We start from the raw sequence: 72,089 nt of genomic DNA on the forward strand, positions 1-72,089 counted from the left end.
CAAACAACGCTTAAAAAATAATAAGGCAGCAAAATTGTTTACCAGCAAACAATTACAGCAAAGCCAACCAACCACCATTTCCCAGCATCTGCAAACAATCAAGCACACACATGTGGTGAAACCTCTGACGGTGTCGGAAGGGTCAACCCCCAAGGTCTGCAATGCATACAAAAGTCAAAGATCAAAAATTCAGGGGAAATATGAACACTTGGAGATGATAACTCATATTATTAATTCCTATTAACAGAAAGTGCTCTTTATGACTCTCACTTGTCTGTCTCAAGCAATTTATTATCTTTAATCCACTTAAGACTGAGACTTAAAACTAGGGTTCGAGCTCCTAAAAGATGAGTCACTAATTGATCCGAAGCTGTAATAGCTCTTTCAATTTGTTTCCTGATAAGAGCCAGTCAATGGCATGTCCACAGACTAGCTGGTGGCAAATTTCCTGATGAAGGCCCCATCTGATGGCATTACGTTCCTAATCATCAGCTGTTAAACAGTGGGCAATTGTTATCCCAACAAATGCACAAGAAACAGAGGAAAGCTGGTGGCATTTAACTGAACTGGGGCAGGGCAGACATACAGCACAGAATACTGACAGTAACCTTCAGGGATGGCACTAATGCAGTGTGCCACAATTATTGGATAAGTGGGATAAAATAAAACCTTCCATCTGGAGACGTGAGTCCTATCAATTCACATGGCCAGACTCTTCCCCACATTGCTCTGATGATACTAGCTATGTATTGAACAGAAATGAGACTTAATCCATGTTATCAAAGGCACATAATGCAATGAGAAATGTGATGGCTTGCACCTGTCTGTGGCTTAAAGACCACAGCTTGCAAATGAGAAAATCTGGAAGATGTTAAACAATAACATCCTCTTATGGCTCACTTTCACACTGTGTTGTCAAGTATGGATAGACTTTTTTAAAACAGCTACTTATTGCACTGTTAAACCTGAAATGACCTGGAGGGGGAAGGGCAGTTCAAGGGACCACCCAGGGAGCATATTCCTTTTACTGTAAACCAGTGTAGAAAGATGTGTTATTCAGGCAGGATCACCAGAACGCTGCAAGCTTATGAGCTGGAAATGATCTGATTCAGTTATGATGGATTCCCAGCAAAGCTATGACCTTATCGACACAATCTCAGCATTATCCAGATCAAAGCTCAGGTATTTCAAGCAGTTTCAGTCACCAGGACAACCAGGTGGTTTGGTGGTATTTAAAAACTGAGAAGGAGAGATAGACAATGGCATTGTAACCCTTTGTTTGATGCTTGCCCTCCTACACAAACTTTAAGTACATGTTTTAATGATTTATCTACTATTTTCCCCTCCAAAAAGTATTGTCTTTTCCTGTATGAGCTTCAAATTTCTGGTGCCTATGCTTTATGAAACATAATGTGACAGAATGTAACAGAAAAATGTATAGAGTGGATTTTCCTTTTCATCCATCATGATAAATGCAATATACTTTGGAACAGGTTTTCATATGTGTGATGACTTTGATGGATTCTCTTTACGTTGGAGAAAAACAAAATCACGACACGTAGTAGAGGCCTCAAATTTACATAAACGTATCAGAAACATAAAGCAGCCCCTTGACCCTAAACAAAATGGAAATGGTAACCATAAAAATGCACATGCAGTATTAAGATCTAAAACAAAAATCTAGGTTCAATTCATATTTATGAGCCCCAAGTGAATACACAGTATTTCCAGTAATTAGTAAGCACTGGTAATAGGATACTGCCTCTTACAATAGCAAAAACAGCCTAGTTTGTGGTCTAAAAGGTGTTCAACACTGACACCTTCAACCACTGTTTACGATTTAGTGTGAATGATTAAAGACAAATAAATAAAATAAATAAAAAGAAAATCTAACAAAACAAAACATTCAAAAGGCATACCATAATTAGTTTTAAAATGCAGACATTTGTGGATGGTAAATTAAAATATTTTAATCATTTCCACAGTGTTTCTTCTGCACCATATTTGTAGTCCTCTCTGTTTGCACTGCCTTGTTTGTTTGCCAAAAATAAGAGTTATCCATTATAACAGCCACATATTCTGATAAAATGTATTGCATATGAGGAAGATCAGAGACAGACAACGATTGATCGAAGAAAGAAATATTGGAGTAGGAAATTCTTTCTGCATTTTCATATCAATCATCCTCTGTGGAGTGGAGACACACAATTATGGTAAATCAGACTGAAAAATGCTACGGTTTCTGAAGAAAAAGCATGACATTTTCAGATTACTGTCCTTGCAAGTGCTAGGAAACAATTCAAACTACAAAGCCTCTAAATACATTCAATATAGCTGAATCTATAAAACTAAAATTAGAAAAGAGCACAAGAATTATATATATATATACCAACCAATAAAAAATTAATTGGTTGGTGCCCATTGGAGCTGAAACTTTTTAATCAATAGAGACGATGCTGACATTTCCTGTATTGTGCTGGTTTGAACAAGGATCCAAAGATTAAGTCTGTTAAATGCTTTTAAAATATTTTACATTCCATAAAAATAGCTGTCACTCAATGCATAGAAATACAACAGCACCCACAAAGGCACTTTGAATCAATAAGAGGACTGTTCTCATCCACAGGTTATCTTCAGAGAGCTCTTATCATGGCCTAATAGCACCTATGCAAGAACAAAGACAATGCACAAAATGTCACTGAAATAGAGTTTCAATGATTCATCACCCAGTGGCAAACAGAAAAAGTCACTTCAGGCTTTAAAGCAGATAAAAGAAAGAACAAAGTCAGGACACATCCTTCATTATTACTATACACATTGGTATTATGTCAGCACAGATCAAAGGTGTTACAATAAAAAATTATTTTAATTTGTCTATGCTGGTGGTAGTCTGTGAACACTAAACCTTTTTAACCCAAGCATAAAATAAACCTACTACTTCTACCTGAAACAAGATCACAATGTTATTTTCAGGAAAATGACAAAACCTCTTCTAGTAAGACCACATAACTTCATTATGCAATTTAACTCTTTTATACAGTTTCAGTCAACAGGAGGTCTAGCATGGAAGTGTAGTAGTGACGGGAGTGGCCACCATGGAAAGCAATACAACCAGTACATATATGATTTGTACCAGGCTGTGGCTGCTGTCTTGTTCATATATGTCCCTTTCCTCTGTTCAGCATAGATAAAGATGCTTACTGGTCTCTGCTCCCTGGATGCCACATGCACAGTGGGGCTCAAAAGGCTCAAAGGCTTCTCTGACAAGGAGGCCAATTATGTTACATTCTCATCTCACAAGAGCCGTCGCTACTTAAGGAAAGTGAGGATGTTCATTGTCTTGCAGGATTGTTTTCCGTACACAGGTACAGATGCAGTGTTTTTTTCTTCCATCATACCAGTAAGTTGACTTGCCATGCCAACATGGTTACTGTTGCTATGCTGGACAACCTTTGTAAAACAAACAATGTAAGAAAATGGACAAGAGACAGTGTGGAGCATGGAGGGAGCTTTTTCTTACATTTACATTTATTCATTTGGCAGACGCTTTTATCCAAAGCAACGTACAAGTGAGGCAGAGTAAATTTCAATTTTTTTTTCTGGACAATTGAACAAGTTCTGATCTACACAAACCATCAATGACATGAGGTGATCAAGCAGATATTAATATGCAGCAGTTCTGTTTCCTGACTAAGCTACTGTAGGTAGCAAGCTTAGGAACTATTGCTGTGTAGCTTCCAGATAGCCAGTTTGTTTACTATACCTAGTGTCCCTGTATCAATGGTTGGTTTAGTAAGCCCACCTACTTACCTATATACTTAAAAGATGGTCAATTTTGAGTTAATGTACTTCATACATTCGCAGTTGTCATTTAAAATTTACTAGCCAGCTAAGTAGTGAACTTATTTAATATATTGTCCTACTAGTAAATGATGTGCATGTAAGATTTATTGTAGCCATAAATTAGACAAAAATCTGCTGACTCCATTGAATCCAGTACCCATTTCAGGCATTACAGGCATCAATGAATTTGGTTCCTCCTATGAGCTATCTGTTTCATAATCATAGCTAGTCAAAGAGGAGAAAATGACACAGCTTGCAAAGGTTGAAACAGAGTGAACTCAGAGTACATGGTTCAAAGAAAAAAGTGCCTTTGATCTTCCAAACTACTTTGTTAGCTAGTTAAACGTAAATCTGATAAAACTGCTAGCTGCATGACGAGCTGTATTATACAGTTCTATCATAGAAGTAGCTAGTTATTTAACCCACTTTCAGCCTGACTTGCTAAGTAGCTAATAATACAACTTAGTTGTTAGTTAAAAATATCGTGAAGAATATTTGAAAAGCACGAGCAATAATTTCATTTTATATGATGGTGAAGTGGAGCTACAATGGCTGCTGACAAGGGTAGGAGAGAGTTTGATATTGAGGAGGACACAACTTGCTATGAATTTTATGTCTGTATACATAATCCCAGTCCTTAAAGGAGCACATACCTTGACTGGAGAATAAAACAATATTAGGATGGCTTGAAATAAGAAGATATACATGTGTAAACACTGCTTAAGTGCTTTCAAGAAGAGCTGCACACCTCTGTTATTACTAAGCTCATCTGGACATAGGAGATGCACATCTGGGGCAGAGTTTGCCCAACATGAAGGTGTGTCACCCAATATTATGATGTGTCTCATTAGGCCTATATATAAGAACAGTTATTTTCCTCGTGGAGATGGAAAGTATATGACACTAATCCACATAACCAAATGTCACACTTTGATGTAATGATGGCATGCTATCCAATCACAGCAGAAGACTGCCAAATATGGACTACACATAGCAGACAGGTTTTCCCTCACTGTATAGCCAGGGAAAACAGGTGCAACGTAGATGAAAACTGGTGGCCTTGGACAACAGGAAAGCATGGAAGTACAGTAGATACTGTGTGTACATTTTTTGTTTAACTTAATTAAAACATTTATTCATCTGCAGTTTCTAAGACATAAAATGTCGACTGAATACTGTGGTGAAGTTCTTCACAAAGTTGGTCACATAATTCTCCCACCAGTATTACTAGCTAACTGATACTAACTTTACCTCAGCAATAGGCCTACGTCAGCTGGCTAGCTAACATTAGCTTGTTCATTAACGATCAGTGAAAGTGAAAGAAGTAACAAGCTAACGTTATATATGAAAATTTACAACATACTGAAACAGAATACTGTTCAGTAGTAGGCTATAGAGAATTTGATACAGAAAATAGCGTGCGGTGAATAGCCCAGAATACATCCTACATCCTTGAGTTGCAAAGGCCGTTATCTCGTGAACTCACTGTTTTTTAGCCCAGTGCTTTTTAACCGACTCTTGTAGCTAGCTGTGTTGTCCCAGTTAATCTGCTGTGTCAACGAGCGGGAGCCCTGCGTAATCTTCAAAAATAAAAAACCTGTTTAATGCGTTTACTGTGCTTGTGGTCGTCGTTTAACATGAATTCAACGTATCCTGAAATCACATTTTATTTAACGTACAGTAGTTTCAACAGTACAGAAACTAGCTAGCTAACAGCCTAGGCTACAGTCCCTGTTGCCAAATTATTCAAAAGATGACTAACGTGAAATTGGTTGCTAAATAAATCCACACACGGCTATCACTATCATCTACCATACTTAGTCTTTACTCCAAAAAACGATCTAATGTCTGTTTTTTTTTTGTTTTTTTCTTTACCCGGGATTGGGTGCATGTTTAAGGCTTAGGTTTAAGTTGATTGTGCTTGCATGTCTTTTTCAGTAAAAGTGGCGCGCTCATAAAACGTGTTCAGGGAGAACGATATCCCGTTTCCAAATTAAACTTTTATTCTAAATTTGCCGGTTGTTGTGACACGACTACAAATGATGTTTTTTCTCATTTAGAGAAATTAATTTATTGGGGAACTAGTTGGGGAGTGGGGGGGTATGGTGGCGATGGGAACAAAAATAGCTCCCCCTCGTTCCTACACTCCTGGCTGCTGAGTACAATCTTTGAAAGAAGATAAAATTCTAAATGGCTGGCTATTCAACAATTTTACATTTCCCCTTACCAGCTTTTTCAAAATGTGAAGTTTTTATTGTGGGCTTCATCATCCAGCCAGCTCGACAGCTAACCAGCACATCATTATCCACTTGTCTGGCTAAGAACACTGCCTGAAACCCTTTGAATAGAGTACATTGCTTGTATTTTGTTCAAAATATTCAGGCTAACAATTTGAGAGATCTAGTATCTATAGCTTGCAAATATTTTTAGTCATGAAGAAATTCAACAGTTTATGTTTGTGGTGTCATTCTTCAGACAGCTCTATCGCAAATGAACCACATCATTACACCTCAACAGATATGATTAGAGGGAGGAATAAGCATCAGCCGACAATGCACAATCACATACAATTCAGACACCATGTGATTACACTTGCTTAATCCTTGCAATTTCTTGATGACCTTTTGCACCCTAAGCCAACTGCTTTTTCCAATGACTGAAAAATTACTTTGCCAGAAAGGTCACTCAGAACCCTGTGTTGTCTGACTTTAATTGTAGATACTGTATGTAGTGAGCCACCCAACAGCAAAGCTAATCACTGAAACAATAGAAGAGTTTAAAGAGACAATGTGTTAGAGTGATTAGTAAAACACCAATTGACTGTAGAACATTATTATTCACTCTCATGTTTCATTTGATAAAGACAGAAAAAATGTATACCAGTTTTATAGTTATTAAGGTCACATTGAGGAAAGAAATACAAAAAGTATCAGTTTTACAGATCATCTCTGGAATGAACACACTCTGTTCTCTCCCACTTACTAACCAGCTAAACAAATACAGATACTCATACCAGAATGACAGAGACAGATTCAGATAATACATCTACTGTATACCCCTAGTCATCATGGATAGGCTACTTTTACATGAACTCATCACGATCACTGCTGCTTTTCATAATATTGTATTGGAATTAAGTACAAGAAGGCACATTACACATTGAAATTACACACATTTAAAAATAAAATGTGAACAGTCTCAAAAACACAAACTAAAGGTGTTTAAAGTGGGACTGTGAACCTCCAGAATAAACAATGACATAATCAAAGTATATGAGAATTGCCTAAGTGTTCAAAATTCCCATGCAACTCTCGATTGTATACCAGTTAATTGCTGGGGCACTATATAATTCAAAAGAATTCTTTCCAATTCATATAGCCCAATTCATATAACCCAATTTATGTCTGCCATATTTGACCAGTAACTATTAGTGAGGTTCATTGTACAGGACCATCTGCCCTTGTTGGAGGATGTGAGGGATTCTTCCACTTGTGGGACCAGGTAAGCATCTTTCCTGGTAATTGGATTCAACTTTCCAGAAATCCACTAAGAAATGGACAGAGCTACTCTTTTTCTGGACGAGCACTGCGGGTGAGATGCATGAGTTGGTACTCCTGTAGACAGTTCTAGCATTCTGCTTATGTTGCAACAATGAGCATATTGTCTGAATGTTTTTTTATCTATACACCTTTCAACTCTAACAGACAGTGACCTTCTCGTGATGAACACGAAAGCCTTTCAGCCCAGTGCCTCCATTCTTCTCCTAATCCACATGGGGTGCAACCTCTATTCTGACTACACCACTTCCAGTTAGAGATGGAAGCCCTGAATATACCCAGCAGTCAAACACATCATGTTTGACTTAGATAATTTATACTCCTTTGTGGCCTTGGCTGATTAACTGTGGTGTTAGGACTTTGTTTCTTTTTATTTTTTCTATTTTTTTCTGTTCTTGCTAATTTAGGGATTTGTGGAATAGGTTTGGCCTGGATGTCTGCTTACAATATGGTGCTGATTAAACCAACCAGATTTACAGGAATGATTCTTTGTAGTTCTTTATTAGTACTCTGATATGTTGGATGCTGTTTTAGGCTACACAGATGATAAACAGTTATTTAAAAATTCTCCCAATTTTCAGGGTACTGCTTAGTGCATTTCCATCTTTCTACATTTTAATTTAGGTTTTGTATTTTTCAACTAACTTTTTCATCTAAGTTGATGCTGGGATCTTGTTCTGCAAGTGTCTGAAACTGGAGAAATTATGGAGGATTCAGTCACCAACAACAATGACTATGAGCGCATTAAGTAGCTAAGTGAATTGAAAAAAGCTCTGGAGCATAATTTAATTTGATGTAATTTGCTCTGTTGCTGAGAAGATTGAGCAAAAACATTGAACAGTTTGTTCAGTTACACTGGCATAAAAGGACAAATCTTAGCAGTGAGTGTCCAGGAGGTTAACTATCCTGAAAGTCAAGTTTGTTGAACTGACTAAAAGAAAGGTTTATTTCACCATTCTGAGCTCTCTAGGAGACTTGGCTTGGCAGCCCATTGAGCGCACATTGTGAGCTGCACATTGTAGTTAATTGTGAACACTTAGGTAATACTTTTTATTGAATATGATATTTTAGCAAACAAGCAGCTTTGAACAGAAAATCTTATGATTTTTGAGAGCTTGAATGAATATCAGTTACCTAACTGATAAAGCACCCCACTCCTCTACCCCTTTCCCCTCAAATGTTGGCACATCATGAGCAGGGCCATCACTCAGTCAGGAGGAAATTGATGTTGTTTTACTGTACAGCTGAGGATGAAATTATGAAGACCCCAGTATTTTATTCATTAATAATTGGAAGGAAGAGCAGTGAAACATTTTCAACACGTCACTTTAAAGAGTTGGAAGGAATTACAGTTGGCCAGCTTGATTCCCAGGCAAGTCAATGCTGTTTTTCCCTTTAGCTAGTGTGCTTCATCTAAATTTATTCAGCACATATCCAGCTGTGTAAATAAAGTAGATAGTATGTAAAATGTGTCAGTCTGTGCTTTTTTGAAAGAAATACACATTGATAATAACAGAAAAATGCTAAAATGGAAAAAGAATCAAACCTAAAAAGGTTTTATTTTTAATCCATTGGAGCTGAGTATTGTTCCACTGCCCTCAATATCCTTTTTCAATTAAATTTTTGCCTTTTCCTAAGTGCACCCTAGAATACAGAAGGGCAGTTCATATTTGCAACCTCCTGATACCCACTACAGGGGATACATCTATCTGGAACTATAACCCCCCCCCACACACACACACACACTTTTTTTTCTTTTGCTGTGCCTCACTGCCTCATTTTTTTTTTTTTTTTACATTTGAATAATAGTGTCCTTTTCCAAGTAAGTGTTTTCTCCTTATAGTTTACTGTATAAGATATCCTGTATAACGCTGTACTCTGTATCCTGAACCCCTGAAAGCTAACAAAACCTACTGGTGGCCACCTTGTTTTAAGTTAGTACTTCAAAAAAGTACCTTCTCATAAAAACAAGTACATAAAAAGAAAAACAGAACAAAGGTTGAATATAATAATATTATAAAATGGTTAGTTCCAGTCCATTGTTCCTATTGGTCAATTTACATTCCAGTCATGACAATATTCCCTGATATAGCACCTGTAAATGGAATGTTTGTACATCATTTTAATATCATAACGCACGATTGCTTTCATTAAACGTCATTGTTGGAGGGATGTAGATCCAACACAACAGAAACAAAAGCACACACTCAACAGATAACATTCAGATTTAATAGACTAAATTTTTTACAGGCCATATAATGTTTGAGCTTCACTTCACATTATAACCAGTCAACAACTCATATATTTGATAACGTAACAATGCAACATTAAATGCTTACAGGGTAACAAACTAAATCTATTTTACAATATAACGAAGACAGCAAAGCTGAAAGGTCCTTTTGTAAATTCAGATATATGTTTCTATTTAATGCCAATTTAAATTGTATTATTCACTATATATCAGTTGTATTTTTTCTGAATTTGTCTCAAGGGAAAGGGGTGACTAATGTATAGGTGAAACTGGATTTTCTGCTGTTGTCATACAGCATTGCAGAGCAGGAGTGGGATTGGTTATTAAAAAGGGGAGGGGTTAGAGGAATATGTAATGCACTGGTGTGTAACTGTTTCTTGAATCCCACAACTCGCAGTTGGTCTTGATCTCTTGAAATAAAAATACCGAAGGCCACATTTACAAAGGTAATGAGCACAACATAAACATTTGCCCGTTGAGTGTGGATCAAACCAGCATAAATGTAATGTGTACTGTAGACTAGTTATGGAACACTTTCAGTTCTGAGGGTGATAATCTAAAGAAAGCCTGCTGTTGCGGTTTAAGCACACATCATAGAACACATGAATGGCCTCTTATCTGGTCCAACATATAGGAATACATGGTAATACAAAAATGTTTCAATAATAATTAAAAAAAAAACACTGATTACAGATATTTACAATTCCACCAAATGAAATATGAGGGCAGACCTTGGAATCTGATCATACATATGATAAAGTCATTCTGCATTATAAAAGATGAGGAGATTAAGCTGACATAATTGTCATTTTGCTATAATTGTGGTACAGGTGAAAAATGCAGAAATAGTCCATCCGTAGAAGTAGCATTGTTTCATCTTGAATAGACTAACAGGAGCATAAATAACTATTTTTATAAACTATATACTTAATTTAGTTTATATACTATACCACTGTCTGTATGAAGTGAGTTCTGCAGTCATGTGCATGTTTATGGTTTAGGCATGACTAAAGCTGAGTGAAGTGGAAGACAGCCTGACCTTCTTTGTGATACTCATTTTAAACATCCATATATTGTGTCCCAGAAAATCTTGTTAATGCCTGTTTTTCACAGGTTGTATGATTTCCATGCAAATGTGAGGCTCATGACAAATAAATTCAGCTGAATACCTAATGGACTACTTTTGCAAAATCCCTCTCAGTATTAACACTTTCCTCCCAGCATACATATGCATGTGAGAAACTGCATGTGTATCAAGGGGAATGATGCAGGGTAATGCTATCCTAGAGAAGAACAGTTTTTGTTTGTGCATTTCACTCATTGTAACTAGCTACTAAATCCCACCTATGGTTTTTATGGACCTTTACTGCCTGCAATGCACAGAAAATATTTGAGCAAATCTGTTCCTGAGTACCCTGAACACAAAGTCACTACCACTACTAGCCCAATAAAGGATCCAGTTAGGTCATGGATTGGGCAAAAGCCTGCTGCACCCTTTTGCACTTCAAAACTATGGTTACCTGTACCTAATATAGTGCATAATAAGCTATCAAAAAGTGGAGAGTAGCCATATATACAAATTTATTCAAGTTAATTAGTATGTATCCACTTAGTTTAAATTTGAGTGCTTTTTTTTCTCCTGTCTGTTTCTCTGCTTTTCTGCATAATAAATAACAGTATGATCTACTACAGTGGTTTCCAATCATGTTCCAAGTGGGCTGCACACCAAAAGGTTTCTTTTCCACACAGACCTATAAGGACTCAATTACATATTTATTTAATCCAACCAATGCAATGCTTTGTTCCAGTTCTGTGGTCAAGTGTGGCTTAAAGAAGAGATGGAAAACATGTTGGACTATAGCCTTCCAGGACCAGAGTATCTGTGATTTAATACTTGCACTTAAAATGCAGCGCGTTGATTGGGTGACAGACATACAATTTAAAGAAAATTCACTTGTTATTTTAGGATAATATAAAGCATAAGCAGTGAACTCACAATAACACCAACAAGAGCTTAGTTTGACAAAGCACAGTTGCAAACAGTTTACATACATTTGAGTCTTCATGTAAACAGCAGATCCTTTTCACGGGATTGTGTGCACACATCACATTTGAATGAGATATTCTGATACATCATGTTCTTAAATAAAAAAACAGCAAAAAAAATTGGCATTACTGTTTGTCATTACTTGTATGTCAACCATCCCTAATACCCAAATACCTTTAATTAGCTTTTTTTTCAGTTGTTAGCAATATGCTTGTTCTCTGTTGCTTTTCTGAGGATATTGAAGAGGAATTTCACAGAAGGCTGGACGCAATCCTCAGGGACATAATCCTAATGGACACAAACTAATCTACTAAGGGCATATCCACCACACAACGACAAATACTCACACCAGAATAAATGTGTACATACTGACAATATTACACAACCATGAGGTGCTTCTTTCAGCCCATGATCATCAAAGCCATGTCTCTTACTGGTTTCAACATTAAACTGAAGGGGCAAACATCGAGTAAAATATCTTGTAAGCATTTAAATGCAACAGAGTAGTCATGCTTACATCTTACTTTAATGATAAATCCACTTTGTATACAAGATGGATACAGAAATGTTGTTGAAAGGATTATTTATGATGTTGGAGAGATGTGGCGTGGCGTGTAACATTCCATGGGTAATTTGTAGGAAAGCAACAAGTTAGAAGACTGTATTTGTCCCTTTCAACTTGATATACTTTTGATGAGTGCTATATTCTCTGTAAATGATGATATTTTCTCATATTTTTGGATTCTCTATTAGGTGCTACTGCTTTATCTTTTTTTTTTGAAGTATGACACACTTTTATTTCAAGTAGTACATTCCTATACATATATATACATATTTCAGTGTATGTTAAATAAATTTTACATTCATTTTCATCACATGAAAGATCTTAACTGGTTTTGTTAAAGACAACACTTTTTTGTCACAGCAGTCATATAAATTGCTCTGTGACCGTAGTCAGGAGAACAATACACATTATTTAAGTTGAAATGGTAAAAAGCTGATTCACACTTCAAGAATGATTAGGCAAGTTGTTTTTGCACATACATTTTCTTGTATTCTGCTGTGTAAAACAAATCCCTTCAGGTGCTCAAATGAGCAAAACATAATCCATAACAGCCATATGGTTAATCCATATGTGAAACACCACCTTGCCATAATGTCTTGTCTAATGTGTTGAATGAGTGCTGTCTCCAGAGGATAGAATGGGTTATTGAACAGAAGTGAAAACTGGAAATTACCAAAATTTCCCTAGGAACATAACCAAAAGCATGAAACAAAATGTCTGATGTTACTGTAGCAATACAGTATTTAGAGCTTTGTTTGCTGGTTACTGATGTTGCTTTTAAATAGAACTGTTTACGGAAGTCAAGACGCTTTTCTGGGCAGTTCCAACATATCTAACTAATTAAGGTAACTCACAAATAGTTAGCTAGCTAAATGGGTATTAAAATGATCAATTAGAATTTATTCCACAGCTATCATTTGTAGTTGGCTGCCTGGCTAGCTTTTTGGCCATGTGTTTATTGGACATTGACCTCTACCTTGAAATGAATCAACGAGGTCACACCTTCAGGTGACCCTCTTTCTCATATCTCTCTTATAAAAATAACTGACAGTAGGAGAATTAGTAGCTCTTCAGCAAATTGTGACTGTACCTGCGTATTATCTTGATAATGAGCACGAACGTCAACATAGAGTGATATTGACCATATACCAGGCAATTGTGACTAGTAGAAGTATAATAAATACAACAGTGGGTGTTATGTAAACACTCATGGCAATATGTACAATAGCCTTGAAAATGAAAGCAAGAGGCCTCTAGCTTTCAGCCAGGGTTTTTGTATTTCAAAAGTGGCAACCCTGCACAGACCAGAGAAATGGAAAAATAGCGTTCTAGCATTCTCCTTCTTGTGACAAGCAATGGGAAGCAATTTAGTGGGGAGTTTTTCACTAAAAGGATGTCAGTGTGGAAACCTTTATAGATCAGCACCGCACACACTATTGTATGTTTCCTCTGCATGCTTATTTCTGTGATTTTTGAAGGATACCTTTGTAAAATCAGCAATCCACAAACCTGAGATTTAGCTAGCAAGAAAAAATGTTGTCCATGAGTTAATAGTGAGAACAAGATTGTAATTTGTGCCACATTCCTAATGAATTGGCAGGTTGATTAAGAAGCATCAAAAATGTTCATAGGATGATTTTTTTTAATTAAAATATTTCTTCAGTATCAGGTAAGTTCAATTATTAATTAAGATGTGTTCCCTTTTAGCTTTTGTGTATGTTTTCTGTATTTTATTCAATGCTTATATTAAATAAAAATAGATAGATATGCTGACAATTCTACAGAGCAAGAAAGAAAAAAGCATTAACCGATACTTTATTTTGTTGTAACCAGTTAGGAACCTTAGTACTGTCCTTTAATACAAAGACAGGGAAAAATAATACTTCTGTTTCAAAGGAACCAGTAGTAAAACAAACAGTTTGTATTTCATGGGTTTCTCAGGGCTCCTGTGATGTATCTAAAGCTCCAGAATACAGTGGAAAAACTATTTCAGTTCATCCCGTTTGTGAATCTGTCTAGATTTGTTGACTGAGGAGGATATATTCAGGTAGTGGTAAAAAAAAAAAAAATTAAAAAGCAATAAAAAATCAAACGTCAAGTAAGTAATTCCATTGATTTTTGGAAGTCTCTGGTCATTGTTTTTTAACTGTCATATCTCCATATTCATGGTAAAATACGATTTTCTTCGTTTGTAGCATTCAATAACACTGAAAACCTCTAATGAACGCTAGGCTCCAGTTTATGCTGATGTCAGATGTGTGACCTGCTAAGTCAATGAAACACAACACATGATTTCCAAAATTTAGCGTTTTATATGAGTGATAATCCAAATCCTTTAGAAAGACCAGACACTGGTAGTAAGGATGATAATGCATGCTTCTCTGTCTTATTTTGCTGAGGAGTTCCGGTCACTAATGAAGCTGTTGAGAGAGTAAAGAGTTTTGGTAATAGGAAACATCTGAATTTTCAGTGTACAGCATATCATGTTTGATACACTTACTGCAGACAACTTTTGACTAAGTGGAATTTTAGTTGTTCTTGTCATGTGTTGGGTACATACCAAGATGTGCTGACTCTGCTCTTTTACAGAAACAGACTGGTTATGTGCACTGATAAACGGCCCTATGTAAGGTAAACAATAAACTGATTGTATTTTAAACACATTTAACTGTTATTTTAGTCTTTAAGACTTGATTACTGCTTAATTTCACTTGAGATCATTTTATCATTAAGATTTCCATAATTTTCCAAATGAACCCATTTTAAAACTGATATGTCTCTGTTTACACTCCCATAGTCCACTGGCTCTTACATTGGGTCATGGACTAACCACCATGCTGTCATATTTCACATGTTGGTGGTAGAATGAGTGGTGGAAAAGTTCTCCATACGGATGCGAACCACTTTCTCCACCGGGGGAGGCGGGAGGAAGAAACGGCAGGTGAACACTTGCTGGCAGGCCTTGCGGAAGTTCTCAGACAGGAAAGCATAAAGGATGGGGTTGACACAGGAGTTTCCATAGGCCAGGCAATGTGAGATGATGCGAAAAGCAAAGGAGGCGTCATTCAGGGGGAAGCTACCAAACTCCACCCACATGGCGATGATGTGATGGGGCATCCAGCAGATCAGGAAGGCGGCCACCACCAGCAGCACTGTCTGAGCTGTCTGAGGACGACAGAGGGAGAACCATGGAAGTCAGAATGACATGACTGAACCTTATTAGCTTTCATTACAGTACCGTAGCACTATGATCATCATTAATATGTAATTCTGAGAGAGGCAGTGTTTGAAAAATACAGCAGACATCTGCAGCATTTCAATCAGAAATGTAATTATAGAAATGCTTTTACTTTTCACTTTCTCCTAGACAAGTTCATTTTACCCTTGATTCTGCTGTCCAGGTATCAGTAATAACTTTTCACCAGAACAATGTATCTGCTAAGTGGCAGCTTAGGACAAAGGGCAGTAAATGTAAAATTCTCTTTTAGATGGGGTCAGTAAGCTGGCTGAGGCAGTGAAGGGGAAACCCAAAACAATCAAACCCATGAAGGACTGAAACGCCCAGGAAACCTTTAGATGCGCCCCTTGGAATTCATTGGATTATTAGCAATCAAAGAGACAAGTTGCTGATTGAGACCACAAAGCAAGTTGTTTCTGTTGGAAACTCTGATTTGCTCTAATTTCATTTCCATGTTTTTCTCTAAGTTATTGTCACTTGTGTAAAAATGAAAGTGGTCCCAGTTATGAATTTGCACAGATAATATATTGCTCCTCTTGATAAGCTCAGGCTAGACATGTTATTTCAAAGTCATGAGAAGATATTTTCTTAATTAATTTCATAATTAAAATAAGTAGGACTTGGGGTTCATGTTATTGCACAATTTACTCATCAGCAAAAATATCATCAGAACTTACTACAACAGAAATCTTCTGCATATGTGAATTTAATAAAATAATGCAATACTATAGATACCTGCAAACCAGTGCAGTTTAGAAAGCAGTCTCTATGTGGGAATAAGGACAGTACAGGCTTATACCAACAACAGAGAGGTCTATATGCAGTATTCTGTTTCATAATAATAGGAAAGACAACAACAAGCAGTAAAACAAAAGGGCTCGGATTTATACATGAACAAATGTGCATAGGTTTTGTGCGTATTCTTACATTTATCCATTTCTCCATTTGAGAGGTGGTGTGAGTCAGAGTTTGAAATTGGCTGTGAAAGGTATCTGACAGAGTAAAGGCTGAAGCCCATGCTGGGACTGAAACAAAAAGGGAGGAGGTATAATTACATCTCTCTGACTAATGCACTCATAATTACTGTGATTTTTGGCAACATGCAGCACAGACTTGCTCCTTATCTGCTTTGTTCCAGGGGAGCTTGGCTAAAGCTGCTTATTTCCTTATTAAGCTCGCCATTTATAACTATAAAGCAGCGTGTTTGTCCACATTACACTGACTGCTCCAGGTCTCACATACTTAACAAAATGATAATGACCTGTTGCACCTCAATTTTAAGTGTAACAGTGGCAGTAGTTATGAAAGGAGATATACCTCAGAGGAAACACTTGCTAGAAACACATTTGAATTGAAAAAATGTTGGAAAACAACGCAAGACAGTGATATTGTGACCTTTCACCTCTGAGACAGACAGGGACAGACCCAACACACTATTCCAAACAATTGCAAACTACAGGCTGAGAAGAAAAACAACCTCTAGTGCAGGTTGTTTACATCAGGTTCTTCAAAAGTGGCATACATTACCATGTGAGGTTTTGTTAATATTACTAAATTATGGTAAAGGTCTCTGATGCCTTTAATCTTTTTTTACACTGTGTGTCAAGACAGCAAAACAAACACACTCATCTAAACAGTAGAAGATCCTTAAATACATCTTGGTGCCCTGTCTGGTTGGCTTTTGTTTAACACACACTAACGTTGGTATATTAGCAACTGCACACATTGTTATTGTCAGTCTGAGCAAGCGTGTGTATATATAAATCATGTATATTGTGAAAGGCTGATTTTATAGTCTGTCCCTCAATGACCCAGTCCATGATCAAAGGCAATGTTTTCACTTCTATTCAGAAAAACTGTTTTGCAATCATCTTATTCATTTAAGGCCAAAATAGTTCAGCATTAATGAATGCCCACTGAGGTATAGTTATCTATGATTACACATTGGGAGCTGGTCATTTCAGAAGGATTTTTTGTCTTTTAGTCTTGCGATTTGGTAATTCATCATAGGTTTTTTTTTTATAAAGATACTAGCAGATGTCGGATGAGATATTATATATATATGTTATATATATAATATATATATATATATATGTTTAAGAAGTTGTGATTATACATGGTAAAATAATTTCAAATGTGTAAGTTTGTTGCAGCTTCATTATGTTTAGCAAACAATAGACACTAGCCACTGACAAGATGAAACGCAGCTGCCCATGACTTCCTTATAATGTTCAGTGCCTACATGCTTTCCCTTTGATGGGCAGTGCATTTACACTAACAATAAGAGAATACACTCACAGCCAGCCTCATATTTTCAATGAACACATTCACCATTAGAGCATCAATGTGTTACCATCTGAATAATGAGTTAGCTCTTTCTGATTCTGATGATCTGATGATGTGGAAATGTATATATGAATATTAGGTGGGTATAGTTACAGGACCCATCTACTGCAGGTTCACTGGTTGCTGGGGGCAACAACTCTACACTATTTAGCTTTTCTGAACAATATGGATAATGGTGGGCACTATATACAAACTAATATATGTATTTTATGAAAACCCACTAGGACAGTGTCTCTGATTTATATTGCCTAAAACGCATGTAGATTGCATCAATAGAAATAACTGTTTTGTAAAAATGTAACATTAATGCGACTGTATTTCACCCAAACTAGATTTCACACAAAAATACTTTTTAATCCTTTTGTTTTCTTTGCAAATTCCCAACCAAAAAGTGAAGCTGAAGCTCTTGGGGAAAAAGGCCACTACCTATTTTGCAATTTACAGACAACACAGAGACAATCGACATCTATCCTCTGAAGGTAATAGCATGAAAAGATGGAAATTGTTGATCTGTGTGAAAGGAGGAAGCTAGATGGGTCTGCACAATCGACATCAAGTGTGTCCCTGAAATTAATCACGTGCATTGATTAAATTTGGCTAAATTACTGTGCTGCAGCTACCTCAATGACTCGCCATCTTTTTTTCGCTCATACATATATGTATACACACACATACAGACAGGCAGTTTTATTACAGGGAACAGAATTTGTCCTCTGATATTGTATTTAATTATCAGATTAGACAAGGTATGTTTGTACATACGTATGTCCTGTACAACACCACTGTGAATATTTATAACCGCTTTCTTTAATAAAATGTTTCTCATTACATTTTTGAAAATTTCCTATGTGGAATGTCTTCAAAACTGAATTCTCCCTTGACAACCACTCACATTTCAGATAGAAAATGGACACACTGCTTTAGGCATCTGTCAATTTTATAGCCTTTCAACTGTCCAGGGAAAGAAACACTTTAAACCACACTTTAAACAGAAACCACAAGAGGCTGCCAGGAAAAAAATAGGTGACAACCACAAATTCAATTAATGAGACCAACAATGAGCATACATTTTCACAGGTTCTTACCAGACAGAAATAGCTTTACAACAATGATCCTACTCTTCCACTAAGCGCATTGTGACCAGCATGTTGAACAGATAATTACTGCAAAATAATGTATAATATGTATCTTTGAAAAAAAAAAGGAAAATAATAAAATCACACAATTGCTTGGCTGGCACAAACTTCACACAATTACATTAAGTGACGTAACTGTTCTAGTGTTCCCTTAGACCCCTTTAGTTAATGTACACTAACCATAGCAAGGACCACTACCAGGTTATCTTAGAATAGAACCATATTCTCCTCCACTGTCAATCCCAAATATTTATCAACAGGATAAGAACTGACAAAACAATATCCATACCTTCATCTCTACAGTTTCACAATAGCTTCTTTTGCTAAAATGTAAAACTCATCCCAGAAAAAACATAACATATCAAAAGAAATGACAGGTTGCAAGCAATAATAAGGCTTTCTGCCTGACTAGTGTAGTGAGTCAGAGTTTGAAATTATCTGTGAGAGGTATCATGACCATGACAACAGTGGTGAGAGGATTATTTGACTTCTGTGAAAAGTTATTGAAATATGTAAAAAAAAAATACAGTCTACAGCAATATTGATTTTAGGCTTGGACCAAGGATGGATGGAGCAGTCTACAGACTATGCCCAGAGTGCATGCATTCATTAAGAAAAATCAGGTAAAGCTGTCAGGAATTAAACAAGGGAAAAAAATGAAATAATTAATTAATTATTTCATTAATAATTAATTAAACAGTTTCAGCCATTCTGGATTCAAAGCCTAAAAAAGGAAAATGCTTGACTTGATAAGATGAAAAACTAAATTCTAAGACATCACTACAAACAAAATATTAATTCAATGTGTTTCAGGATGTTACTCTGAATTCTTAATAAAATTAAACTGCATAAACAATAGCAGAATCTTTGTTCTCTAGCCTGCCCATTTTCAGGAGCATTTAGCATTAAAGGCCTCAAGGAACAGGCAGTTACTTTAAGCAGAAATGGCTCTCTGGGGGAAAAAAGATGAGCTAATTTTTCACACAATAAAGGCCATTGCCAACAGAATTAAAAATGAATAAAACAAATAAAATAAACAAAAACACCAAAAAAAGGATAGGGGATGCTTCATGCTTCTCTCCTATAGCAGCATTACACTAGATGTGTACACTAGATTACACGTAGATGTATATATAACAGCAGAATTATAATGGAAAGTTACCATATCCCCTTATGCACTGAGGTTTGGCATGGAGTGTGCTTGACACATATTTGAGAGGGGCCTGCTGCAGTGGAAACTGGGAAATGTGTCTTCCAAAGTGGTTTGGTTGTGGACCTGACCTCGCCAGCTGCACAAGATCAATTGTTTTGTAGCCGGCACTCAACTTGGTACTGATCTAATTTAGGAGTGATATAAACACTCAAGCAGAACTGAAGTTGCTTTAAATTAGCAGCTTAAATGTGACAACTTACAGCAGTCTTAAAAATGATCATGAATGCTAGGATAAGCCGTTTAAACACAACTTGGGTAAAACAACATGTTTGGATATTAAATACATTACCCTGTAATTTATAACCGATAAACTCAGAAAGATATTATTTTAGACACATTTTACATATAGTAATAGTACACTTCATATTGTATCATCATGCTTCCAGTCAAGGGATGGTTTGTTTGTGGTCATGGAAATGACCTCCAGAGCTCCTCTCTGATTCACTGTAATTGAGTCCATTATGTTGTCATGTTTCAGGATTTTTTCCTGCTTTTGATTGTAAGGTGTTTAATCATTCTGATGAGTGAGACCATGCTAACACAGTCACATCACTAACACAATTGTCTAAGCGAAAGGGGAAGCCGAGCAGCCATGATCAGTAATAGAGCCAGAGCTGACGCTGTTCAGAGCTCTCCCTCTCTCTACAGTAAGGTCATAAGGTTGCTGACAACACCCACAGCACAGTGCCTGAGCATCATGTGAAAGGTTACAACATATTTCCACACGATTTTACATAATGACTCATCACATTAAAATAGTGTAGCTCACACCTTCCAGCCTTATACGTTAGTGCCTAATAAAAGACAATTACTTGGGAGGGTTTCTATGAAGTGATAAAACCCACAGAAAATGCTTAATTGGACACCCCCCGGCATTTTTAAATCTCTCTTTGCTAATAAGCTGTAAGTAAACCTTTGCTCTGGGGTTCATTCGTGTTAATATACCTTTCCTTTAAAATCCAAATGACAGGGTGATACAGTGTAAGATAATCTACAGACATTTTTTGTAAATGCAGTTCTCGGCGCCCTCTGTCAGGGCAAAGAAGGCAAAGAAATGAACACATTGTTAATACTTAAACAACAACTAGATGGATTTAATTTTTAGGGAAGATATTTTTATTATTTCAAGTAGATCATTATTGCATTATTGCCGGCCAGAAGCAGATGGGCCCCCCCATGAGCCCAGTTCTGCTCAAGGTTTCTTCCTGATAGGGGGTTTTTCCTTGCCACTGTTGCCTTAGGCTTGCTCTCAGGGGGTCTCAGGCCTGGGAACAATGTAAAGCTGCTTTGTGACAACTTGTGTTGTAAAAAGCGCTATACAAATAAAAATGAATTGAATTGAAAAATGAATTATCAGCCTTGAGTCATTCCTGCATCCAGAGCTGCTATCTGTGTCCACATCTTTGAGAATTTCACAGGTTTAAAACCACACAAAGCCACAAAATATCATAAATATTTCACCATTATTTATACACAGATATTTCCATATTTCCATGTGACTGGGCAAACTGAATGCAGTAATGTCCCTACAGTTCATACATAACCCACGAAACTACACATTTACTATGACAGCTTTCTGGGTATGATTTACAACTGTGCAATCATCAGATTTTACACCTAATATTTTGCTTATGTGGTGGGAAGTGCTTCTAGACCCCATTCAACCCCCTCCCCAGTTTTTACCCAGTGGAAGGTACTAAGCAACTTTCAATGAGAAGCTGACAGTGAAATCAACAATTTTACTGTAAGAGAACTTTGCCTCCCCTCCTTCATTAGCAAAGACCACGTCCTGGAAATTGGGGTAATCGATGTGAATCTCTGGCAATGAGGACCATCTGGAGAGGATCACAGCTCTGATGCCTCACAGTGATAGTTGACTGGTCCAGCCGTAGGATAATCAAAGTCCCCCTGGAACAGTGGGTAGATGACTAAATTTGGGCTTTGCCTTCTTGTTGGAGTGCTGTGTTTAAAAGAGTATAGTGAAGCTCTGTTAAATCTGTGATAAACCTCTAGTAAAGGAACACACACATACAAGTTGCCCATCCTTTGACCTGATTTAATAGGCACATGGGGACTACATTTTGATAAACTGACAACTAATCATCTCAACAGTTTATCTCTAAATGATTTGGTGAATAAAGATATTTAAAAAGAAATGAAAGGGTTTTCAATTAGAAAAATATGACAATACTGCAATAGAACAGAAATTAAGGAAAGTATTTAACTGGGTGTCCCAAGTCTGCCTTGTAAGGGCAGTTCAGTTGTTGTTAAGCTTAGTACATACAATTCAACATTTTCTCAACAGTTATTTTAGTTTACTTAGTAATACTTGTTGACTTTTTTCAGAAACCTTCAAATTGATTTTGTTGCCCAATTTGGCCTATATGGTAAAATAACTGTAAGATACCTACTGATCTCTGTAACTATTAATCCATTGTAAATATATAAATGTTACCATAGTTCTTACAAAAACCACTCCTTGCTTCCAGTGACCTCTGTTGTAGCCTAATGCAGGATCAACAAATACTTGTGTGCAAGAGTAAGGGAAGATATTTTTATCCAGCACATCATATGATACAATTATCTGATAAAATCAACATTTTTATAAGGTTCTTGTTCTTGCTTACTCAGCGTGGGAGATGCTGCTACTCAGAGTTTGTTTGTGGTATTATATTTTGCTATAAAAAGTAACCTTATGCAACGTCTTTCAGTCTGTCAGTGGCTCCACAAGCAAGAGAATGGCTTAGAAGCTGACAGTGAGATCAGAATCAAATGTACAGGTATTGCTCTTGAGAATGAATATGATGGCAGCTCATGATGAACATTGTCAAAAACACAGCCTTTGATTTTCCATGTTGGAATGACAGATTGTGTAAGTTCTTACAGATATCTTTACAAAGCATGAATGTTGAAAGTAAAGTAACGTGAACCAAGGCTATCTGACAAATCATCACAAGACTGTTTTCATAAGTTGTCACTGCTGAAAAAATGTATTTGAGAAAAAAATGACAAAAACGTTTCTGACAAGCTTGGGCTACATTGCTAAATTATATTGTACTGTAGCATTTTATGTAGTTCATTTCTGATCTTTTTTATTTGCCATATACTCTTTGTTGTTATCCAGTGCAACTAGTGGACTAGTTTTTTCCCCCTCTGTTTTTAATTTTACTTATCAAATATTTGACAGATGTGATACTCCTTGGTATACTAGTTTCACATATTTTGTAGGTAGATACAAATATACCTGTTTATTCAAATGTCTATTCTTAAAAAAACTTTTGATGTCTATTTTTAATACTACTTAAGTAACTTCATATGGTAGCTCAGCTATTAACTCTTCATCAGCATTCAGCATTCATTTAGAAAGACACCAGTCATGAACGTTTACTATAATGGGAAAACTAAGCTTCATTTGAAAACAGATTGAAACAGGTCCACATGGAACTTTGTGAATTGCAGTATGAATAATTGTATGGACCTTAGGAGTGGTTACACCATTCATGCTCAGAAATAAGATTTTATATCATGTAGCGAGCTCTCCTTTTGTGTTGAATGCACAACAAAAACAGAAACCCAGAAACAATAAAAGCAATAGTTTCTGTAGGAAATCAGCATAAAGCATCTGAAAGCAAAAAGTATTAATTGGATAAAAGGCTCTGAAAATCAAAGCTCTAGTTATCAATTAATTATTGTTTTTGTTTTATTTCATGGATTTATTTTCATAGATATACCCTTTCTCTTTAATGCTTAACAGTATTGTATCCCTGTACTTAAAATATTGATTGAAGTGATTATTTTCCAGATAGAACTGTATAAAAGCTCCTCTTTGAAAAGAATCAAAAATATTGATTTCTTGAAGTGATTTTTTGAAGTGTGTGCCTTTGATCAGATAAATTCACAAATATGATTATGTTTAGCCATTAGCAAGGTTAATGTCTCCTCCTGTCCTCAAAATTCTTCCCTGTAAATAGTTTTTTGTTAATTAAAAATAAGTTGTAAGCATGGACATTGTACTCATTGCATCTTTTCCATGTGATCACATGAAATTTAATGAAATCCTCTTTCACTGTTTATGACAATATTTGTATAGATGTCTGTCAGTAGGTCTGTTGATATGCTGTACAAATCAGCAATAACAAAAATTAATGTTGAGGCCAAATCACTAAAGCTGCAAGGTAAGCAATCTAAAGAAATGTCCAGGGAAACTGCAAAGGTTTAGAGATACTGCAACTGTCATTGCTCATAATACTATCACTGCTACGGCTCCTACAACAATACGACTACAATTAATAGTATGATTACAGCGAATGTGTCCTGTTCTTAGCATCTGAATTTCTGTTAGTAATTATTAGTTGTTAAAGGTATCCATTCAGATGAGACATCTGTTATGAAAGCACTAGGAGAGATGACATGTCTGTGTGGGGTGTGATTCCAGTAGAGCTCCACAGGCTGTACATCTGCCCATGACTGTGAGGTCATTAGTCATGAAAGGTCTGTCTCTTCTCAGTGAGGACTCAACTCATGTGAACATGAAGAGGTTTGCGTTTTCATTATGTCTTGACATTTTTTTGGCTCCTTTACCCACTTCGGCTGTGCTCTCTGAGTAAAATGTAATGTGCATCCATTATGGCTCATGTGTGAAAGGTCAGCAATGTGGGGAGAAAATGGTGTGCACTACATTGCCAGTGTAACACAGGCCAGAGGACCTGGAATATTATGATTATTAATATAATATATCCTTCTCTTCTGCCCTATCATATAATATCAGTGAAATAGCCCTGTATTTCCTGAGAGTGACAATCCCTTGAAATTGGCTTCTAAGCCTGACCCTTTTCCCCATGCTTGCTTAAACGTAACAACAAGAGTAACAGCCTGTGCACTTTTAACTTGCATGTCAGATAATCTGCTGTCAGATTTAGGCTCCTAATGTTGCATTTTCAGTCTGTAACTACTGCTATAGTGTGTCAAAATACACAAAGACTCATGATATCAATATTACAAGGTACTCAGAAAAGGTTTAATGTCAAGATGTGCTGCTTCACTGTCATGCCAGCTAGTGCACATAGCCAATATGATCTGCTTTTCAACATCACTACTACAGATCTCTATATGACTGCCTGTAATGTGGATAAGTCCTGTTTTGGAGATGGGTTTAACTCAAGATTACTGTATTAAATAAATTGTTATACAAGCACACCATATTCAGTGCATATTTATTTTGGCCTCGAATTAAGTGCAAGTATTAATTTATGGACAAGTTAAAGTCCATGTCTTTTCCCCTTCAAATGACTATTGCCCTGCAGTAAAGCCTCTGAATTGAGGATTTAAGTCTCAAGGTTAGTGGTTTGTTGCTATAGCTACTGATGTCTGCTTTGTCATTATGCTGTAAAAGCAACTTCTCTTGAGCATGTTAGAAGCCAATTTCACCTCATTACTGTAATTAGCAAACGTTTTAAGGTAGGATATCATACCCTCCCCAGAGGTTATGGGCATGTTACTTTCACAGTCTGGTAAAAGCATCATTATTTTTACCCATCTCATTTTTTGTCACTAACTGCAAACAAGCTACCTCTGTAGTCATTGGTAACAGCCACCCTTCTACAGTCACTTTCCTTAAACAAGGCAAGGATTCATGAATACTGTTGAGAACCTCCATAAGGGTCTTTTTTATGTAAGAATCAAATTAAATCTAAAACACTGGATTTGGTTTGTATCTTATATAGATTTTCAGATTTTCTGCATATTAAATTCATGCTGACATTCATAATTTTTCTTCTGAGATTGATGAAGTGCTTAAACATGACATTGTCTGAGCACATTTCAATACACCGCTACACAGAAAATCAGAACACTACTCCCAAATCCATATGCAATTTACATTTAACATAAAAATGAATGTGTATCAATCAGAAGGTAATAAATACACATAGTAAGAGAAAAGTGGAATGACTCCCCACTCCAAAGTACTTCTGCAGTAGTGCTCTACATGATCTGCTCTCATTAATGAAATCATTTCTAATGATAATTCCAGAAAAAAAAGAAAATGAAGTATTGAATTCAAAAGCTTCCCCATTTCTCCTAGACTAAGTTTTTTGTTAATGTGTTTGCAAGACATTAGCAACATACTTATTTTCACAGCTTTTGTAATATGTTTAATTGCTGTTTAGAGTTGAGAATATGCATGACTAGCACCACATAAGATGGATATAAATACTTTAACATAACTTTTGGAAAATACATAACTGGGGTAGGCACAGTTCCTACTTTAACTGTCCTTGCTTTAACATATAAAGATTGCTAAGCATGCACAGTAATTAAATAAAGTAGTGATAAATATTATTGAGACGAGTGGTAAAATGTCGGTTCATGGTCCTACCTTTTTCTTTGAACGTTCAGATTTCTTGGACATGTTCTTGATTTTTTTATGGAGATGGCACAACACCTTCAAGTGAAAACAAAACAATTACATTTTATTTGCATAAAGCACACATCTTGCCCATATCAAAGGAAAACCAAAATTCCAAAATTTCTTATGTACCAATTGAAAGAAGAGTTGTAACACTACAGTATAATGTTTACCCTCTACACAACAAGTGTCATAGAGAATTTAGTTACGTGTATCATATAGCCACAGAGCTTTGTTTTTTCTTTTTAGAGAGTGGTTACTTCATGGCTCAATGACTAATCGTAATGTCTACTAATGTCATTAAATACTGTTGTCGTATGCCATACATTTCATCAAAGACCGGTGTTTAAGCAGTCATGAATACACACAGTTAGCTCAGCATTGTGACATGTAGCTAGTCGGTTTCACAAATAAGGTACCCCTAACTGTCATTGGGAAAATATGGAAAGTCTTTTCAAATGGCCATATTTACAAACAAATCAATACAACTGTGTTTTTAGGAAATTTGCAAGGGACATTAATGTATTTTTTCAGCCTCTGAGAGTTGGGGCTGGGATGTGGCAGGCTGAACTGGGGCACATGTGGCAATAACATCTGAGGACCTGCTATGCTCTGTATATGGTCAAGGGGCATTTGACATTTTAACACACAGTGAAAAAAATGTGGAAATCATGTACACTTTAAAATGACTGCATTAAAACATCTACACATGTGTGTGTCTGGTCTTTGAGGAGTTATACTACATTAATGGACAAACCTGATTTTAAAAGAAATTAACAAGCTAAATGCAGAGACTTAGGAAAAATAAAAGGGGTACTGGTGAACTGATTGTGTTGCTTCTGCAATTAGTGTGGAACAGTTCTAATATATCTGGTCTGTAGAAAGAAGTGGTGTATTTCAAATGTAAGGTAAAACCCCAAAGTGTAATAGAATTTTTTTGCATACAGTAAAAATGCATTGCATAAAATTAGTTAGCTGTCTACACTGAGAAATACTATATGTAAGCATCAGTCAGGACTTGCCTGTATTGTATGGCAATGAAACACTACATTCTGGGTTCAAACATGTCATTATCTTTGACTCAGTTAAGTACAGTTTCTTCTCAAACACAATCTGAAAAGTTTAGTGATCACTGCTACTGGTGTAAAAAAAAACTTACTGTAAGAAGTGGTAGAATTGAAAGTTAAGGAGAAATATTGATCCCCCCCCCCCACACACACACACACACACACACACACACACAAGCACACCCTGACTGTCTATGCTGCTCAGAAAATTGATATCTGCAAGAGCAAAATTAACAGATGTAGGTCACATGGCTAAACTGGACACACTATATAATTAATTTTGCAATAATAACAAGAAAATTATACAAAATAATATTAAAACACAGCATTGATCATTTTTACATACAGTGAAAATTATGTCTCAATATTACAAATACCTGACATTATACTTGTCCTAAAAATATACTCCACCCTTAAACCTAGGTAACAATTCATGTCATAGTTATACACATGTTCATAACAAACGGTACAGTGTGGAGGAATATTTGTACTTAAAGTCTTGCAAGTCTCCTTAATTAGACGGTCTATATAGTTTTCATTTTATGACAACATTTATATATTTGTTAGTGCAGAGAAACCTGTTCTAATCTTTAAAAAAATCTTATTACCATTTAACAAGATACGTAGTCATGAAACGTTTTGTTATTGTTACCTACACGTTTACTAATTGGCGGTATTTCAGTTGAATTCAGTTTCTTTCTTGATAATGAGTCGGCATCACCTCTCAAGTTTCAGTTGAACAGGTTCGATTGGCTCGTATATTGTTATTGCTCATCTTACCCAGTTTCCAAGTTGAGCGTAATTGACACCATAAAGCGCAAGGGTCAGGCAAAATTTCTTATCGCCAGTTGCCCACTTATTTGCACTTTGTTCTTACTTTGTAATTGTTATTATAGGTTGGATCCACCCTTTACGATTATATGTAAGCACTAAAGGCAGTCGTTTTTGCTTTCAGTGTACATGCCAGTCGATCTCTTGCTTAGGTAGCATTCAGAATCTGTCTTCCAAATGCGTTGGCGTTAAACTTGGGATGGGAATCATTGTCAGTATTTGAGACGCGCTGACAATTCCTCCATTGTATACACCAGAAACTGACAGTGTGGTATTTACTGAAAATACACTGGGGAATCAGAATCAAAGCACCCTACAGTCCACCCACCCAAAATATAGAAAAATGAAGTTTCCTTACCTTTGCATAACAGCATGTAATCAAAACCAAAGGTAACAAATACCCAACTATTAAAATTGTCACTTTGTATATGCGTTTGGGCACGTTTTCGGACCATTCCTCCCAGCAAAAGGAGCTGTTTGGAGCTTCTTGGTGGGTAGTTAGTCTCTGGTGTTGAGCCACTGGGATTGCAAAGACAAATGACAGAACCCATATAACACAAACCCCAATGACGGCGTTCTTCTTATTGCGAATGCAGGGGGACTTCTTTGCGTGCACCACGGCGATGTACCGGTCCACTGACATGGCAACGAGCGTGAAGATGCTCACAAGCATACTAACCATCACGAAGTAGTGCACAAACTTACACAGAAAGGCGCCAAACACCCATTCCGGTAAGGAATAAATGGTGGCTTGGAAAGGGACGCAAAAAAGAAGGAAAGACAAATCCGCTATACTGAGGTTCAGTATAAAAGTGTTCGTGGTACTTCTGGAGCGCCTGGACTTGATCCTCCCAATAACAATCATCACCAATGTGTTTCCTATCATACCCAATAGAAATATAAATCCAAAAATTACAGGGACAATCACTACCTCCGGACCACCATAACTCTCATCTGTGGTGTGATTCGTCTCCAGCAGACTATCAGTCCAAATAAATGAATCATTTCTAGACAGCAGCATGCCTCCATCCAGCGTTGCCATTCGACAAGAGTTAAAAAATACCACCGCTTCTAGAAACATATAGAAAGTGGTAATTTATTCCAGAGTTTCGCATATTTTTCATATCCTGTTGCACTGAGTCGCAGCCGGTGCCTACTACACACTGCTTCCTCCAGTCGTGAGAGCAACAGCTCCGCCGAACACTCAAGAAGTTCACACGTAAATCCCCACACAGCGCGTCTCATAGAGACTCAGGCAAGCACCGTGATGTGATATGAAAGTACCGTTTCATATCACAAATCCCAGTCGTTCTTAAAGAGGTATATACGCTTTAGTATGATATCCTCATTAAATGCATTCAGGATAGTACAAAGACTAGATTGGTGCAATAGGTAGCATGCACCTGAACTTTGACACTTCGAAGTGCTATGCGCAATGACAGACAGACGGGTGGGCGGAATATGTTCGTTCCTGTGGCATTTTGTACCAACCAATGAAGGTAAAGCCCAAAACGTTTGTAACACAGTGCCAGCAGAATCACAATATGTAATTGTGTGTCACTCACTGAGTCACACTGTACGCTGTAGTTAATCAATAAGACTTGGTACCGGACTAATCTGCAGATACTGCTTCGTAACGCCTGTAGCACCCTCTCATCTGTTCTTCACTGAACTAACATGAATAGTTGTTTTTGCACATTAATTTGTCCAACTGCTGCAAGTGGTGAAGGCTTCAGGCAGAGAACAGAGGACTTTAATGTTAAGATCATGTTGTAGGTCTAGTATGCTCAGATCAGCTGAGGAAGTGAGGGATAGATTCAGGTATTAATTAAAAGATAGTGAGGAAGTTTTGATTACAGAATAAACCACCTTTACACATTTTTTTTCCAAGAAACCTTTTGGGACTCACTTGGCAAATGCCAACATGGGGCACTTAAGTGAAGTGTTGTAGGTGGTGTTTATAAACTAATGTCGGGAGTGGACAGATGCCCGACCCCGCCCCAACCGGTTCGTTCCCTCCTAGGGATCCGCCCACCACAAAGACACCAGGACAAGGTGATTAGGAAAACACGCTCTTTATTTTACAAATAAGGAAAAACAGATACACCCAAAATTCATAACAGACGCATTTACGTTTTCCCCTGCCCTGCTACCCATTCCCGTCCTCCCTTTCCCGGACCCAGATGAGCAGGTACACAACCCCACACAATACAAACCCACACACCACACAACAGCCTTCCGCACACGTGCCCCACTGCAGTACACTCCGTGATCTGGTGCCCCTGCCACCCATGCACAGGGAGAGAGAGAACGGCTCTTTTCCATACCAGGGGGAAGTCCTACCACCGCAGGGGAGGCTCCACACATGCGTACGCACACCATGCGAGACACACACTGAGCAAAACAGAAATATTAGAGGGGGATGTAGCCCGGCCCGTGCCATCACGCTGGGCCTCGCTTATGTCCCAAAATAAAAAATAAAACGCAAAAAGACAAAGCCCTTCGTGTCGCTCCTGTGGACGGGCTGGCAGCTCTGGCTGTGACCCACATTGTCGTCTTGCTAGCAGCTTGTGCCAGCTCCGCGGGGTCACTCTGAGGGAAACGCAGTTAAGCAGCTGGTCCGCCCTCTTCCTAGTACTTGGCTTCTGTCAGCATTTCTCATGTGCTGTTCCCACTCACCTGCCTAAATAGCCCTGGCGTCCCCTTAACCAGATAGGCAGCAGATGCGGAGCATGCACCAGGCAATGAACCCCGTCAAACAACCCAAAATTCGATAATTGAATTAGCCCTGCCGCACTCCCAAGCCCCTTCGCTCTCCCAGGGAGTACAGCACGACCAATTACCGCTGTCAGGAGAAACTCCTGACACTAAACATAACAATGTGTTAACCTTTCCTCATTCCCACCTTGCATACATGTTTTGAGTTGTTTTGGTGCTTTGAAATGTTCTTTATTTAAACTCACCATATGGTATTCATATCTCCTAAAATAAATGACAGTTGAAATCATATCACTGTTATTACCTGGATTTTAAACCCAATAAGTACACATGGTTGCCATGTAATCACATGACTCAGTCCTCTGGCCCATGATAGTATACTCAGAATGTTTTTCAGCTTCTCATAAAACTTACAGAAAAATTTAAAGGACCAACTACACTGGGTTGTTATATAGTGAGGCCTTAAGCAGTGTGAAGCAAATAGGAGATGGCATTTTGAGTTTATTTCAGAACATTTCTGTATATATTTTTCTTAACACACATTACAGAAATTCCCTGCATACCTGATTCACTAAATTGAATGAAGATCCAGTGTTTGTCTAGTATTGCGCTTTTGACTTTTCAGATATCATTCAGGGAAAGATTGAGGAACCACAGTATTTTAAGATTCTTTTGAATGCTATACAAGCAACTGGCAAGACTGAAAGACACCTTGCTTTCTCTTCACTTGACCATTAATAAGGGTGCACAATCCTCAGCAGATGACTAATGAAAATTGATTTTTCAAACCATTTATTCTTCACAATGAATATGCTGGAATGCAAAGGAATGCATTTTGAAAGCAGTTTGAGATGCGCTTCGCAATATATGCACCACTGAATTCATTAAGTGATAAGGACTCTGCATAATTTAGTACTGCTAAAATCAGCCCTTGCACATGTCCTTTTCTGCACTTTATCAGGTCCTGTGAAACTACTGCTTATTTTCCATGCACTGTGGAATGACTCCAGCTAATAATTTGTCTTACAGTGATAACCAGTCCACATCGGACTGAATAAAATATCAGTATAAGCTTTTATTACAGGCTCTACTTCATGGTCCAGATCAAGGAAAAATTTCCGCTGGCACACATACATTTTGAAACATGGACAACAGGCCAGAAAATTAAAGACTAAACAATTTGTATAATAGTCAGAATTCTGATAGCTTGCTCCATCATAACTGAGTCCTGGAATTGAAAGCTAAGATCCGTAGGACATTTCAAAGACAAAAAAAGTAACAGAGCCAGGCAGCTATTTACTGTCTGGATTTAAGTGCCTTGTGTCCTGCATCAAAATTGTGTCCACTGGAGAGATCACAGTCTAGAGTACTTTGATAATATCCGTGGAAACAACAGAAGGCATGGTGTGTGATTTTACACTACAAAGCTTCAGGGGGAAAATGTAGCTTTACCAAAGCCAGATTTTGTCCATTTCCAGATGCAATTAATTGAGTCAAGATACAGTACTTATTTACGACAACTTGCAGTTCATCTGTTTTACACATAGGTGACATTAATAAAAACTGACATTAACAGAAGAATGTGTGTTAGCCTAGTTTTCTTGGTTATACATCTGTAACTGATGTGTACAGCTAACAAAATACAGAATATTGAGGGAATTAGACTCATCTGGAAATGTGTTGTTTTTCCAGCTGCTGATTTTAAGTTTCACAAATCACAAGAATAAATAAAAATAGAAATGCATAAATATATGAATATTACATACAAAAATGTATGGCCTATGATTACTAATGAATGTCGCTGAATACCCAGTATTTGGTTGAGTCTGAGTGGCTTTTTAATCATAGCCTGCAGCTGATGGAGCACCAGAATGACACAAATCAGCATGCAGTTGAGCCGTGTTGCTATCTCTGCTGCTATATACCTAAAAGCCCTCCACAATTAACCAAAGTTTCATGCATAATTAGAGCATTTTCTATAAGGATCCTAAGAACTGCATTTGTGACTATTATGGGAATGGGAAGCTGCTGTTTATCTGAAGAATCATACACTAGAATGAATGAGGACATATTCTAGCCATGATGCTGTTTTTGAGGTTAAATGAGCTAAGCTTGAGCACTGGATAAAAAGCTCAGATGGCCATGTAACAATCACATGCTGAAGCACATAATATATTGCAGTAATATTGTGCCTTTTATAAATGTCAAGACACCGTACTCTGTGTGTGTGTGTGTGTGTGTGTGTGTGTGGGTGTGTGTCTGTGTGTGTCTGTGTGATAAGATGACAGAGGTGGTTATAATTTCAACCACCACTGATGTGTTGCACCTCCCTAGCAGCAATTTGACACATACCAGAATGCTCACTTTCAATTTTAAAACTTTTTTTCTCATTGAAAACCATTGGCAATTTGACAAATCAAATCAGTCACATTACTTGCAAATGAACTTCTACATACCAATTCCAAAATGCCACCATGTTGATGCAGGAATTGAGTATTTACAGTATCAATATGCAGTTACGATACTGATGTGCAGTATAAATAATATTGTTCAGATGTGTCTGAGGTAATAGTGTGGACAATTTCAACAGCAAAAAGCATATAAGAAAAGTCAGTGTGAGGCTCCTTTTGATATATAAAGAGCTTTCCACAAAAACAGGGAAGTACAGTAAATCTGTATTTCTACAGTTTTATTTGTTTTATTTATTACATTTTCTGAATGTTGTGACATTATGAAAAAAGACTCCAAATATCCATACAAAAACCTCTGTAATAAATCAATTTGCATATGAATAACACTCTTTCTACTCTAGTGTTAAAATATGTAGATGCGATATATAACATTTTAATACCTAAATGAAGCACTTCTGGGTCTTATTTTTATGGGCTTGACATAAGTGGCAAACACAGCACTTTGTAGAGTTAATGGATTTTAATACCAAAAGCACAGAAATGTCCATTTCCATATAATGCATTTCACTGTATCTAAACTTATATGAAAAGGGCAGGAGGTGAGATATTACTGTCAGTATTTCGGCCCCTAGATGTTGTTTATGAGTTCTCCCTGTCTGTCAGTGTTGTCCATGTGCTTTTGTTTACAGTTCCCATGTGTTCTGGCCCTGCCCTGCTCTCCGCCCTGTCCCCACCCACCTGATTTCCTGATCGCTTCCACCTGCCTGCCTGCCCACCTTCATTCCATCTCCTCGTTAGCCCAGCCTTTATATACCCTGCTTGTCTCTATCTCGTCACCAGTTCATCTCAGTTTTGTCTGTTGTGTACCTGCCTGATTACTTCTTGTGGTCATCTTGTGCTGACTTCTGCCTGACATCCAACTTTGTCCCTGCCTGCCGCCCTCGCCTGCCTGCCTGGTTTGACCCAGCCTGATCCTGTTTTTGACCCCTGCTCCTTGTTTATTCTACCTTGGACTGCCTTCCTAGTTTTTGACCCTGCCGGTTCTGCAACCTGGTCCGGTTCTGCCATACGTACCTGCCCTGCAATTTCATTTAAAGCATCTTGGAACTTTAGTACACCTGGTATGCATGTGAGTCCGTGCCTGTGCCCTGACAATTATCTATTGGACAAAGAAGATGCAGTTACAGTACCTTACCTTTTAGAGCTACACAGAGATTTACAGAAGCGTTAAAGCAGCAAATTACCTCACAATGCTGCAAGATTGAAATTCTAAAAATAATGCAGGATGGAATTTTGCATTTTAAAATTGTTTTGAGATCACAGTGCAGTTTTAAAAATTATAAAAGTACAGACCATAAAAAATTGCTGAATAAATCTGAGCCCAGAATAGAAAACTGCTCATCCCTAATGCAGTTTTCAAGGTCTGTGTTTTATGTATTGAAAAAACTGTAGATCCAGTTTGTCCACAGCAATGAAGTAAGCCATCTGTTTCAAAGAACTTAATGAAGTTATTATTGATGGCCCATATCATAATCTTTGTCTATAATTTATCACAGCAAAGTTGAGTTTGAATTCCCATTATATAAAGATTTTGTTCCTCATTGTATAATCTCTCCTTCCAGCAAAAACACTGCAGAGTAGCCATACCACTGTGCCACATAGGACCTTGTAAATCACCATATTAATGCAAACCATCTACTTTTATGGTAGTTACTTTTTATATAAAGCACACACAAATTCTAACCTATTTTCAATGAGCTGGAATTTTGTCCCTACTTTTATCTGACCCCTGATTCTAACAGTGAGTTACTTCTGGAGACTATGGAGTCAGGTTCAGATGTAGGACAGTCACTGCCACACCAGACCTGGACTGCCCTGTTATTACAAATTCAGGTGTGCCATACCTTCATTCTCAGGTAATTTTATTAGATAAGGTCACTGCTATTTCTCATAGCTCAGATAAGATACAGAGCACATTGTCATGTTGGAGTGATTAACCATTACTGCGCTATCACGTATCAATAATTTTATTGCTCATGAGCAATGAGAAAAGTTTCTTCCTGCTCTGACATTTCCTCCTAAAGGGTGGATGAGTTTCCCCACTCTGCCCTGCATATACTAAAACATGTATATCCCAGTTAAACATTGATAAGGATGCTGATCATTAACTTCTACTACCAGAATAACAAATTAATAACCAAGAGAAACATGCTGTGCCTTCTGCTCCTACTTACAATAAAGGTTGTGTGATCTGAGCAATTTTAGGTTTGCAAAATGAAGCCAGCAAAATTCAAGGCCCCTAGTTTACACACTAGATGCTTTTAGAAAACAAAAACTATAACAGTATTTTGAACTTGAACACAACCTTGTTGTTGTACGTGTTGTCAATTGTTGCTATTATAAACTCTGAACCCCCCAATAACTAGTGGGATATATTTATTTCAGCAATATACTTTTCTGAAAGCTATAGTGTAATCCTAATTGATAGTAAAGAGCCCTCTTAAATTGAATGGGCCTTGTTGACTTTCATGCTTTCAGTTTGCTCTCTGTGGAATGTGAGTGCATTATGCATATTCAAAGGCAGACCCACTACCAGCTGGTTCATAAATGCTTTCTTGATATTCAGCTCATATTAGTCCTCAGTTTGAATTAGGAGCAGAAGCATGTGGGATGTGTACTACCTGAGGAAATACAGATCTGTATACTGTAAAAACTTTACAGACACATGAAAATATGCCTCATCATATGGATTAGATTACATCATCATTTAAACCCATTTACCGTAACTGTCACTAAACCAACTAGCACGTAAGCTAAAATCACCTTGAACAAAATTGTTGTTTTACTACCCTGGTTGGGTCCTCCATGGCCTCTTCATTTAAACCCACTCTGTTTTCAGACGAGGAACAGTAATCCAAAAGGATCAGACTTAATTTGTTGAGTTAGTTACAACTAGAAGAGCATAATTTCCACTTCTCAATAAATATTTTGGAGTAATTTGTGGGGTAAAACAATTTTTCAGCTAGAAGAAATCAAAGAAAATTGATAAACCTTCAATAATTATTGATTATATAATGCTTATTAATGTAATGTGGGCTTGTTTACGATTTTCTTGGTAAATGTTCCAGTTGCACATTTTTACACGATTACAATTACCTTTTTGTTTGCTCTCCTTTTATGGGGTTTCAGAGACCTTTAATTCAAACCATTAATTTTCATTATTATCCATATCCAGATCAATAAGCACATTCATTAGCCCAAGCTGAATTCTGTCATCACTGTTGTTATTTTCCCCATAAATGTGGAGAACAGCAAATGACATACAAGTTGAAATGAAGCTCTGTAGAAATGAAATCTAACATTTGTATGGAAAATGCAGTTAAAACAACATGTTACCAAAATGAATTCCTGAGAAATTATTGTGTGCCAATGATAACATAAGAATACTTCATTGTTAACAGTGTAATTTCTTCACATTGTGTTCCCCATGTGTTTTGTGAAAAGATAGCATTTTAGTGTATACTTTTCAGATATACCTATAGAAAATTAATGGGACCGGCTGCATATTAATTGTGTAATCCCCTGTTTATCATCCTGCACACTACTGCATCCATTTTGCTGCAGTTGTCATTTCGTCATTTCGTCTTCAAGTGACTACTCGGAGTGCATTTGCTTCAAAGCAAATGGGGATGTTGCCATGGTGACCCATCTTGGGCACAAATCTATTTCAAATGAGGAGAAGTTCCTGGGGTTTAAAATAATAAAAACGTCCTATCATGGTTACTGTGCTTCCAGAGTTCAGTATATTGCAAAATATTATTGTTCTACAGATATGTTGATTGAGCATGATTATTGACATATAAATTCTATTTTTCCAACAACATGCTGTATGCTGTAGTCCAGCATTAACTGATAGACCTTTCACAGCAATACACATTGAAATATTTTTCAATAGTCTGTAGATGAAATATACTCAGAATATATGTTGTATGGTAAAGCTGATGATGGTTACCATTATACAAAATAAATATATAACACATTGTTCTCCAGTGGCTTTAAAACTGCATATGTCTGCCTTGGTCAAGTACTGGGTCAGTACCATATCCCAAATAGACTGCTTCATACGAGTCTGTAGAAAAACTGTACACATTTTGATTTACAGCACCTTCAAAAAATTAGGTTTTCTTCATTGTTAACTGGAATTGTGAAGTTGAGCACATCTGACCTGTTTCTTTGCTGACATCTTATACTGGATGACTATTCATCACCTGAGCTGCTGTACAGTGCATCTCAGCTGAGACTTCTTCCCTTTAGTATCTGCCTCCATACCACCAAGAGCCTCAAGGTGACATTCAACAACATTTGAGGACACAGGTGAGCTGGATGTGTAAATCCTTCCTCCACAACATCAGTACAACCCGCCTTTCTGCACTATTCATGGCTTAGATCCAAGTCCAGGTCCTATTCTTCTCCTGTCTGGATGTCAAACAGTTCCCTCCCTGATCTCCCTACCGGTGCTATCAGACCCGCGGCAGCTCATTCAGAATGCTGCCACTTAGCTAGCCTTCAGCCTCACAAAATATTTTCATGACTCAGTCCCTAAAAATCTCCCTCAGCTGGCCACCAGTAAAGGTTAAAATCCTTTTCCAAGTCCTGGTGTTAGCCAGCTGGGTCCCTAACCCCAGTATGCCTGACTATCTCTCCCCTGCAGAGTCACACATCCCAATAATGTCCCCTGTTGGTTCTGGCTCACATATGATAGAATGAGCTTTTGATTTTGGTCAGGATAGTGAGGCTGCTGGCCATCTCCCTCCACAAAATTTACATTACATAGCAGATGCTCTTACCCAGAGCAACTTAACATAGGTTACAATTCTTTACGATGTTGTCCATTTATACAGCTGGATATTTTACTGAGGCAATTATGGGTTAAGTACCTTGCCTAAGAGTACAGCAACAGTGCCCCAGTAGGGAATCGAACCGGCAACCTTTCAGTTACAAGTCCTGCTCCTTACCACTATGCTACCCTGCCACCCCACCTCTTTGTGGCTCCCCTACCCGTCCCACTATCCTCATTTTGATTTATTGAGTGCCTTAATATGCAGACAATGAAACAGCTGAAAATGATCAGGATAGACTAAGTGAATAAACTAAATGATAGGATACTGTCTGTCAAGAGTCTGAGGAAGAAATTTTGTCTATTTTTTCTCCAATATTAAAATTAACAATCAAAGGCAGACTGATTATTGCTGTCATTCAGGAAGGTCCATCATCTGTTCAATGTCTTTATAATGCTACCACTGAAATGCTATAATAGACACTCATTAAAGTCAACAAAGGTAGCAGTGATTTGGAACATTTAGAATTATACTTCTCAAGGTGTTGATTTTTGTCCCTGAAAGCTTTCCATTTAAAGCCTCATTGTATTTGAAATAGTTCTCACAAACTGCTGCATATGTATGAGCATAATCATTGAACACTGGAGTTTGCTTAAATTAAGATGGTCATAGCCAGTCATTTGTTTTCATTTTGTTAATACTGCAAATATTTTTGTATGAGCGTCTGAATGCTGTATATTATTATATGTTTTGTATGTGTTTTGACTTTATATTTAATAGTATGATGTATGTTCATTCATTTACATTGCATGGTGTATATTCATATATTAAGAGTTCAATTCCAAACAAATTCCTCTGGATGGGAATTTTTAATTAAAGCTGTTGAGCTGATGAACTAAACATATGTCAGGGATTTAGTGCAATGCTTTTTACAATGGTATGGCCATGGACGGATTATGAAATCAAGGGCCCCTGGGCATGAAAGCCTCCTGCCCGGTGATGGTGTGCCTTCCACCACTGAAGTGGATCCTCTGTCTTTAGAGGCTCGCTAAAGAAAGCGCTGATCTCCGTTTCCGCATCTGGTGTGGCTGTTTCTGACCCCGTTGCGGTACAGTTCGTCCCATATGCAATGTTTTCCGGAATTGTTTAGAGTCCCTGTCACCACGAGACAAATCAGCTTCACAAATTGTACATATGGCTCTACTTGAATTGCCTTCTTTTGACCTGAAATATTGCCACACAATACTTTTTTTGGTTGCATTTTTACTGTCCGGCTATACTACTGAACCACCAAATGCAAACAGCTTCCCATCATCACTTGCATCCACTCTCATTACGTCGAGGTGCGTAGGTTTCGATTTGGTTGATAAAATGGTAAAATGGTCGATAAAAGCCGAATCTGAACCCCTTCAAAAACGAGAATATTCGGCCAAATCCGAAACTGAATCTTGGATTCGGTGCATCCCTATACTATAAAATGTTCATTAACCAGGCTCTTTGGCGTCGCGGTCAAAGTCGCATGTTTGGTACCCCGTAGACCCGGGTTTGAGGCCGGGTGGGGAGACTGCTCTCGCCCTTCGCTACAAATGGTGTCAGAAGTGGGATGGCTTGCCACGAGGCCATCGGAGGTGTGCCTGGTGTGTGAGCTGTATGAGGGACCCCCAGGTGCAGTTGACCCTGGTGTGTGAAGGACCCCAGAGATGGGTGAAGCACAGTGTGAGGGACCCCAGAGATGGGTGAAGCACTGGTGAGTGGGGCAGCCTGGGATGGGAGAAGTACGGCAAGAGAATGCGTGAGGGACGCGATGGTGTGTGAAGCGCATGGGCGCGCTTCCCGAAGGAGAGGGCAGTGTGACGGAGTGCCATCACTACAGTTGAGTATGTGCTCTGACTGCCATACCAACGAGCCTGGCTCTTTGGCGTTGCGGTCAAAGTCGCATGTTTGGTACCCTGTAGACCCGGGTTCAAGGCTGGGCGGGGTGACTGCTTTCGCCCTTTGTTACAACCTCACATATGTGCAAAACATACATTTAAAGCAGTACGTATCTGCAATGATCAGACTAGCTCTAAAGCACTTGCATTCAGGTTGGGGGCCCATGTATCCCTTTGTGTATTATTACGGGCCTCTTAGGGTTTCTTAAGGGTCAACCCTGGAGCATTGGGGCTTACTTGGTGCAGGTTTTTAGGGCCCCTGGGCCTGTGCCCAATAGGCCCATGCGGTAATCCAGGCCTGTATGGCTAAGTTATATGTATGGTACATATGGTAGCCTACATATCATATTGTATGTACCACTTGTTCAGTGTGCAATATTTCATAAGACCAATAAAACAAATTTCAAATATATAATCACTGTAATTAAAAAGTATGGCTTTCCTGTTATTAAATATGTATTTCCCATGATTGGGAAATACAAATCATGTAATATTACAAGATCTGTTTCACATTTTGGAGAAATAATCCCACATCAATATGGGTATAAAAAGTAAATGTTCATGAAATGCACAATGCAGGGAATGCTTTTAGCCAACAAACACAAGCCTCACCAAGCACCAGCTCGTGGAGTCATCAGCCTGATGAAGTATTGCTACAACTGGAGCCTTCATGAGGATAACTAACCGTGTGACTCTCCACAGGTCATGCAATGTATATGTATAGTAATACATAATGTAGTACACTATATAATACCTTCTCCATGTGCTTTAGACAACATGTGGATAGCTTCTGACTGACTAACAATGCACTTTTTGCTTAATTTTCATTACTATAGTTTTCCAGTGATGGTTTTGGTTCTTTGATGTTAATATCCATAATGGCTTTATGTCTTTGTCCTGTGTTCTTTTTCACAGTAATTGCTTAAGGAGGTGTATCACTTGTATGAAAACTTAACTCAATGTAAAAAAGAGCACATATCAGATGAAAAATCGCAAAGGACAGCAGATTTAACCTTCTCTGTCTGTTGTTCTGTGGTACAAAAATTACAAATTTCACTAGGCAACAGGACAATAAGGGTTTTTATAATTACTGGAACATCTCTCATTAAATCCTCTTATCTGAAAAGAGGCAATAGATGGCTTAATAAATTTACCCATCAAGTGAGTGTAGCACTTATGATGCAGGATTAGCTGTACCATAAAATTAAACAGATGCTGGGCCAGTAATTGGTAAGATTTTACTGCTGAGCAGTTATAGCTTGGGATGTCAATGACCAAACACCAAAAGGTTAAGTAGAAAATGCCAGCTTGTTTTGTAAGTGTAAGAAGGAAAAAGACAGAAAATACAACTAAAAATGAACACTCAAAAAAAAAAAAACACTGAAATCAATGATTAAAAAATGGCAATAAACATACCACCAGGACCACCCTGTAATAAACTTTGATTAAGTTTGTTCAAGTACCTCAGTAACAGCAGAATGAACCCAAATTCTAAGAGAACTCAAGTCACAAGAGGTTTGGTTCACAGAAAATAAAGTTACCTTTACTTGACATTCATGAAATGCAAAACAGGCTTGGACAACAGTACACACAAGGTATGGCAACTCAAGACTGAGTAGAGACATGAACAAAGAGCAGGGCTTCACACAAGTGTAAACAGCAACTAAGCACTGGTTAAAGACATTAACTAAATCATCTGGTGGCCAACCCAGGAAGAAGCAGCCACATTTCAGGACCCATTCCCCTAGGACAATCAGGCCAGCAATGGTGGAACTCCTGGACCAGGTCAGGGTCCAGAATGTCCCAGGAGGGGACCCAGAAGCATTTTTCAAGGCTGTAGCCGGACTGGGCAGGCAGAATGACCTGTGATGATGCAGGGAGCCGGAGGAGAGTTGGTGGCTGCTGACAGGGGACACCACAGGTTGAAGGCAAGACACATGGAACATGGGGTGGGTCGGCATGGACTGTAGAAGAGGGAAATAGTAGGTCACTGGATTAACCAACCACAGGATCTTCTCAAAGCCCTCTGACAGCATCAAATGAACTGCTCCACCAAAGCCACCCCCACCCCTGATCACCTCTGGGTGGCCAGTGAGGTGTGTTGAATGTCCCAGCTGCATCACATGAGATTTTACAGGCTGAAGGACAAAGTTACAGCGGCCTGGTGGGACGTTACTTGGATCTGCCTTCATTGTGCATTCTTCATGGTAGTTTTGATAACCCAGAATACTGGAGCCATAATACTGGAGCTTGGGAGGACACACTGTGAAACCCCAATGAATAGAATGTAAGAGAAATTTTATTAATATTAACTTTTGGTGACCCATTAATCCACCTGGGTTATTCCCTCCCCCGTTCAAGGTGTGCACGTCCAGTGCAGTGGTTCAAGATGCTGAGGTAGCTTCAGATACGTTTCTAGCAGATTTCTCTGATTCAGGGTGATCATTAAATAAAGTTTCAAATTGACCCTCATCCTCAGCTTTTACTGGAGCATAAACATCAACATTTGAATGTGCTGACGTTAACTGAACTGGAAGGAATTAAGTAGAACGGACATGTCCAGGGTCATTCTGAGGCTCTTCCATTGCGACAACAGAAGAAGGTTGACTCAAATTGCAAGCTTCATATGCTTTGATAAACTTGATGGGTTCCATGTCCTGGGGCCTTGGTAGGGAAATGCCATTGTCTGACTCTGAGGTAACATCATCAGCTTCAGCATTGTTAGCACCTGGTTTTAGCCATGTCCCTGGTCTTCAGATGGCCATTAGTGCATCTGGCTTCTCAGGTTCAGTGACTAGCAGGAGTCCACAGAACAGTAGAAGGTTGTGGTGTATGGTGTGGAATGGACTGTCTCGCACCGGTCCATCGCCTGCATGTTTCACCACTATGTAGATGTCATATTCCCAGTTGTCAGCTAGCTGATGCTTTCCTCTCAAATGGACATTTCTCATGAGGAAATGATCACCAGGCTCCAGATTGAAATCAGTGACCTTTTTTCCAACAGGAGTTTATTGCAATCACATGTTTTAAGAGCATTGTAGGTTGCAACATGGTAACAGCTTTTGAGATCCTGCACATACTGTGAATGTGACTTAAACTCACTATTGACTGGTAGGCCAAGTTTTGAGAGTACCCAGCTTCTGTAAGAGGATCCTGTTGGAGCACTCAACAGGATATCCTCTCTCCTTATAAGAAGTAGTTCTCATCTTCTGGATTCAAGCAATTTCTGGAACTTCAGCCCATATTTCTTCAGACAAAGGGTAACTTGCAGCAGCATATTTTCATGCTCTTTGAAGGTGTCAGAGAAAATAATTAGAACATCAATAAAGACAAGGACTTCCATGTGGTTCGGGTCACCTATGCATCACCCCATGAGCTGTTGAAATGTGCTCAGTGCATTTGTCATTCCATGTGGCATTCTGTTAAACTCCCAAAATCCTCAGGGGCAGACATATGCAGTCTTCTGCTCGCCAGCCTCTTCCATTTCAGGTTGGTAGCTCCCTGATTCAAGGTCCAGGACCAAAAACACATTGAACCAGTTAAAGCAGAGAAAGTCCCCTCCAGATTGAGTCAGGCATATGCATCCTTAATTTTCTGCAAATTGAGTTTTCTGAAACTGACACAAGTATACAGAATTGTCACATTTGTTAATGACGAAGATAGGTAATAAGGATGGAGACTGATTCCAACTGCTCTTGTAGATGTTTGCAGACTGTGTCTACATCTAGAGGATGAATGGGTCTTGCTCTGTGCTTGAAGGGAGTTTCACCACTGAGCTTGTTGCCATGTTTAACTTTGCCAGTGCAAGCAAAGTCATGATCATGATGAGCAAACACTCCAGCCATTGAGTTCAGTCTTTGTGTCACTCTTTCTTTCTATTTAGCGGATAATGGAAAACAGCGTACTGCAGTGTATTTAGCACTGAAGCGCCGTGTCAAAAGATTTACTGCTCAGCCTGGCTATAATCTGCGTTTCCTTGAGGTATTTTTAGTGCTGCTGTTACTCTCAGTAAGACTATACACATTAGCTAAGGTCCAAACCTCATAGGTTACATCAACCTGTGTGGGACATTTATGAATCAAGAACAACAATGACTCAAGTGTCTCCATTTCCGTATTGTGTGAATTCCACAATTCACTTGTTTATTAAACTTAGACTGGGGGGTTTTTGATATGGAAGACCCTATTAATTGAACCATGAGTTGCAAGGTAGGCTTCAAGGTCATTATTTGACTTGTTTTGGTTAAAGCTACTAATTATCACTGGGTTAGTCATTTTTATTGATTTTGTCATAACTGCCTCCATTTTTACTGGACTTAAAGGATTACAAAAATTACAAAATGCTGAAATCAAATGTGTGTATGATCATTCAACACCCAATCACTGCTCCTGGCTGCTGGAACACATTAATGCTGTAGCACTGATGATGCAGGATTATCCGTATCACAAGATTAAACCATACTCAGGTGCTGGACCAGGAATTGATAAGGTTCAACTGCTGAGCAGTTACAACATTGTTTATCAATCACCACACAACAACAAAAAGATAAAGTAGAAAATTCCAGCTTGTTTTGTAAGAGGGAAAAAGACAGAAAATAAATATGACATATATGTATAATATAATAAATCCTATATGACATTTATTGGAGTTTGTTCTCAAAACATGTGTTTCCTCTTAGAAATCAAAATTTTTTAAGCAGTTCTCCTTTGAAATGGGCATATATTTCCAAGAATGATCTATTCTTTCCTTATGTCTCTTTGTAACTTACCGTGTCCTCTTTTGAAAATCATGTCATACATATAGCCAAGTCTGAGAGTCTGAATAAAATAAAAGTCCAGGCCCCTTGCTCCATGTGTGATGAACAGTTGGCTCCCTCTCCTGGCAGATAGGAGTGGTTACAACCATGAAGTTGTTGTTGATAAACATGATCTTAAAGTGTCATTGATCTGTAAATAGCTGAGAAACAATGGACAGCATTAATCTTTATTGGTTGTAGATTGTGGACAGAAGGAATTGTTGAAAAAGAGGCCCTCAGCTGACAGCCAGGATCTGGTCCACCCAAGAGCGTAGGGCAGCAACGTGAGTGTAGACAGAGGGGGTTGTGGTTGAGCAGAGGCTGCTGCCCCAGGACATAATGCCCACAAGGCTCCAGATGCCATCCCTCTCACAGACTAGAGGGCCACCATAGTCACCCTGTGGCAGAGAAAATGGGTCAGTCAGGTTTAAGTCATCTAAATAACAGCAGGGCTACATTCAAACAACAAGCGTTGCCTGAGTTTGAAACAAATACATATTACCAGCCACACTACTAAGCACAAGTGGTTGCATATTTCTCTGTGATGGGAAACTACAGGAAACTGGTGAAAAGTGTTGTCCTGTATAGGAACTAGATGTCAGGGGTTGGACTACAGAATATACCATGCAGGGAGCAGCTCCACCACCTCCAGCGCAGATCATGACATCAGAGACCTTGTCTCCCCAGTAAATCATGCACTGTTCTTTGGTGAGCAGTGTTACAACACCCTGCTGCAGCTGGCTTGGGAAAGCTTGCATAGCTGGACAGGAAATAAGACCAATGGTCAGGACCATCTCACATTTGCAAGGAACAGGAGGGAATTACTGTGAAAAAGCTGCTCCTTCCTTTATATAATGAGCCCTCATTTATTATGGTTTAGTCAGATGTCCTGTCAGATCATCAGATTCTCTCTGCTGCTCTTTTCATTAATGACACTTGTTGATGAAGCTCACCGTTGCGATGGGTCTGTCCCCAGCCAGAAATGACACAGCACATACCAGGCTGGTACATGTGGGAGGAGGAGGCCAGGCACACTGGGGACACATGGGGGTTCAAGGTAACAGCTGTGGTCAACTTAACAAGGGTAAGATCATTGCTGAACGTGTGGGCGTTCCACATAGGGTGAGTGAAGACCTAGACCACACAGTAAAATTCATATTCATTAATGACACCAGCATGCTGTCGACACTTTGGATTTGTAAATCATTAAAGTTCCTTGAAATCTGGAGCTAAAGACGTGCCAATTGTCTGTAATTGTCTGTAACGCCAGGCTTTACCACTGTACCTTCCCCACCCTGATGGTCTGAATGTCCTCATCACTCTTGCTTTTGTCATGCTGTCCTAGGATCACACGGTGGCCATTCCTAAAATACATACATCAGTTCATTTCACACCGTGGCAGAGGCGCCAAAACATCCTTCTAATTCAGACGTCAATGCTGTTTTCCTCAGGATAGTTGATATTGACAGTTCACTTAAGCAGTGCTAGGCCAGGTCAGAGGGGTTGTGTTTTAGGGGTTATTGAAGGTTATTAAAGGCTATTAAATAATAACAATCTATGACAGCTAATTTGGATTAGTTGGAAAAAACCATCATAACATTTTACTAGTTTACTTTGTAAACAGCATCCAGACAACATATTTTTGCTGAATGACAGGCCCAGTATATTTTCTATTCAGGGATCAGCCTCATGTCTGACAAAACACCATCATCCAAAGCCACAACACTGCCTGTATAGCAGACTATAACAGTGTCCTGGTAGAAGTGCTTTATTATGAGGATACTAACTCACCGGATTCTACAATGGGCAGCTGTGGCCACCCAGTTCTCATTGATCAGGGACCCACCACATAAGTAGAAGCCGGTAAAGTCCTGGGGCACAAAAGAGTACAATACGCATGCTGGCAAAACAAAGGCAATAGCAGTGATGCTGGTGTTGACTATTGTCACAGCTCTGACTGTAGTGCATTATACCATGAGGCATTCTATTAGAATTTAATAAAATAAATTAATGGATCTAAGAAAATGCAATTTGGGCAGATTTATGCCTGTTGATTGTTTTCCTTATTTGAATACCTCCACACCATATACAGGATGTAGACAATATAATGGAAACAGAAAATGAAAAATGAATCATATTTTGAAGTAACTAAATTGCCTTGTCATTCATAGTGCTGTCAACACCAATTACCAGCATGTTTCCACTATAAAGTGCACTTTAACATCAACATTTTAATATGTGAGTTTCTGAAGCAACATGGGAGACATAACAGATGACTGGTGCCCACACTGCAAGTGTGTCAGTCACACAAACAGCACAATAATTTCATGTGTCAAGCAAAACAGTGAAAATCATGATAGTATGTGTCAAAAACCAAGGGAAAACTGAATCAGGAAAAAAACAGGTTGAAGCTAATCAACAGGGATAGATGGACACTTAAGAGGATAGTTGCTGAAAAAAACACACACAACAACGGCCTCAAATATCACCAGAGAACTGAATCTACCTCATGACCCATCCTGAACAAAAACTGTACATTGTGAGCTTCACAAAGTTGAAATTTATAATTTATATTCAGATGACCAGACTGCCTTCACATCGTGTGAAAGGGTTCATCTGCTATGCTGTATGAAGACCCAGAAGACCCAAAACAGAGTCCAGCTTTGTTCCTGTAACACAAAGCCACCATACCTGTAGGGACACCTGCCAGGGCCAGGAGTGAGGTACAGCTTCCTCCCCATTCACAATGCGGGCATACCCTGTGATCACAGGAGGGATGGCAGGAACTCCACAGCCTGCACAAAGAAAATACAGATTAGTTAACAACCATAATTGCATTTCACATTCTCTACAGTTGTCAGTACTCTAACACTGACCTTGCTCATAGAAAAACATAGATTCTTAAAAAAAATTCTTAAAAGATTTCTGGATGAACAGGGACATTACATGTGACATGGGCACTTCAACCTGTAATTTACAATGAATACAAATGAAAAAATCATTTTGTTTAAAAAGCAGCTTCACAGAAGAAGTTCAGTTTCATGTGGCACTGCTTTCTGTTCACCACTGACCACTACATAAGTAATTTGATTGCGGTCTGTTGGTCGTGCTCATAAATATTCATTTACAGTCACTGCTAGAGTTTGTAATGGCAAAATCTTCGTTCATAATTAACATGCATTAACAAACACTTAACATGCATTCAATGAAAAGGCTTAATATTACAAGATTTCTGATCCCAGCTGAAAAATAAACAAATAAAGAAGCTATAAAGAATTATTGTCAGTGGTAGTTGACAGCATGAACACATCTTTGTGATCTTTCCACCTGAACCCTCAAATGAGTTGTAGAAACATATTTATAAGCTGCTCTGCGCTCCCTTTGAGAATTAGCATTACTGTTCCACCACAACACTCAGTCATAGACACATATTTACCATAAATTGTACCAATGAAGACAAAAATGGGCACCAACCACAGGAAAGCCATCGCTGAAAATGTGGGTTTTGTGGAAGTCTCACTGGCTTTTTATAAATCCATTACATTTTCAGTTATAGGGCCAAAATCTCATGTTTATTTTTTTCTCACAAAGGCAAGCAGGTGTGGTAGTGAAAAATTAATTTGACTGAGAAGCATCACCTGCTTATCAATTCTGGGTGAGTGCAGAGTTCTCAAACTTGTGAATGAACAATAAGGCATATCGCACCGACCTTCACCAGCATGCATGCAGAGCTGAAAATAGCCCTACTGCCTAGCCTCTTGATCAGATTCTGGCCTTCTCAGATTTATAAATATACTATGAACACTCTTCATTTCTGTCTGTGAGATTTTAGTTTAATTTGTCATCATGACCTTGTGATCACAGTATTAACTGTTTTTTTTTTTTTTCAACTGAAACATCATGCTGCTCAATGCCATGTATCTGTACTGGTGAAACATGCTTGCCACCAAGATGGAAAACCTCATAACATGAATCTCATACTGTACAATTTTGAAAAATTTTGTAATGAACAACAATGATAGATTAGCCACTTAGAACAATACTTATTGGTAAATGGTTTTGGAGTAATCTTTAAGGTCCACTCAACAAGGACAAATGTACAGGGTTAGAAGGCCCATGCCATTATTACAGGTATAGATTTTTATATATAACTAACAGTGACAGTCATTTTATCCCTTTTGTGTGTGTGTGTCTGTCTGTCTATGAACATTGTAACTACAAATGTTACTGAGAGATTCTAGAAAAACTTGGTGAAATGATTGTTTTTGAAACAAATATGTGGCACAGGTATGCATTTTATCCTCTAGCCCTGTGACTTTACTTACATTATGATAATAGTTTTTGACGGGTATGAAAAGACTCTTTCAGAGAGTTTTATTTTAAATACCAAATGAGGATAATTGTTATCAGGTCAACAGCCAAATGTGTTGTTGTGCATAAAAAATAATGAAGACTGATTTTTTTTTTTTTTTTGCCCTTGTGATGAACACCTGTTTCCAACATAGATTTCCTCACCACCTTATCATATTATGATAACAGTGTTCTTAATTCTTAATCAGCTGTTCTGTAGAAAGAATGCAATGAGATAGCAATGACCTTCTCCATCTTTAAGTCTAGTACTCTGTCTTAATAAGAAAGCACCCATCATTAGAAAAGAGGCTTTTAACAGACATGAACTAACACATAAACTGGAAATAACACTGTTATTTTCTTTGTAATTCACCCACATAATACTGCTTAATACAGCTACAGCTAGATAAGTTCTGCCATAAAACTGATCTAACTAGCTAGACAGCTAATAAGACAATATAAAAAATGAGGTGTTAGAGTCCTGGGTACAGGACAAGCATGAACGGGACAGTGCAGGGGCCGTGATATTTTGTGGTGCACCACTGACTCCAGTCCTAATTCATCAAATGATGTATGTAATGTAACTAGTTACCAATGATGTAATTTTCAACCATATGACGCAGAAGAAGCTGATGGCAGCTAGCATCATTTTGCATATAATTCTATGGATTTATAACATTAGCTAGACAACTTGTTGCTAGTTGTTAGCATGCAATTTAGTTAGCTACAGCTAGTCATCACTTCATGAGTGGGAAAAGTTCCAAGTGTATTAAAATATCACCCATGACATCCTTTTGTTAGAGCAGAAGTCAGCAACATTTTAGCTATCAGTGTAATTCAAGATAGAGGATCTTTAATTTAGTTTGCAAACCAAGATAAAAAGTGATTCACTGTGTTTCAGGCACATGATGTCTCAAAGCACTATATTCTGAGATTATTTCATTTTACTCATATAATATGGTTCATTTTCTTGTATAAATATTGCCAAGCCCAAAGTATCCTGTTTATTCTTTATACTTATTTAAGCACCACAACTCTGACTGTTCGTCCTTTTTGGAAGAGGAATGGCTATATATGTACAAAATAATGAACAACTCACTGCTGTCCTGTGGGAAAAAAGTTAACGTTATCAGTGCAGGAGCAGGTGTAATTCACACAAATGTTACCTCATATGCAAATTCAGGTTCTGGGCCTATGTATAAAAACCCCTGGTGTTACAGAATCCAGCAAGCTGAAAGCATGGCCTTCCTGTGGATCCTCTCCTGCCTTGCCTTTGTTGGTGCCACCTATGGTAAGGGCAGCACAGAGTTACTGTGCATGATATTAACTATTACTGGGTATGTCTAAAATATATCTCTGTCTGGATATATCTATTAGATATCTGTTTTTTTTCTGTGTGTCTCTAGTTTCCCTATTAAGCAAAGTCTTAATAAAAATACATTTTAACTAACAATAGCATGAAAAAACACATCTCACTGAACTGTTCTGTTCTATTTATTTCAATGCAGGAGATATAAACTACACATAAATGAGTACATAAATGCTGAATATTGGCCAAGAATATGAAAGAATGCAGAATTTCCCTGACTTCTGACATCTCTGTACTAGGCTGTGGTGTTCCAGCCATCTCCCCAGTCATTACTGGTTATGCCAGGATTGTCAATGGTGAGGAGGCTGTTCCCCACTCCTGGCCTTGGCAGGTGTCTCTGCAGGTGAGATCTCTCCATCTAACATCTTTCAATGTGGAAAATCTAAGAACTTTATAATGGCATCTCATAAAAACCTCTCAGAGCTTTTGTATAGTTAAATTTCTTCAATGTTTATCATAGAATTTCTTCCATATATAATGAAAATTGAGGATGGAAATATGTATGTTTACATCTACATTTTTTGTCATTTACATATACATTTTTGTCTTATTCAGAGCGAAAGATGACATACATATAATTTATAATATATAATATGTGTAGACGGTAGTGTGTGAGATTTTTAAAGAATGGGTATGTTTCAGGATTACACCGGCTTCCACTTCTGTGGTGGCTCTCTGATCAGTGAGTACTGGGTTGTGACTGCTGCTCATTGTGGTGTGAGGTGAGTCTATATCTCAGCACAAAGCTTTTAATCAACTAAGTAATAGGTTGTATTAAATCTGAAAATGGCTCCTTGTCAAAATTGTTCCCTGTACAAAAATAACAACTCGAAGTGAAGCAGCAATTCTGGAAAAAATAACTGTGACATAATGCTTTCATATCTGTTTTTATTATTGCTCAATAGGATTATTACATTCTTAATGAGATCATTCCTTTTTTGTATATATTGTTGTTGTATATATTACTGTTTCTTTCTTGTGGAACTGTTAATATGCATAATATGCATAATTGTTCCATATTCTTGTTTGAGTCCAGGCATTTTTAATTGAATTGTGTTGTGTTGTGTGTTTCAGAACTTCTCATCGTGTTATCCTTGGAGAGCATGATCGCTCCTCCAATGAGGAGGACACCCAGACCATGAGAATTGCCCAGGTGAAATCAATTGCATCTTTAATGTGAATGAAAATTAGATTGTTTCTTCAAACTGAATGATCATTTGCTATTAGTGATTAAGAGAATTTTTTCTCCCCTCTTGAAAGGCACACACACATACACACAAAGCAATGCAATGAGATTAAATATAGCACTTCCGTCTCTCTTCCAGGTCTTCAAGCACCCCCGCTATAACGGTTTCACCATCAACAATGACATCACCCTGATCAAGCTGGCCTCTCCTGCTCAGATGAGCCCCCGTGTGTCCCCTGTGTGTGTGGCTGAGACCGGAGACAACTTCCCCGGTGGCATGAAATGTGTCACCTCTGGCTGGGGCCTGACCAAGCACAATGGTAACCACTTTACCTGCAGCTATGAAGCAAAAAAACAACATTTAAAACTGGACACAACAGAGCATTGACTAACTGCTCTCAGCTGAGAACTGTCTCATTGTGGAACTGTACACATCCTGTCCCCGTACTGTCGCTATACTTATTGTATGCACTTTTGTAAGTCGCTTTGGATAAAAGCGTCTGCTAAATAAATAAATGTAAATGTAAATGTAACTGATTCCACATTGAGTTCATGTTCAGAATCCAAGCACTTTTATCTTAGGACACATACACAGTTCAGCAGAATCTCATTTAGCACAGAAGAATCTGAAAGCTGCTTTTCCTCTTGTTTCAGCTCCTGACACCCCCGCCCTCCTGCAGCAGGCTGCCCTTCCCCTCCTGGACAACACTGAGTGCAAGCGTTACTGGGGCAACAAGATCACCGATCTCATGATCTGCGCTGGAGCCTCCGGAGCCTCCTCCTGCATGGTAAAGCTCCCAATGCTCGGCCAATCACATCCATGCGTACAAGCTGAGTATTTCTAGGGTCTGATTCATGTGTTTCAACAAAGAGTGACACAAGAAACATATTGCTCATAGGTCACTTGAAACAAATCTTACTCCTAGGAAGCAGACAGTAGTCAAGGATAGGGTTTATGAGATACACGTGTCTTCAAAAGTGGCAATCAGGCAGTTTCCCTACTTTTATTTAAGGCACTAAATCTGTTGCAACAGCACAAGGTAAATTGGCCCAATCAAGACAATGGCCACATTTACATGCACATTAATTATGATATTTTAATGTGATTAAGTCAATTCTCAGAGTTAGGCAAAAATCATGTAAACTCCTTACTTTCATTATCATAATGTGATTAAGCTCTTAGTCACAGTGAATATAATCACAGTACGATGTATGAATTTCTCTGATCACATTCACAAGGACAATTGCACTATGCGGTAGTTGACAAGTTGACAGTGTGAATTGCAGTATACTATACGACAATTGCAGTTCATGGTTTGTATTAAAACTACTACTAAGACAAGAAAAAAGAGTTTGCGAGAAGAAGAGAAACAACATTTACTTTAATAATTTTACTGATGATGCAGTCAGGAAGCTATGTCTATTCAGAAGAAAGTGAATTGCAAAAGCCAACATGTGTGGCTAATGCAAAGACAAACCTGCAATAATGAAATATGGTTCTCATGGCTATAGCTACTTCACTGGGCAGGACAGGACAGGGAACAGTAGCAAGTCAGTTTGCAGGGCAAAAGCCTCTGGCCCCTCCTATTTCCACCATTTGTAATCCTGTGTGTCTTTCAGGGTGACTCTGGTGGCCCCCTGGTCTGTGAGAAGGCTGGTGCCTGGACCCTGGTCGGTATTGTGTCTTGGGGCAGTGGCACTTGCTCTCCCAACATGCCAGGTGTTTATGCCCGCGTCACAGAGCTCCGTGCTTGGATGGACCAGACCATTGCTGCCAACTAAAGCTACCACAGCTGTGTTCAGTTTCCTCATCATTATTAATAAAGATGGGTCAATATGGAAAAACACATGTTGGTATTGTCATTTTTCATGTTATATAATAATAAACCATTTAGGGACCATGTGCAGAGACCATAAGTCAGCAGCTGTGCGCTTACCTATGAGTGACGAAGGGGGTGCGGGCACAGGTGCACCTGTGCATTATTTAGTTGCGTGTGGGAGATGAAGAAGCATACTTACACCCTGTTTAGTTGAGTGGGAAAGCAAGAGCAAGGGGGTTGATTTAAACACACTTGAAGAGATACATGGTGTGTGTGGGGCCAGTGTCAACAGTGAAGGGTGAGGTGAGAGAAGCTCACTTGTCCAAAATGAATGTAGGACTTAAGCATTTTTTAATTATTATTTTTATTAAATAATTGGTAACCCTGCCTAGCAGTGTGATGCAGGCCAGAATGCCATTTTCCCCTGTTGTGTGTGTATATTCCCAGGACATGGAGTGCTGGGAAAGGGGATCTTTGGGTCAGGAGTAGGGCCTCAGGTGAGCATAGTGATGGTGAAGTGTGTAGGGTGCTGTGGGCTGGTGTATGACAAAATGCTGATTCTAACCTTAGCTAGAGTCAGGGTGTACAGAGTGACAATCTCTATGCATCTACAGTGAAAATCCTGGGCTCAGAGGGATCTGGGGAGAGTTGGGCAGCCAGGCTGGGGGAAGGAAAATCAGGAGCATTAGTCTACCTTTATACTGTAGAACCTTTCAATAAAGTTTAATCTTATACCTACTGTGCTTATTTGGTCTGTGGCTATCTGGTAGGCTGGAAGGATAGTCCATCAGTGGGAATTAAGTGGCTGTAGGGCAGCACAAATGTTTCAATAACTTTCATTACAGGAATCTTTTCAGTATTTCCTGACCATTTCATAGAAGCAATATTTAGGATCCTTGTGTTAAATCTATAAATTACATACGAAAGATGACTCATTCATATAAATTTCATTCATATAGGTATAAGTTTAAAGCAAATTTATGGTATTAAATGGAATGTGTAGAAGTGAAAATGTGGAGAGTTTGCCATATAAATGAGGATTTTATATTGTATTTCACACAGATCATATGTAGAAAATATGCTTCTCATGGAAAGTGATATAAAGGTTATATAAATCTTCATGAAACAAGTGGGAATACTCAATTACTTTACCCATTGTCTTTAAGTTTCAAGGTCTTTCTCTGGTTATTTATTTTTGTCTGAAGGTATGTGCCTTTCATCTCTCCTTACTCAGTATTATATATCTTCCAATATATTTCCTTAGTCTGTTATCTGAAACCGAACCTGTCGGATAAACAGATTATGTTGGTCTCCATAGGCAGGGTTTTCTACAAAGAAAATTAAAGTAATAAACTATATTCTGTTTTGCTCATTTTCCCCTTTTTCTTTCCAAACAAATTAAATGACATCACAATAGCATGCAAAATTTGCATTGTGTGAGCAGAATACAATGCAGTGTAGACAAAAACAGAATATTCACACAATACTGCAATTATAATTTCTGGTTTTAGGTGTTGACATTGAGATCAAAAATGTCAATTTGTGTAATCATTTTCACAATACAGCGATAAGGCAACTATCATGAGACATAGTATATACAATGTTCATATGTTTTAAATTCATACTGCGGCAGAACAGCTTTAGCTCAGACAACATATGAAAAAATATGTTTTGCTAAAATTCACAACTATTTCAATGCTGTAGTGACAAAAATGAAGACTTTCTCTGAGTATGTTATTTGAATGATGGCTTAATACTTCCTGGTGTTCCAGCCAATGCCTGTTAAGGGCATGTCCTGTTTAGCTACAGCAATATGTAAAAACATTTCTCTGAAGCATAGATAATTTTATTGCAGCAATGATATAATTTGTATAAGATAACAAATCAAGACAGAGAGTTCATACCACAACAGACTAAATTCTGTACACATACAGCTACATATAAAGAACTATAATATTAGAGTGCTGCTAAAAAAAAAAATCTGAATACCACTGGTTAGTGCTGTCATTTTCAATATTGCTGCAAACCTCAGTGTTGTTCTGTACTGTGCTAACAATGCTAAGTTGAAAAAAGCTTGAATGGCTGTGTGATGGGATAATAATGTGGAAATTTCCAAAACAGCCAGACAAAAATGCACAATTCCATTTTATTGCTCCCCAGACAGGTGCAGGTGTAGGTGAGGTCTATTTACAGTGCAGGTAGAGAAAAAATAAACACTAACAAAAACAAGACAACTATAGAAAATGAACAAAAAAATAAAGGTATATACAAGGACTCAGTTACTGCTGCATAACAACTAGACTTCAACTGGTCTGCTCTCCTGTCAAAGAATGAAATGTAATTTAAATGAAACAAAACTTTAATCAGCTCTGCTTTAAGCACATCACACACTGTACAGTGCAAGAGAACACTTGAATCACATAAAGCCTCATTACAGCCTTCATGCTTTGGTGCACAGAGTCTGTCATGAAAGGAAGATCTGTGACAATATAAACATTTAGATACTATCAGTGTCAATTAATAAAGCAACACATAAAAAGTGCAGTACTCTGCTGGAGCTACAGCATATTTCACAATTTAACCATACAATTACACTGCGTCTGTGTGTAATGTTGTACACGGTCTTTTCTTTGTACCACTGAAACTCTCCATACATTACATTCCTTAAATGTCCTTGGGTTCCACGTTGTCATGAGAAGCAATACAGCTGTTTACATTGAGACCTTGAGTGTGGGAACACAGAGTAAACGAAGGACCAGAGCCTTCAGTGTGGAACATGTCCTGACATCTATTTGAAATTGGTAACTGTTATGAAAGAAATAAATATTTGCTAATAACACGTGGAAATCAGCATGCAAGAAATACAGTTTAGGTGTATACCAAAGTATATTATACATGTTGAAATTACTGGAAGTTATACTTTAGTCAGCCTACGTATATATCCCATGAGACCAGGTAGACTTTAGTATACATTTGCATATCCCAGCATTGCAATGACTGAACAAACTAGCAAATACCAAAGTGATGTTAACTTATGTGCTTTGTTGTTTGTAACATGTTTTGGTGTATAATTAAAAATATCTTGGATATGATATTTTATTGTGCTTTTTCAAAAGGAAAGGTAGTGAATGTTTAAAAGGGAAGTGTGTGGAAGAAATACACCCAATGAACATTCGCTCTTTGCACACAATATTTCATTGTGCAGCTTACTTATAAATACTTGTATATAGGCATGTTTGTGTAGGATACATGTGTAACAAATAGAGAGACAGAGAGAGAGAGGGACTATTGTGATAACAATGTCAAAATTCTGAGTTACATATTTCAAAATTATCAAATATTTAAGGAGATGTTCAAAATAATGTGCTGTGTTCCTCATGATTTCAGTGATCATACTGGTAATGTTGAAGTTAATGTGAATGCTGAGTTATGCTTGCCTTGTGTTCTGATGATTAACACAACAATAATTTTGAAATCCTACCATATTTATCTTGTGATCATTTGAAGAAAAAAGTTGAGAAATGAGTCAATGTAATAAGATTGGTTTGCAAAAAGTGTATATCACCAGCTTAACCACTGTATTTGTTATCCTTTAAAATAGAAGCTGATATGGTCACATGGTCACTCCTTACGTGTACTGTATTTGTTGAAACTGGACAATCAGATTTTCCTGTACATGGAAGTCAATATAAAACATTTCTGGATTGCAATTTTTCTTGTGTAAATCAAAGACGAAATGTTTGACATTAAAATGTACTAACAAAATATGATTTTTTCAATAATTGTGCAACACCTGTTTCCATGACATATGAGTTAAAAGTATGCCCATGATAAGGTGAGAGGAAAAAAACGGTTGCGTTCAACACGTGCAGTTAAGTTCTCTTGTGAAACATGTGAAAATAAGCATGTTATCATTTCTCTGACAGCTGTATTGCAAACAGATTTGATAAGATATTCTAATTCTAGACTTCAGTCTGACTATAAATGCCTGCAGTGTCATTAATTCCAGCAAACTGAAAACATGGCCTTCCTTTGGATTCTCTCTTGTCTTGCCTTTGTTGGTGCCACCTATGGTAAGAGTGGATTCCTTCATTGTCTTTTGTTGGTTATGAATTGCTTTCCATATATTTTTTCCTCAGATATTTGTTTCAAAACTTTGTTGTGTTTGCAACCCAAAAAGGTGACAAATTCACATATCTTTATCTTACTGAAAGGGACATGCTAAAACAGGCAGGGAATTTTGCTAGGTATTCTAATAGAATTCGCTGAATCCAATGTTAAACATTGTGTCACATTTGCATGGAAATTTTGAAACTTGTCAATCACAGGCTTTAAATGCTTGTTTTTCAAGCAAATTATATTTTTAAAATTAAGATATTATTATTTTATATTATTAATTTATATTTTAATTTTTAATTTATATTAATACTTATTATATTACAATAAATTCCAATATTAACTGTTAAATTAAATGAGATTCTAAAAGTGCTCCTTTGAACACTACTAAAATAATGCCACACCATATATAGCATACATTACATGCACTTGCACGCACACACACACACATGTATATGCACAGAAAGAGATAGATAGATGGATGGAAAGAGAGGGAGATTGATAGATCAGTAGAACAGGCTTAATGGCATGTTGAAAAAGCTGCCTACCTTTTATGTAGCTGAATAGGTTAGGTTCACATGGAAGGAATGAAAACCTATACTGCTTTGAGTGGTTCCCAAATTGATTCAACATTCTTGAATTGAAAGAGCTTATGAATTTAAAGGATGGATTTTGTCTGTGTAGGTTATAATTATTTTTTGCATTGTCCATTAGCAGATGATAAATAATTATTTGCCAATCTTGTCTATCTGCATTTGTGGTATCAAGAGTTTGTTCAAAAATGGACAAGCCATTAACTGCGCAATGCATTGAGGTAACAATTGGCACCATGCTAGAAAAAAAAAACAGAACTTTGTTGCCAAGCAACTACAACACAATTAATATGCGTAGTATGACTGAAAGAAGGGCAGCTAACGTTGTGTGCTAACATTAGAATGCCACAAAAGTGGGGAGGCCCTGAGTCATGCAAGAATGGACATTATGTGCTTTGTACACAATGTTCTGGATGGTCGGTGTCAGATCATTTCACAAACATCTCCATAGACCGTATGTATCATTCACAAATGAAAATGACATTGAGTCTCATTTAAAAAAAAATAATAAGGGATTAAGCTCTGACACACAATTGTTTACACATTTTGGTGCATTTCAAAAAAGATGTTGCCCAATGGGACCATAGAGTATAGAATCTTTACAAGAATGAGTAAGACCTACTCTGACTTCTGACCTCTCTGTACTAGGCTGTGGTGTTCCAGCCATCTCCCCAGTCATTACTGGTTATGCCAGGATTGTCAATGGTGAGGAGGCTGTTCCCCACTCCTGGCCTTGGCAGGTGTCTCTGCAGGTGAGATTGTATTACAATATGATTGTTACACCCCTAAATGTATCTTAAAATAATATCTGGTCAACAAGCAGAACAAATTTCAATTGGTTTAAGTAGTAACCAAGATGACACACCTCTGGCTCTGCATTGCTTAATCAAAAGATCCACCATGGGTCTTTCCCTAATTCAACCGTTTAGTGTCCAAATGTAGTCCAAAAGTACTTACTTGTCTCAAACATGAACCTCTTGTCGTGGTTTTCCTATTCTAACTACATAAGGCATCATTGAGAAGAAGAAAATGTATGACAGCAGTAGTTTGTGAGATGTCGTTTTAAAGAATCACTGGGTGTGTTTCAGGATTACACCGGCTTCCACTTCTGTGGTGGCTCTCTGATCAGTGAGTACTGGGTTGTGACTGCAGCTCATTGTGGCGTGAGGTGAGTCTATATCTCAGCACAAAGTTTTTAATCAACTAATAGGTTGTATTAAATTTGAAAAAGGCTCTTTGTCAAAACTGTTCCCTGTACAAAAATAAATAAATAATTCATATCTTTTGTTATGAATTCATATCTATTGTTGTTGTTATTATATTATTGTTATTACTCTTTCTCAGCCACTCTGCTCTGACAGTCAAAGATACTGTGTCTTTTTTATATGAAATTAACCATCAATAAAATGTAGCATGGCATGCAATGATCCAGGGAAACAATTTGCACTGGCATTCCTGGGTTGTGATAAAAATGACAAAATAACTTCTGAGAAGCATCTTGATGTTAGTGATATAGATCTGATATGTCTTCAATTTTCAATGCTTTCTGGGAATTTCAATATATAAAATGATCACCAGACAGGAAATTTATTACTGTGATAAAAGGCTTCCATTTCCATTACTATTATTTTTATTATTATATGTTGATATATAAAAGAAAACAAAAAAGTTATGAGGACATTTCTCTTTACTCATGAGGCAGTTCCTAAATTAAATATATCAGGCTTACACAAACATCAACTGTTATCTTTCATTGTTATATAAGCCTACAGTACGTAAACTCAGTAATATGTATTTTGTGTGTTCCAGAACCTCTCATCGTGTCATCCTTGGAGAGCATGATCGCTCCTCCAATGAGGAGGACACCCAGACCATGAGAATCAGCCAGGTAAGATAAGATACAACTTTTTTGTGAAAGTATGCTTTTTGGTTCAATCCAGATAATGTTTGGCTAATTTAGTTCAACTATCAAAAGACAAAATACAATCTCAAAGTAACTTAAAGAGGTTAAATATAACACTTCCGTCTATCTTCCAGGTCTTCAAGCACCCCCGCTATAACGGTTTCACCATCAACAATGACATCACCCTGATCAAGCTGGCCTCTCCTGCTCAGATGAGCCCCCGTGTGTCCCCTGTGTGTGTGGCTGAGACCGGAGACAACTTCCCCGGTGGCATGAAATGTGTCACCTCTGGCTGGGGCCTGACCAAGCACAATGGTAACCACTTTACCTGCAGCTATGAAGCAAAAAAACAACATTTAAAACTGGACACAATAGAGCATTGACTAACTGATTCCACATTGAGTTCATGTTCATAATCCAAGCACTTTTATCTTAGGACACATACACAGTTCAGTAGAATCTCATTTAGCACAGAAGAATCTGAAAGCTGCTTTTCCTCTTGTTTCAGCTCCTGACACCCCCGCCCTCCTGCAGCAGGCTGCCCTTCCCCTCCTGGACAACACTGAGTGCAAGCGTTACTGGGGCAACAAGATCACCGATCTCATGATCTGCGCTGGAGCCTCCGGAGCCTCCTCCTGCATGGTAAAGCTCCCAATGCTCGGCCAATCACATCCATGCGTACAAACTGAGTATTTCTAGGGTCTGATTCATGTGTTTCAACAAAGAGTGACACAAGAAACATATTGCTCATAGGTCACTTGAAACAAATCTTACTCCTAGGAAGCAGACAGTAATTGAGGTAGTAGGAAGGACGGAAGTTGAGGAAGTAGGTGGTATTCAAAGACAAGGTTAACTTGAATGGGTTCTGCATATCTTAAAAGACTGCAATTATGCTGTTTTCCAAGCAGTCGAATAAGATGGTTATGTGCCTATCTGAGATGAAGGACACTGTGGCCATCTAGGAAGAGCTGTCTTTCTCTCTGTATAATTTAGGTGAACTGGATTTTGTTTGTAGACAGGGCTGACCTGTCTGTTAACCTGTGTCTTTCAGGGTGACTCTGGTGGCCCCCTGGTCTGTGAGAAGGCTGGTGCCTGGACCCTGGTCGGTATTGTGTCTTGGGGCAGTGGCACTTGCTCTCCCAACATGCCAGGTGTTTACGCCCGCGTCACAGAGCTCCGTGCTTGGATGGACCAGATCATTGCTGCCAACTGAAGCTGTCACCATTAACTGAAGCAAATAACCATTAATTTCATCAATAAAGAGAGGCTAATATAAAAAGAATGCTTTGTCTTTTCTCTCTTTCAATCAAAAGCACAGGGCTGATTAAATCAAGGCTCATTACTCTTTGTGGGTTTGAATTAAAAAAAGAGAATTTCTAAAAATTTCTAAAAAAAGAGCTCTTCTCAGTTGATTACAACATCCAAACAAACTGACATAAAATTTTCCCAGCACCCACTGTCCAAGGAACACTAATTAAATAATTTCTAAACTCATTTAACATGTGTCTTTTTTAACAGTAAATATCTCCTACCCAGCTGTGTAACTCCAATACACATCTGTAAAAACAAAGACATTTTGGTTGATTGGTGAGAACAATTTTGATTTTACCACAGGTACAACATAGAATGTAAATCTTTGTCCTTTTGTTATTTGGCCATTTCAGATGAGCTTTCAAGCTGTTAACAGTGGTCTACTAGAAAAATCAGAAATATTGATAATATGAGTATTTCTACATCAAATCACACCTTCATGACAAAAACTGTATAATGACCATAATATGCGTAATGAAATTATCAACACGACTGGATCAGTACATTCTCACATTCTCTTTCCATTCTCTTTCACTTGCTGTGAAAGTTTTGTATCACTTAAATGTCCCAACAGGAACTTGACATTCGCTCAAGTTAACATGGATGTGGACATATTTTAAAGGATCAATATTATCTGAGCTGGTTTAATCTCAGTCACACTATCACTGGTATTTTTTTATTTACAAAGTTGTAGGTACACTTCCATCTTTCCTCTGTAGGCAACTATCTTGAATAGTAACAGTTACAATCTGCATTCTAATTCAGTTATATGCTTTAAAACACTCCTTCCCTGCTCAGAACTGGGAAAGGTCACACTTTGGACCAAAAACATGTTGCAGAAACAGTTGAATATGAATACCCTTGTTTCTGTTTCTGAGTTTAAAAGTATGATCCACAATACTGTAACCAGGAATGCTCCTGTTTCTGGTTCCACCCTGATTCTCATGTTCACCACATAGTGTATTTTAATGTGAGCAGTGTTTGAAACTGTATATTGTAAATGTTTGATACTGCCTCTTAGGCAGGACACCCTCATAAAAGATAAGAGTGTATATCTCGATGGGACTTTTCCTGGTAAAATAAAAGATAACTAAATATGAGGGATATGGTTAGCAAGCTATTGTCTCTAGTTGGTTGAATAGAGGACAGCAAAACAATCAAAAACAGATTTTCTTCTTTTGATACAAAGTATTTCATTGAAATAAAAATCAGAACTGAAATGAAAGAAAACAAATGATCATTCAAAACATATTTGTGATTTAAAGCCATTTAACAATTTGTGGTATGTTTGTTTCTTATGGATTTTTACTACTTCTAAGTTGAACAGTAGCACTGTCATATTCATTCAGTAGAGTTCTGCAAGAGGAGTGGATCAGGGAGATGGCTGAAATGTGATTGGAGATGTTTAACCCTACCTAAACAAATATCCACAGATCTACAGCTGCTGCTTTATAGGAAGTTAGCATATTGATTTACTATGTTTATAGAATTTCTGACCTACCATGAGGACCACTTGACTACAGGGGACCTACTGGGGTTGCTTTCTGTACTTCTCGCTTCTCTAAGGGCCTCTGACCTGTAAATGTAATGTAACATTAAATGAATGTGACATTAAACTGATAAACACATATTAATTTTGCTCCACTTTATTATGAACCCACAAAAACACAACAAGATAACAGACTACATGTAGCAGAACTAAAGCTAAATATAAGTATATATTTATATATATGACTCAACCGATGAATTTCTTAACCAATAAATCAGGAATTTGTCCTCATGGGCTAATAATGCCTGACTAATTCTTATGCATAAAGGTACCATATCAGAGCAATTCAGATTAGCAACTGGGGTCACCTTATTAGTTCCCAATGAGAAAGAGTGTTAAACAGAGTCGGGGACATTGAAATAAAAGGGGTGTGGAACTTTGCTTCTTACATTAGAACCAACAACTCTTGCAATAAGAGCACTAGGCATACATAAAAAAGCATATTCTATTATAGTTGTAATTCGGGCAGTGTAAAGGATGTTTAAAGAAGGAGAGCACACAGTCTAATTCTTTTCAATGATGTTCATCTCATATCAGTAGTATGAATTTTTACTTGTATGCCAGGTTAATGACTTACCATCTCCTGCTCCCACACACAAAATTGTGTTACCTAACACTGTAAATACACTAGCTAAACAAGCAAAAGTTTGAAATATGTGATTGTGATACCTATTAACCTATTACCTATTACCTAACCTATTAACAATTAGATGTGCCTTGTAGTGACCAGATGGGAAAATAGAGGTGATAATTTGCAGACTTACATTTATTTTAGGAATTAAATTTTTTCAATGCTTTCTTGCAGCATGCAGCCCTATTTTTGGAATCAGGAATTGTATATGAAGCTTGGGTCACTGCGACAACCTCTGCACTTGCACAGGAGTGCTCAAGCATTACAAATAAAATTCTCCAATGCATTTGCACACAGCTAACAGCTATTTTTTGCACTGCAAGTCACACAACAACTAGGCGCTCATTTGAGGGTAGGTGCTAAATTGTTGGTATCATCCAAGCAACTCACAGGCGCCTGAAAAGTTACAGTTTGAGTGAGAGCAATGATACAAAGCTGACCTATCTTCCAATATACCTGTCATACCAGTTTTTTCCACTACTGTGGGCTGGTGACATGCCTGGGATTATGGGGTGCCGTTTGTAAACTTCCATAGGAACATTGTCACAGGCCTTTTTTTGCAGATTTATAAATCTGGTAGTATATATATATATATATATATATATATATATATATATATATATATATATATATATATATATATATATATATTTATTTTGTAAGACAGATTTAATATTTAAAACACTTCTGTCTCCCTCTTGATGTCTCACTCTGAGTTGTAAAACAATTGTGTAAATCTATCACCAAATTACTACTGAACAAATATACACACTGGTGACACATTTACAAATTCACAGAGTGATTGAATGAACTGATTTGTTATAAAATGCAGGAGGACCAATTATGGATCGACAGTTTATGCAGAGAATAACTGTAGGAGGAGTAAGAATGTTAAGAGCGTTCACTGTAATTATGGTTATGTTTTTATATTCATAATCAAGTCTTCGATGTATTTAATAAGGTTGGTATATTTGCAATTCCTGAGTACTTGTTCTTTTCATAATACTACATTAGTATTATATTGAGGAATTTTACATTTTGATATGTTACCCTAAAATGTCAATTAAAAAAGAAAACATATCTGCTGATTCGCCTGATCTCAGTTGACTGGGTTTCAAAAAAAAATCTTGATATATAGGTGAGGCCTTAATTACATCACAGTTGTGCTTACATTCAGACCATGCTGTGGTTACAGGGATGTATGGCGATGGTCTCAAGACACTAGTGGCGCCCATGGGCACAGGCCTGCCCAATCCTGCGGCAGTAACAGATGGCATTAAAAAAGCGACAGTAGCAGGTGTCACAGGGGTCACAGCAGGGAAGTTGGTGACCCAGACAGGACTCTCCGTGGCGGAAACAGCGGCGGGGGGAACGCGCTGCACGGCTCTGTAGCTGGACTCCCTCTGACATGTCCTGCAGACATGACCACGAAAGAGAACAACTCTAAAACACTGGCTTACCTGTCTGCTATAAACACTGATAAATGTTAACTGACTAAAACAAAACAGTCTCAAATAGGAAAACAAGCAAAATAATGTAACTTATTGCATTTTACATAAGAAAGACGAGCATTCCATTCATCAAGTTATGGGTTGGCAGGGTACATGCTATACCTGTTCAGTACTTAGAGTTAGGTCCTTTTGGGGATTTCCTATAAAAATAACTGAAATGACCCTGAGGCCCATTTCCTTTCAGATAATCAGACTACTAAGTGTTTCTGTAGCACCACTACTTGCAATGAATACTCAAACTCTGCTTGTCCACTGACACTCACTGACAGTGACAAGAGCTCTGATCTATGTAATATTAATTTCCTAAGTTATATATTAATAATCCTATAGGATTATTTATTCCAATTCATACATTCATTACACAGGAAGCAGGGATCTGCACAAAACCCTGCTACAAAGCTATCCTGCTGACATACAAACTAGAAATTAAGCATATTACCTAAAAAATAACATCTGAAAAATGGTTACATTCATGTCTCAAAGTCTGAAAAGTGTTCACACAAAAACATTATATGGTATCTTCCCTATTATACAAAAAATACCAAGCTACTCATATGCACAAAACATGCACTGTTCATAAGTTGGTAAATCCACACACAAAATAGGTCTTCCATTAAAGCTATTGATATCAAAATGAAACACAGTTACACACCACAATTTGCAGCTCAGTATCACACACAAATGGAACAAGAATTATTCCAAAGCAACATAATGTTTCCAGGATTCATTCATGTAACTGGGCCGTATGTTGTTGTTTTCCCTTCTGAAGATAATGACTATATTTACATGCACATGAACATTCCAATGTTTACACAAATATTCAAATATTCCCACAATAACATTTAAATACCTAATTGTTATATTAATAACCTGAGTAAGGCTGTATTCTGGTTATGAAAAGTCATGTGTAATATTCCTTGGTTAAACAAAATATTGAGCCTTTTTTAAAACAATTACAGGTATTATGCATGTTAACTAGTGCCTTGCTGTTGATTCTCCAAAACATGTGACAAGGTATGAGACTATGTGCAAAGTATGAAGGTTATGGATGTGAGCAAATTTTGAGCTATATAAGCAGTCATGAACAATAATATGTATTTACTGAAATAGATCAATTTCCAGGTAATCTAAAATCTCTTTTTTTTTACTTTGGAAATAGAAAAAAAAAATGTCAGTAATGGTCATCCACTTCTCCTTGAAGCACCATCCTTTCCAGTTTACAATGTCTCTGCATTCATCACAGTGAAGCAATATAAGGATGTAGGGACCAACCACAAAGCCTGTCATTCTGACGAATATGGAGGGTTCCAATCTCTCAGAAGTTGCACATGTTTTTTTCCACAATTGGTTCTAAAATTAACGGGTCGATGGCTGAGCTAGCCATGGGTCCACAGAACACATGCAGAGCAATAGCGATGCCTGTGTGAAGTGGCACAAACGCGTCGCTGTGAATTGTTAAATGTCTCCATAATTTATTGAATGAAATTTGCGACATACACATGGTTTTCTTCCATCCATGATCCATAAACTCTACATTACGACCCTCTCCCACCAATTCACTGTAATGTCATGAAATTGTCTACATGTGTTGTGGCATGGTATGAATGGCAAATTATGCCAGATGTTTTATTGGTTAGCGCTTCTGTCTGTCATGGCTGTGGGTATTGATCAGAAGGTTTATTTGCAACAGGATGTTTTGCAAATGTGCTGAGAACATGAGATATTGCAAAAGGGAGCATCTCCCCTAATGTTTTCCTGAATGTTTTTTTATGAGAAAATGCACATCTGTCCTTTACAGTGTTTAATTGGGACACTCTGATTGCCAGCAACATTAACGGAAGTCGTACTTCGTAGTGAATGTACCTGCAGCTTTTGGATGCATACACGTGAATGTCGTTTGTTTTAGTGTCCCAAATTTCTCTTCAGAAGTCCCTGTTATCTTCACCACACAAAATAAATGCCAAGTGCATGGTTTTGTTTGCCAAGATTCTGATGCTAATTTAGCAATAAACCCAAGAAACATTATCAGGCTTTTATAATCAAAGAAAAAGGCTGAATGTAGAGGACACAATTTTCCATTAACTGCAGTGGAAAGATGGCAAATATTATCTACACATTTTACCTCCTCCTCATCGTACAATCCAGTGTCCTCCATCATCAGCTCTTCCACAGAATCACTCACAAAGTGCCCAGGGTCAATTCTGGAATATGACCCTCCCCCTGAAATACATAAATAAAACATATAATTTACTAATCCCATGGGAACAATAACTTTGTCAAAAACAGCCCTCATAAGAATATATAGGAACAATAAAATACAAGACTGAAATACAGTGCAGTGCAGAAGGACAGAAGAACCATAAATACAGGATTAAACATACAATATAGTACAATAGGAGTGAATCCTGTTGTTCTCACATATGGATGTGTTAGGATCTTAAATAATTATTAACTACAGGAATTGGAAGTGGTGCTAAATACATTGTTGATTAGCACATGCTGAAGGGCACCAGAGGCAACATGCTGTGTGTTGATTGTTCATTTTTTGGTTAGACTGTTGATTGCATGTTTCAGGATGTTTATTTATTTATTTATTTATTTATGCAGTCATTAGTTGATTCACACACATACATTTGTTAATGTTTTTTAACAAATCAAAGGTATGTCAAAGATTATTCTTTTGCAGTGTAGCATGTACACATTATAATATTCATGCAAGCTCCAGCATCATATAAGATTAAAAGATACAAAGGCACATGTCATTATAAAATAATGCATCGATTATATATTTAATTCTTTTATTTCAGTGTTTCTCAAACCTGCTCCTTTCAGCAGTCTTTTTAGGCTGTGTTATTTTTGTTTCAACTACCTTTATACATTAGATCTAACTGAGTTGCTGATCAGATCATATCTGGGACAGCTGTCTCAAGGAACCATCAATAAGTACTGAATTAGTTGTTCTCGATCATAAAAGTCACTGACACAGTACAATCAACGTTATTTGTGGTTTAGCTGAGAATTATTTAGTTATGTCACATAACACTGTTTTTGATCAAAAAGCTAAATGATATCATTTTAAGAGACAAAAGACAGAGATAAAAACTTCAGTACAAGATACAGGATTGAAACCTGAACACTAACCTATGTTGGACAGAAAAGAGGACTCTGTCATTGCTCTCAGCAGGCTTGGGTGAGTCTTCTCCACATGGCTGCTGTCTTTTGCAGTCACCACTGAAACGTGGACTCCACAGATGACCCAACAGCAGAGCACCACTAAGCGCCACATGGTAACAACCATAACCAACCTGGTGAATGGAACTGCTGACAGACTGGTCCTTTTACACTGATGGCAAGAAAACACATTATTAAATGCTTCACACAAAAGATTAGGACCATACTAGGCCTTTATAATCCTATGACATAAACCACTTCTCAATGACAGAATTTTATCTGTTCATATAAGTAAACAATATATAATATGTCGTTGTAATTCAATACAACAATTGTACTTGAAATGGTAGCATTAATTGACACTAACCAAAAGTATTGCATTATAAATTTTGCCCTAAAGGAACTAATTTGAAGTACTTTAGGTTGCTATACATATACAAGTGTTACACGTATATGTTTTCTTCAAAGATATAATTGCATAAGATATAATAAAATATAAAGAGTCTTGAAACAAACTATTTGTCTGACCGGAAATTATTCCTAAGCTTTTGATTCCTGCAACAATGCCTTTCATTTCTATTTCTTTAAAGAGAGGTTTGCTCCGGCAAAACCTATTTATCAAATAAATAATAATGTATGAGCTTTTAAATACATACTAAAATCAATGTAAGAGCACGCTCTCTTACTTCATATAAAGTGACAGTTTTCTATGCTAAAAGCCACATATTACAACTGTAGTTTTTGATACTTACCTTAAACTGTATTTTTCGTAATTGTACTGTCATTTTTGTCACAACAGTAGAAAAGAAAGTTTACACATAACAATTACAATAATAACATAAACCATACAAGATTAAAAACACTATTGATGTAAGTTTTTGAATGTATCAATGTTGATAAAGATAGAATCTCCCAGCCTACCTGTAATCCTGCTGAGTCTCTTCCAAGTCCCTGTCCCCCAAAGGGACCTAATGGTCCTTTTAAGGTCTCAGTAAAGAAGAAGGCAATGGCCACATGGTATGAATCAGCAGAAAGGAGGTGTGGTTTTGGTGTCTCTTCACTCACTTCAAAAGAGCGTTGGAGTGTGCTTTTCCAGAAAAAAGCCAATCCCATATATTATGAAAGATTATGTTAGTGTGTCAAAATAAGGATAGAGCACATAAATTCCGCAAATGATATCATAAGAATACGTGTCTTTAATATGTAGTTTTGTTTGTATGTATTTATATATGTTCATAAAGTCCTTTTCAGTGACATGGGGAATTTTGAGCAGTACCAAACAGTCAGATGGACATCTCTAAAATTATGTGTTTTATATTAGATGGTGGCTTTTTTATTTCAATATGTAATTTGGCCAGATTAAGATCTATGTGAAATAATAATGTGATGGCAAGTAAAGTTTATGTATGCTGTTTTTATGTCCTTAACTATTAACTCAACTCTTGTATTTTCATATCTGGCCATGACTGTTTCATGAGCAACTTAGCTGATAAAATTGTTTCACAGGCAATGTTTTTGAAGCTGTTTGCCAAAAGAGCCTGTCTGCTGTTCTTACTCAGGGATTTGATCATGTAGCTGATGTAGGGTTGTTTTTAATAAAATATAGGGTCAGTACTTGGAGAGATGCAGCACAGAGTAGACTCAGTGACCTTGTTGTTCCATTTCATCAATTTATGGAATGTTACCAATTTGTATGCCCTTTACCTCCTAATGAAACCACTTAGCCAAAGTAACTCCAATGAGCAGATTATCAGGGTAGGCTTTTTGGAGTTGATGACTGTTGTTCAGCCTTCATTCCACAAAATGTAGGATCTTCTTAGAAACCAATATTTTTTCTGTATTTGGAATTTGTCTTTATTGGAATACTTTTTGCATCATGGCACTTCATTAGCACTCACACTGTAGCAGAAATTATTCTGGTTCTTGCTTAATTTTTTTCTGCTCTCTAAAACCCTAAAAAAAGTGTTATGCAGACATCCAAAATGTCATGCGTCATTGTGTATAGTACTCAATGATATAGAAGGACCACAAGAATCGGCAAGATTGTAACACTCCAGTAGGAGCGTTGTCTCAAGAATAATGTATGAGGTATTAAAGTCATCCATTGTCAATGGACACCCTAGAAGAGAAACATGCCCTACCATATTTAGAAAACATTTGACTATACCCATTAGTACACATGAATGGTGAGGCATGAAGTCATTCATAAGGGTCTCACTTGTAAGTCACTTTGGATAAAAGCATCTGCCAAAAGAATGAGTGTAATGTAAATGTAAGTGAGCAGTAACAGTTTATGGTTAATGCAGTCAGTCTTACAAAAACGCAAAATCACTGTTGTCCTGAAAAGATGATATGGAATTAACCCACAAAATGAGATAAAAATGTTGTTTCTAATAATTGAGAGGACACAAAATATAAAATGGAGTGGATTCCTTTCAAAAGTGTTTGTAATTGTCTGCTCACAGCAGGTAATGGAAAATTTTGAAAAGGAACTATATAGAGAGCCATGCTACCTGATATAAAGGTAATATTTATGTAGTTTGCTAATATGGCAGTAGCACCAATCTGGCACAATGTGGTGAACTGAAAGGTTTGTTTTTCACTGTGATGGAACCTAACCATTACTTTTAATGATGTGACCTATCCTGCATGCTGTCATGCAGTCTGTGTCTCATTATAGCCATAGATGTTTTCAAATTAGCTTTCCCTGGAAAACATAATTAATAGCCTTTACCTGAGATTGCTGAGATCTTCATACTTTATTGGACCTGAACATTATTAATCACATGAAGTTGGAGTGCATTCTCAGAAGATGCCCCAGTCTGTCTCATATAATGTAAAAGAAAACAACAGGAAAGTATTTTCTACAGTTATGCCTGCTGCACATGCACTTTAATACCAGTGTCAAGAGTATAAAAAGCAAATGCTTGTTATGTATGTGCACTAATCAATCCCCAGTACAACTCTCAGCTCCTTGTCAGATGATTTCAAAATTACTGTCCTCCTCACTCTGTCCTCGCTCTTATAAAAATAACCCCCTTTTAAGATTTAAGACCTAAGGCGGTGCTAGTGTTTTGTACAATGGACAAAGATAGACATACAAACAGTATAAAAATAGGAAAACTGATGAGAAAAACATTGTTGTATTGATAACAAAACTATCATCATATGTAATCAATGTTTTATTTATATTAACATATTAATCAATTTTACAGTTTTCTGAGGCATTTCAAGTCAGTTAAGCTTAGATTCCAATGTACTCACATTGACAAAGAAATTGGCCCAGTGTAATATTGGAGTTGGTTGTGGTCAGGCATACTTTCTGAATGCCTTTTAAGCAAATTTGCATGTTGAATTTTCAATACTAGTCACCCACTGTCTACCAA

At 37.6% G+C, this 72,089-nt stretch overlaps 4 protein-coding genes across 4 annotated transcripts; 2 read left to right on the forward strand and 2 right to left on the reverse strand.

Annotated features, from left to right (window-relative positions):
• Positions 1–15,110: 15,110 nt before the first annotated feature.
• Positions 15,111–29,521, reverse strand: LOC118782373 (galanin receptor type 1-like). The gene is made up of 3 exons (XM_036535698.1): positions 28,859–29,521; positions 26,573–26,638; positions 15,111–15,428 (listed from the first exon to the last, which is right to left on the reverse strand). Exons 1-3 carry the CDS (start codon positions 29,519–29,521, stop codon positions 15,111–15,113), a joined length of 1,047 nt encoding a protein of 348 aa, XP_036391591.1.
• A 15,908-nt stretch (positions 29,522–45,429) lies between these two features.
• LOC118781938 (chymotrypsin B-like) lies at positions 45,430–48,681 on the reverse strand. Its single transcript, XM_036535096.1, has 7 exons — positions 48,630–48,681; positions 47,885–47,988; positions 46,985–47,064; positions 46,479–46,557; positions 46,147–46,327; positions 45,817–45,953; positions 45,430–45,591 (listed from the first exon to the last, which is right to left on the reverse strand). Exons 1-7 carry the CDS (start codon positions 48,679–48,681, stop codon positions 45,430–45,432), a joined length of 795 nt encoding a protein of 264 aa, XP_036390989.1.
• Positions 48,682–50,782: 2,101 nt separating this feature from the next.
• On the forward strand, positions 50,783–53,880 carry LOC118781883 (chymotrypsin A-like). Its single transcript, XM_036535017.1, has 7 exons — positions 50,783–50,834; positions 51,152–51,255; positions 51,555–51,634; positions 51,987–52,065; positions 52,238–52,418; positions 52,753–52,886; positions 53,719–53,880. Exons 1-7 carry the CDS (start codon positions 50,783–50,785, stop codon positions 53,878–53,880), a joined length of 792 nt encoding a protein of 263 aa, XP_036390910.1.
• A 4,059-nt stretch (positions 53,881–57,939) lies between these two features.
• LOC118781889 (chymotrypsin A-like) lies at positions 57,940–61,743 on the forward strand. The gene is made up of 7 exons (XM_036535024.1): positions 57,940–57,991; positions 59,276–59,379; positions 59,716–59,795; positions 60,437–60,515; positions 60,665–60,845; positions 61,039–61,172; positions 61,582–61,743. The coding sequence occupies exons 1-7, from the start codon at positions 57,940–57,942 to the stop codon at positions 61,741–61,743; spliced, it is 792 nt and encodes a 263-aa protein (XP_036390917.1).
• The last annotated feature ends 10,346 nt before the right edge of the window (positions 61,744–72,089 follow it).

Source organism: Megalops cyprinoides, chromosome 8 (genome assembly GCF_013368585.1).
Source record: "Megalops cyprinoides isolate fMegCyp1 chromosome 8, fMegCyp1.pri, whole genome shotgun sequence".
Classification (NCBI taxonomy): domain Eukaryota; kingdom Metazoa; phylum Chordata; class Actinopteri; order Elopiformes; family Megalopidae; genus Megalops; species Megalops cyprinoides.

Excerpts from the sequence above, each read along its gene's own strand:
- LOC118781938 (XM_036535096.1), bottom strand. The coding sequence starts at position 48,681 with ATGGCTTTCCTGTGGTTGGTGCCCATTTTTGTCTTCATTGGTACAATT. Across the intron at positions 46,558-46,984 it reads GCTGCCCATTGTAGAATCCG|GAATGGCCACCGTGTGATCC; the intron begins GTGAGTTAGTAT and ends TATGTATTTTAG. Across the intron at positions 45,592-45,816 it reads GTGGAGCTGCTCCCTGCATG|GGTGACTATGGTGGCCCTCT; the intron begins GTATATTCTGTA and ends TCTCTGCCACAG.
- LOC118781889 (XM_036535024.1), top strand. The coding sequence starts at position 57,940 with ATGGCCTTCCTTTGGATTCTCTCTTGTCTTGCCTTTGTTGGTGCCACC. Across the intron at positions 57,992-59,275 it reads CTTTGTTGGTGCCACCTATG|GCTGTGGTGTTCCAGCCATC; the intron begins GTAAGAGTGGAT and ends TCTCTGTACTAG. Across the intron at positions 60,516-60,664 it reads AGACCATGAGAATCAGCCAG|GTCTTCAAGCACCCCCGCTA; the intron begins GTAAGATAAGAT and ends TCTATCTTCCAG.
- LOC118781883 (XM_036535017.1), top strand. The coding sequence starts at position 50,783 with ATGGCCTTCCTGTGGATCCTCTCCTGCCTTGCCTTTGTTGGTGCCACC. Across the intron at positions 52,419-52,752 it reads GGGCCTGACCAAGCACAATG|CTCCTGACACCCCCGCCCTC; the intron begins GTAACCACTTTA and ends CTCTTGTTTCAG. Across the intron at positions 52,887-53,718 it reads CCGGAGCCTCCTCCTGCATG|GGTGACTCTGGTGGCCCCCT; the intron begins GTAAAGCTCCCA and ends TGTGTCTTTCAG.
- LOC118782373 (XM_036535698.1), bottom strand. The coding sequence starts at position 29,521 with ATGCTGCTGTCTAGAAATGATTCATTTATTTGGACTGATAGTCTGCTG. Across the intron at positions 26,639-28,858 it reads TTACATGCTGTTATGCAAAG|GTGTTGTGCCATCTCCATAA; the intron begins GTAAGGAAACTT and ends TTTCACTTGAAG. Across the intron at positions 15,429-26,572 it reads CTGAACGTTCAAAGAAAAAG|ACAGCTCAGACAGTGCTGCT; the intron begins GTAGGACCATGA and ends TGTCGTCCTCAG.